This window comes from Procambarus clarkii, chromosome 76 (assembly GCF_040958095.1).
Source record: "Procambarus clarkii isolate CNS0578487 chromosome 76, FALCON_Pclarkii_2.0, whole genome shotgun sequence".
NCBI classification, from domain to species: Eukaryota; Metazoa; Arthropoda; class Malacostraca; order Decapoda; family Cambaridae; genus Procambarus; species Procambarus clarkii.
In genome coordinates, this window is record NC_091225.1 from 22,297,129 (window position 1) to 22,348,678 (window position 51,550).

A 51,550-nucleotide genomic window follows, 5' to 3' on the forward strand; every position below is an offset into this window, starting at 1 on the left:
TTAATGTCTCCCCATAGCATTCATTGATGACGCTACCTCTATCGCGAGGTAAACGTTTTGATTCTAAAGCTCTATTCGGCCTTTAGTTAGAGAACAATTCGTCTGCAATCAGTTGTCATACAGAATGCTTTAATTATGGAGAATCGTATTTAATTCTCATACAAATTGTATATAATGTGTTTTACTGTAAAGAAATCTGACGCAATACTGGCGTCAGATGACGTGAGAATTCTAGCCTAATGCACAGATGAATTATTAGTACAGGAGAATTCTACGAGTTGTTAATTTTACTTACTACAATATTAATATGGTTAGTAATAAGTAGTGAGAATACAACAATGCTGTATTCGATGTTGGAAATATCCAACAAGGGGTTACTCTCGCTTTTTTTTAGAATATCTTGAAAAAGTTTTGGAGTTCAAGTGACTTGTTGAAGAGCAATGCAATAGCAGAGGCTAAAGATCTGGAGGCTTTTTTGTAAATTAAAGTTGGTATCTCCTCAAGGGCACTAGATTTGGTTTTAAGGGAAAGGATTATCTCATTAACGTCAGTGGAATTAGTAGGCTTTAGGTACAGAGACTGTGGATAGTTACCTGTAAGATAGTCCTTAACATCAGTACTGTTTGATGGAATATCATTTGCAAGGGATGACCCAATGGAAGAGAAGAACCTATTGAACTCAATAGCAGAATCAGAGGCTGAAAGCTGACCATCGTTATTGGACAGGAGTGTTGGTTTGTTATTTAGAATCTTCTTAGATCCCAATATTTGTGAAATTGTGCTCCAAGTTTTTTTAATGTTGCTCTTTATTTGGGTAAATTTATCCTCGTAGTATTTAGTTTTGGCTCGTCTAATTATTTTAGATAGCAATAACGAGTAATTCTTTGAGAATTCTTTGGAGACGGTTCCTAACCTATACTTCTTCTCAAGGTCATGTTTTTTATTAATGGATTTAAGTATTCCCTTTATAAGCCAAGGATTGTTAAGCCTTTTGGTTGTGACTTGTTTCGTAAGCATAGGACAGTGGGTGTTATAAAGGCTGAGTGTTTTTTGAAGAAAAGATTGCACTGCTAGGTTGATGTCCCCTATGTTACTTAACTCGGACTCCCAGTTGACATTATCAGCAGCAGTTATAAAATTGTCTATAGCAGTTTCATTGTGCAGCCTAAAGCTTAACTCCCTTGTCTCTAGAGGTGGTTTGCTAATGTTAGTTAAGAGAAATGTGGGGGTAATGGTCTGTAGTGCTATCGGTGATTATACCTGAAGTAAGCGGAGAGGTTATGTTGGTCCAGATGTGATCTAGAGTCGTGGCAGTACTATCAGTGATTCTAGTAGGTCTAGTGATTAAAGGTATGAGGAAGCAGGAATTCATACAGTTAAGGAAGCTAACAGCAGCAGGGTGTTCAGGCTCGCAGAGGTCAATATTAAAGTCCCCTGCGATAATTAGATGGTTTTTGTTCAGTCTGTTATCTAGTATTAGATTTCTAAGGATTGAGTTGAATTCGGATACATCAGTGTTAGGAATTCTATAGACTGCTACCCACAGACAGGACAGACTCAGCACCCTTGACTCTGAAGCTGGCGAAGATATACTCCCCATAGCAGTCTCTAGTTCTAATTACTTTTAAGCATGTTAGTTCTTGGTGGTAGTAAAGAGCAGTACCACCACCTCTCTGAAATTGACGACAGTTGTGAATTACCGAGTAGTTAGGCATGTTAAAGAGTTGAGTAGTATCCTCTTTCAACCATGTTTCAGTAAGTATAATAAAAGAGAATTTGTTGTCAATAGTTTCAATCAAGGCACTAACATCATCGAAGTGTTTACCTAGGGATCTAACGTTCAAGTTGATCACAGAGATATTGTGATTATGTGTTAATACATTGTTTACATCATGTGCTGTAAAATATCTTCAATTGTGATCATTAAAGTGATGATTGTCATAGATAGTGGATAAGAGATAAGTTCCAGCTCATGCGCTATGGAAAAAATAAAAATATAAAAACGGAAACCACGTACAAAACTCAGGCAAATCATAACATAGAACGAAAAGGCAATGTAAAGGGATCTGGGTGTACTCATGTCGGAAGACCTTACCTTTAAAGAACACAATTAAGTAGCCGTCACAACTGCAAGAAAAATGACAGGTTGGATAACAAGAACTTTTCACACTAGAGATGCTATACCGATGATGATACTTTTTAAAATGCTTGTGCTCTCTAGAATGGAGTACTGCTGCATAATGACAGCACCTGTCAAAGCTGGAGAAATTGCTGACCTGGAGAGCGTGCAGAGATCCTTTACTGCTAGAATCCACTCAGTAAAACATCTAAACTACTGGGACCGACTAAAGAGCCTAAATCCGGAAGCCCCGGAAGCACCTCAAGATAACCTCAAGGTAAGAGGTTTAGTTCTGGGTCTATACTTGTCTGCATAAAAATGCTGGTTGTAGGAAAACAAGGCAAGAATGGCAAGTACAAAATAGAATTTTGATATAAAAGGGGGACAAAATATATAAACAAGACTATACAATACAAACACAAATGAACAAAAAAAGAAAAATGAGGTAGATTGCTTACAAGTACTCTCAGGTACACTGTAAGTAATAATTTGCATTTTGAGACACAGGCAAAGCCAGGGGTACAATGGAGTAAGGTGTGAGAGTTTTGAGTTACTTGTGAGAAGTTTTGGAATAAATTGAAATTGGTATAAGGAATTTTAGCTCGGAAAATTTCTAAGAATTTTCATTATTCTTTAACCTTTATTCCTGTCGTGATATTCAACTAGGTCGCCTGAGGAAGGACTTGCTTAGCTAACACACCAGTGTAGTAAGCAGCTCATTCCTCACTTTGGGACCATGTATGAACAATTGACTAGGCGCGAGCAAACGCCGAGACCCCAATGAAAATTGAATTCCCCCCCCCCCCCCCCACTTAGGCCGCCGACCTTCGCCAATCGCCGAAGCGAATCTAACGAGTAGGTCACGGGCTCTCACAACAATAATTTATTGTTGTGTGGTGCCGTATATTTGATCCAAAGCTCAGAAAATTAGTCTCAATTTTATTAGTCGAGTGTGAAGAACATTTGCATAACAATAATAATGTGTGGGGGTGTAACGAAAAGACAGTGTTAACCATAACAACTTAGTTTATTCAATAAAGTACTAACTACTACAACAAAACAAAAAGAAATGTCAATGACGTTACTCGAAATCCTTCCTGTGACACTATCAATGACAGCTAGACACCAGCCCCTCGGACTGCATAATGAACTAACTCGAACATAAGCGTGACCACAGAGGAATCAACAAGCAAGCAAGAACTAACAGATCTATCATCACAATTACAACAAATGACACAGTAGGTTCTGAAACACGTCTCCAGTAACCTCCTAACTGTTCTACGCCTTAGTGCAGTCTACACCTGCAATGGCGGTTGCAATGCAATCAAATCAGTAGTCTTTCAATGACAACAATAACTAATGGGTTCACTGGCAACTCCAGCACCCTTCCTCAAATTAATCCTTACGTTAACACTCCGTCCCACGGACGATCAACAATCAATACCAATTGATTTACGTTAATAACACAATAACATTTACGTTAATAACAAGGTAACATTTACGCTAAATTAACAACTCTTACAACTGTCACTAGTAACGCGGAAATCAAACAACACTCTACCCGTCGAGCATTCAGTGAGAAAATCCCATTAATCCATGTACTACCAGACAGCTGATTAATCTCTTTACTAGTTACGTTAATTTACGTTAATCGGTTACTAATCACTCAGCGATGGTAAACTCTGATTTGCAATGTCCAAAGTGCTAAGAGAACGGTAATCACTCGTGATTACCTTTAGAGTAATTAATTACTATCCTCAAGATCAATAATTAAACAATTAAAATACGCAACCTTTCACACTGGCTCAGCAATTTACATTAAGGTATGAATTCCGTCTAAGCCTTCCATACTCAGACCAATTCAGGCGACTAATAACAGTAATTAGTCCCACGTTTACGTTATTCTAAAATGACGTTACTCCTCCCACGAGTCAATCAAGTGCCGGTACTTCCGGGCAGATAACGACGTTACATTAATGGAACAATGTAGCCTTCGTGTGAGTCGATCAAACAAGGATCGAGATTAATTACTTTGACTTCCTGAAACATGTCAATTACCCGGCCCACTGACCGTTAATTACGACAGACAATACTCTAATTCTTATCTGGCTGATGGCTAGGCTCCTTGAGACTACCGTAGCTGCTTGCAGGAATGTAAATTAACCCAAACGCATTGTATGTTACTCAAATTGTCAAAGAACAAATTCTCTTGAAGCAATGGGCGTTCCCTTGGTTACGTTATATTAATTGCCTCGCAATCACCTCACTGAATACTGGACTTCGATGTCCTACCAGATAACCAGGAGAATATATTGGTACCCAAGTACTCGTCTACAGCCGAGTTCCCCTACGACAATGACAAATCACACTAACAAATCACAGTGATTTACGTTACAATCCGGTTGCAATGACAATACTGCAGAACCTAGTAAAATAACATACAGGACATGAACCCTCTAGAACACTGCCCCACAATGACCTTACTGAACTGCAATCACATGCAGTGATGCTCAACACTAGCAACAATCACCATCAAATAACAACCCCTCTGCAATAACACACACGGCAAGTACTCTAATTTCCAAATATTAGGATACTGCACACACTTACTTACTTACTGCTGCAAATGACCCCAGTGCTCTCAATAACCCCTAGAACATAGGTCAATATATTTCAATCACCTCACAGTAAATAACTCAATAACACTTGGGCACCGTGACACTACGATTATATATATATATATATATATATATATATATATATATATATATATATATATATATATATATATAACTGAAAACTCACACCCCAGAAGTGACTCGAACCCATACTCCCAGGAGCAACGCAACTGGTATGTACAAGACGCCTTAATCCACTTGACCATCACGACCGGTCGTGATGGTCAAGTGGATTAAGGCGTCTTGTACATACCAGTTGCGTTGCTCCTGGGAGTATGGGTTCGAGTCACTTCTGGGGTGTGAGTTTTCAGTTGCATATTGTCCTGGGGACCATTCAGGCTTGTTTGCATATATATATATATATATATATATATATATATATATATATATATATATATATATATATATATATATATATATATATATATATATATATATATATATATGTCGTACCTAGTAGCCAGAACTCACTTTTTGGCCTACTATTCAAGGCCCGATTTGCCTAATAAGCCAAGTTTTCATGAATTAATTGTTTTTCGACTACCTAACCTACCTAACCTAACCTAACCTAACTTTTTCGGATATATATATATATATATATATATATATATATATATATATATATATATATATATATATATATATATAATTACTGCTGACACATGTAGCCTACAGCTATCAAACGTTATTGGGAGCACTAAGAAGAATCTCACACTCCTTAAATCACATGGGTGAGTGATTTATCGGTCACGCATGCCGATAAACACTCGAGAGTTACGTTACTCGACAGAGCGGGGGCGGTCTCTCTAGACGGCCTCGTCACTCACCAAAACTCACCAAAATTACGTTAATTAATACTGCAACCACAATATATATTTATATAAATCACACTTGTCACGGCCCTGGGAACAATACAAGAAATTAAATCCACACTGTGGTACACTCCACAATAATCATTGCCAGGAATCACTGGCGTTACACATACCTGAGCGCTCAGTGTTGGAATTCCACACCTGCAAGACCACACATGGAAATGATATCACTCCGTCCCACGGACGATCAAAAATGATTACCACAATGAAATAAAAGAATTATTACATGGACATCCTCTCCGTCCTTGGCTAATCTATGTATATTCTGTTCCCGTGTGTACACACACACACACACACACTGTACGTCTGTGTACACCAGACTTAAGTCCCTCTGGACTGACAAGATGACAACACAGGTGATTAATCTCCTTGCCCACAATTCACTCCACCTGAACAGGTGCTGCATGACAATGTGACGGAACACTTGACCTCGAATTCAAGCTTTAGAGACTACTAATCACCAGAAATACACACATAGGTACTTACTTATTCACACTGCCGGCTTTACACACCATTCCCATACATCAGGCACCCCGCTATAGGTGGCTGGCTTGTCCCAAGTGGCGTAAGAGGCAGTAGTTCCTTACGTGGTACTTATACGGAAAATTGGCGCACACTCGAACCCCTCCCACTCAACACGGCTGAGTTCGCACCCTCGACTCCCCGGTGAAGTGAAGCGTTCATACCCAGGTGACGCGCACAACGATAGCGTCTCACAAAAAAACATGGGAAATCTGCCTTAACACTGACACGAATTTCCCCGTTCCCATCGACTGCTACAGAGCACTAGCAAGTCTAATCAACACTGGTATGGGATCTACGAGTCTGTTGCTGCTCGTATGCACATTTCCCCCAATCCCAGATCACTGTACCTCTACCCCCTGAATAACAATGTCTTAAACCCCTCCAAGCGACGACTTCGGCCGGATTCTGTGACGACCGTTGTCGTAGGTGAAGCAGGAAGCATCAGCAGTTGAGTAGTCCAGCCACCACGACGCCCTATACTTCAATTTGGCCGAATTGAGTACAGAGAGCGTCTTGACAAGGTGGCGGCTGTGTTCAGAATGATGCTACACCGGCTACTTCCCGTGTCCTTCTCGAAATAACCAATGAGAGGAAGGCATACAGCGGCCTACCCCTCTCATCCAATCAGCGACGGTGTAGCATAGCCCCTAGGGCAGCTCCAAGATGGCCGACCAACATGGCGGCTCAAGATGTTTAACAAGATGGCGGCTGTCTCCATGACAACCACTCAAGTGGCCAGCCAGCGCGGGAGCCCACATGTCACCCACGCCTGGCGGCCTAGCTGTTTCCCGCGCAAAGCTGAGTCTGGCCTCAAAGCCATACAATGAGATGATGCTATCAGCTCTAGCACTGTCCACAGACATGCCACCCCGGCCAGGGTAACATTTATGGACTGCTGATGACTGGGGCTCTCACATGAGCCCAAACACTAGATGTTTCGGTTGCTGGTTACCAAACTTAAGTCCGCCCACTTAACAAGTGCACTTAACAAGTGTACTGGCTCCCACAGGCATAAGAGCACTATTGTAAGTGAGCTGGTGAACCATCTCCTCACATAAGGGAGTATGGCGAGGCTAGGCAACCTAGGTAATAATTGTAAATCAAAGAAAAAAGTTGAATAATAAACATAGGCAAATTTAAGCTAATGATTAATAACTATAAATAGTTCAGTTACTGACTGTATAATTAATAAGAACTAAAGAAATATTAATGCACTCAATTACTTAAGTCCAGTAAATGACTAGTAAAGAGTAAATTAAATATTAAATTAAAAAGTGAAACAAGGAGACTTAGGATACCTAACCCGCACTAGGTGACAAGGGGGTTAATTAAGTTGATTCATTGAGAGTGATAATAAGGTGAGACAAACCACATTGGGAGAGGAAAGTGTTGAGGTTCTCCTCATTAGCAATTGTAAACATTTTACCTCCTGAAGTTTTTCTCACTTTACTCAAACCATCTCTAACGAAGCACTGATGAATTGCATCTGGGTTTTGATGACGGATTTGCCGCAGGCGGTAGAGGAATTGTTCTGAGGGCATCATTTTGAGACACTTCCAGTTTCTCCCATTGGTTATCGCTGAGGGATGTAAGAGCAGGAGCAGCATAGTCAATGAGTGACCTAACTGCTTGAACGTAGTACATTTTGAGTACTGGTAGAGATGCACCCTCTCTAAGACTTCTCAGGGAGCGCAAAGCTGAGTTTCTGACTTTACAACGTTGCCGAAGATATTAAATTTCTTGAGTTAATTTCAACTGGCTGTCTATTATGACTCCTAGGTATTGAAAAGAGGTAACCCACTCAATTTCATGTCCTTGTATTGTGAGTCTGATGTCTTGAGTTCTCATTTTAACAGCCACTGCCTTGGTTTTATTGCTGTTTATTTTCACTGCTATGCGTTCCGCTTCCCTGCTAATAATATCTATGTACTTTTGTGCATGGTTCCTGGCGCCTTTGCCATTGATGATGACCACAAAGTCGTGTGCTTAGTTAAGCAGTTTGGCTTTTGGTAACTTAAGCTTCATGAATTGTTCCATAAGACAGTTGAAGAGGATGGGGCTTAGTATTCCTCCCTGCGGAGTTCCATTTTCCAGCCTCTTTGAGGACGATGTTTTTCCTTGGAATTTGACTGTAGCTTCTCAGTTAAGCAGGCTTCCTTTGGCAAAGGCCAGAGCGTGTCCTTTGATTTCCTTATCCACAAGGCAGCACAGTGTAGCTGGAGCACTTAGCTAACTCGAAGGCTTTTTCTATGTCTAGAAAAATAAGGATTCCAGTTTTGTCATTGATGTGATCCAGAAGGGAGGAATGTCTTCCACATTCTGTGGAAGACATTCTGTACGACATTCTGACATTCTGTACGATATTGCCATTCTGTTATGTCTAAGAGATTGGCAATGATGGCACACCGGATCCCGAAATGCAACTCTCTCGTGCCACATGACATGCGCGAGTTTGACCGGCCGTCCTCACTCAAAGTTACGTATGTCTAACAAATACGGCAAGATCGGTCGATCACGCACCGGATCGATCGCTCACACACAATTAAGATAACCTCGGCCTGTCCTCTTCTCTCCCCTCCCTCACCTCTTCTCTCCCCCTCCCTCACCTCTTCTCTCCCCTCCCTCACCTCACCTCACCTCTTCCCTGCTGTCGCTGGTCTGGCTGCCGGCCGGCTGAGAACACATCCCACTATGGCCACCTGTGAGGCCCTCACACCCGAGGGAGCAGCACTGTTACGCCCTAACCTTCCTATCACTTAGTAAGCATGATGATCACCTACACACTACACTACACTCAAAACACACACTCACACTCAAAACAAGTCGATTAAGTTGAATATGTAAATATGTATTTCTTCTTTAAAACGGCATACACATTTTTACGTTTTATATAACTGCCTTATATTTTTGGCTTGCGAAACTGTATTTTATGTATCAGATTTGCAGTGTAGATAATCGCCATAAAGTATATGTTGAAATTAGATAAAGAGAAAATAAAGGGTCATGTTAGTGATATTATTTTAAATATAATAAAAATTATTATTAATATACTTGAATTATTTATTTATTTATATACAAGAAGGTACATTGGGGGTTAAGAAAGAACATAGAAATGAAGTTGATTTTACATTCTTGTAAAGCCACTAGCACGCATAGCGTTATGGGTAAGTCCTTAAACTAACATAATTTTAAGTAGATAATTTACAGTAAAATTGACAAAAAAAATTTACAGGTACTTTACAGCTTTACTTTACTGGTACAGATAATTTTAAGTAGATAAATTACAGTAAAATTGACAACAAAATTTGTTACAAGAACATTGTAAGAAATTTTGACACGAAAACAAAGATTAGAATAATACACAATAATAACAATGCACAATAATGAACAAGGATTACTATGTACATTAGGATAGCATTTCAGGGTTATACATTAGTTCCCTGAAGCACAATTTGAGGATCATTTCAAGGAATAATGCAGTAGAATATGCACTCAATATAACAACCATATCAGATGATATCAAAGATTACAGTGGTAAAGTAATATGGCTTAGGTACAAATATTGAGGGATTGGGTAGCACTAGATACAGTGCGAGCACTGTATCACTGATACAGCACTAGGTAGGATACTATGAAGATGAAATTAGATACTTTTTTGTTTTATTTTTGAATAAGGAAAAATTTACAGCTTTTCAATTCATTAGGGAGTGAGTTCCATAGACTAGGTCCCTTTATTTTCATAGAGTGTTTACACAGATTAAGTTTGACTCTGGGGATATCAAAGATATATTTATGTCTGGTGTGGTAAGTACGTGTTCTATTACATCTGTTCAGGAAGAGTTTCAGAACAGGGTTTTCACTTAAGAAAAAAGTTTTTAAATGTAATTGACACAAGAGTGGAGTGAGTTTAGCATGTTTAGGGATTTAAACAGGGGAGCTGTGTGTTGTCTAAAAGCAGAGTTTGTTATTGTCCTGATAGCAGATTTGTGCTGGATGATGATGGGCTTGAGGTAGTTTGCAGAGGTTGAACCCCAAGCACAGATACCATAAGTAAGATAGGGATAGATAAGTGCATAATAGAGTGAGAGGAGAGCAGAGTAAGATACATAATATCTGATCTTAGAGAGAATACCAACTGTTTTAGGAACCTTTTTAGTTATGTGTTGTATATGGGTGCTGAAGTTGAGTCTCTTGTCTTAGTACAGGCCAAGGAACTGTCCATCATTTTGATTGCTAATGTTAACATTGTCTATCTGAAGCTGAATTGCATTCGTTGATTTGCTTCCAAATAAGATGTAGTAGGTCTTTTTTGTGTTTAGTGTGAAGTTTGTTGGTTGACATCCACAAGTGGACTTTTTTCATTCATTGTTTACAACATTATTTAATATGAGTGGGTTGGGTCAGAGTAAATTAGGGTATTATCATCAGCAAATAATATAGGTTTAAACGTGTTAGAGACATTAGGCAGATCATTGATGTATATATGAAACAGGAGAGGTCCTAGGATGCTGCCATGTGGCACTACTACGGTTAGTGGTAGAGTGGGAGAGGTTATATCATTGATTGCTAAATATTGGTGTCTGTCACTAAGATAGGACCAGATATAGTTCAGGGCAAGGCCTTGGATTCCATAATGGTGGAGTTTAAGTAAGAGATAGTTATGGTTAACAGTATCGGAAAGCCTTTCTCAGGTCAATGAAGAGTCCAATCGGAAACTTACTTTTGTCAAGGGCTGAGTAGAATTGTTCTTAAAAATTCTTAAATTGAATTGTTCAATGAATTGTTGAATGAAATTAATTGTTCTTAAAATTCCAACAACCATTACCTTACAGAGTACAAGCAGCAACAACAGTAGAATCAGCAGCAGTAGCAGCCGCAGTAGCAGCAGGAGTAGCAACAACCGTAGCAGTAGCAGCAAGAGCAGCAACAGCAGAAGTAGCAGCAGCAACAGCAGAAGTAACAGCAGCAGTAGCAGCCGCAGTAGCAGCAACAACAGTAGCAGCAGCAGTAGCAGCAAGAGCAATAACAGCAGAAGTAGCAGCAGTAACAGCAGCAACAACAGTAGCAGCAAGAGTAGCAGAAGTAGCAGCAGCAGCAGTAGCAACAAAAGTATCAGCAACAATAGAAGCCGCAACAGTAGCAGCAGGAGTAGTAGCAGCCGCAGTAGCAGAAGTAGCAGCAGTAGCAACAATAGAAGCCGCAACAGTAGCAGCAGCAGTAGTAGCAGCCGCAGTAGCAGAAGTAGCAGCAGTAGCAACAATAGAAGTCGCAACAGTAGCAGCAGCAGTAGTAGCAGCCGCAGTAGCAGAAGTAGCAGCAGCAGCAGTAGCAACAAAAGTAGCAGCAACAATAGAAGCCGCAACAGTAGCAGCAGGAGTAGTAGCAGCCGCAGTAGCAGCCGCAGTAGCAGCAGCACCAGTCCTTGGTCCTTGCGCGAGTCATGTTTTGTCTTAATTTAACCACACTGTAAACTCCAGCCTGATTTCTACTCACCCTCAGGAATTCATTTAGAATCAACTTTTTAATATTCAAAATGTTTAAAATCTTTTACGGATACTATAACATACACAGCCATAGCATGTTATGAGTAGGGAACCTTTATGGTATTTGAATACCATGAAGGTTTCCCCCCACTGAATACCGAATACCATAAAGGTTCCCCCCACTGAATACCGAATACCATAAAGGTTCCCCTCACTGAATACCGAATACCATGAAGGTTTCCCCCCACTGAATACCGAATACCATAAAGGTTCCCCCCACTGAATACCGAATACCATAAAGGTTTCCCCCCACTGAATACCGAATACCATAAAGGTTTCCCCCCACTGAATACCGAATACCATAAAGGTTTCCCCCCACTGAATACCGAATACCATAAAGGTTTCCCCCCACTGAATACCGAATACCATGAAGGTTTTCCCCCACTGAATACCGAATACCATAAAGGTTCCCCCCACTGAATACCGAATACCATAAAGGTTCCCCCCACTGAATACCGAATACCATAAAGGTTCCCCCCACTGAATACCGAATACCATAAAGGTTCCCCCCACTGAATACCGAATACCATAAAGGTTCCCCCCACTGAATACCGAATACCATAAAGGTTCCCCCCACTGAATCAAAACCAATTTAAATGAATGAGATGATCTGTTTGTGACATTTGGATGTATACAGTACATAATACAACGGTTATGTACTGAATATATGTATTATATACTGCCTTATGAAATCTTCAATAAGTAAAATATAGTTTTATATGATCAAACGTTCCCCACGCCTGGCATATGTAATAAAATGCCAAAAAAAACAGGATTTAAAATTCAAATTTTTATTCAGGTAAAAATACATACATAGATAATGAGTTATCTTTTATAAAAAAATCTTTTTAACAGTGTTCCAAAGAAATTAATAACTAATTATCAAAATATGTACAACAATTCCTTCCTTATTTCATTTAAAAATCTAAGAAATTAGTAGTCAGACAAAATAAGAATGACAAGGACTGTGTTTGGTGGGAATGGAAATGTTAGATGAGTGGGGATGTTGGGTGAGTGAGGATGTTGGGTGAATGGGTATGTTGGGTGAATGAGGAAGTTGGGTGAATGGGTATGTTGGGTGAGTGGGGATGTTGGGTGAGTGGGGATGTTGGGTGAGTGAGGATGTTGGGTGAATGGGGATGTTGGGTGAATGGGGATGTTGAGTGAGTGGGGATGTTGGGTGAGTGGGGATGTTGGGTGAGTGGGGATGTTGGGTGAGTGGGGATGTTGGGTGAGTGGGGATGTTGGGTGAGTGGGGATGTTGAGTGAGTGGGGATGTTGGGTGAATGGGGATGTTGAGTGAGTGGGGATGTTGGGTGAGTGGGGATGTTGGGTGAGTGGGGATGTTGGGTGAGTGAGTATGTTGGGTGAATGGGGATGTTGGGTGAGTGAGGATGTTGGGTGAATGGGGATGTTGGGTGAATGGGGATGTTGAGTGAGTGGGGATGTTGGGTGAGTGGGGATGTTGGGTGAGTGGGGATGTTGGGTGAGTGGGGATGTTGGGTGAGTGGGGATGTTGGGTGAGTGGGGATGTTGGGTGAGTGGGGATGTTGAGTGAGTGGGGATGTTGGGTGAATGGGGATGTTGAGTGAGTGGGGATGTTGGGTGAGTGGGGATGTTGGGTGAGTGGGGATGTTGGGTGAGTGAGGATGTTGGGTGAATGGGGATGTTGGGTGAGTGAGGATGTTGGGTGAATGGGGATGTTGAGTGAGTGGGGATGTTGGGTGAGTGGGGATGTTGGGTGAGTGGGGATGTTGGGTGAATGGGGATGTTGGGTGAGTGTGGATGTTGGGTGAGTGGGGATGTTGGGTGAGTGGGTATGTTGACTGAGTGGGGACGTTGGGCGAATGGGTATGTTGAGTGAGTGGGGATGTTGGGTGAGTGGGGATGTTGGGTGAGTGAGGATGTTGGGTGAATGGGGATGTTGGGTGAGTGGGGATGTTGGGTGAATGGGGATGTTGGGTGAATGGGGATGTTGGGTGAGTGGGGATGTTGGGTGAGTGGGGATGTTGGGTGAGTGGGGATGTTGGGTGAATGGGGATGTTGAGTGAGAGGGGATGTTGGGTGAGTGGGGATGTTGGGTGAGTGGGGATGTTGGGTGAGTGAGGATGTTGGGTGAGTGGGGATGTTGGGTGAATGGGGATGTTGGGTGAGTGAGGATGTTGGGTGAGTGAGGATGTTGGGTGAGTGGGGATGTTGGGTGAGTGGGGATGTTGAGTGAGTGGGGATGTTGGGTGAGTGGGGATGTTGGGTGGGTGGGGATGTTGGGTGAGTGGGTATGTTGAGTGAGTGGGGATGTTGGGTGAGTGTGGATGTTGGGTGAGTGGGGGTTGGGTGAGTGGGGATGTTGGGTGAATGGGGATGTTGAGTGAGTGGGGATGTTGGGTGAGTGTGGATGTTGGGTGAGTGGGGATGTTGGGTGAGTGGGGATGTTGGGTGAATGGGTATGTTGGGTGAGTGGGGATGTTGGGTGAGTGGGGATGTTGGGTGAGTGGGGATGTTGGGTGAATGGGTATGTTGGGTGAGTGGGGATGTTGGGTGAGTGGGGATGTTGGGTGAGTGGGGATGTTGGGTGAGTGGGGATGTTGGGTGAGTGGGGATGTTGGGTGAATGGGTATGTTGGGTGAGTGGGGATGTTGGGTGAGTGGGGATGTTGGGTGAGTGGGGATGTTGGGTGAGTGGGGATGTTGGGTGAATGGGTATGTTGAGTGAGTGGGGATGTTGGGAGAGTGTGGATGTTGGGTGAGTGTGGATGTTGGGTGAGTGGGGGTTGGGTGAGTGTGGATGTTGGGTGAGTGTGGATGTTGGGTGAGTGGGGGTTGGGTGAGTGTGGATGTTGGGTGAGTGTGGATGTTGGGTGAGTGGGGATGTTGGGTGAGTGGGGATGTTGGGTGAGTGGGTATGTTGGGTGAGTGGGGATGTTGGGTGAGTGGGGATGTTGGGTGAGTGAGGATGTTGGGTGAGTGGGGATGTTGGGTGAGTGGGGATGTTGGGTGAATGGGTATGTTGAGTGAGTGGGGATGTTGGGTGAGTGTGGATGTTGGGTGAGTGTGGATGTTGGGTGAGTGGGGGTTGGGTGAGTGTGGATGTTGGGTGAGTGTGGATGTTGGGTGAGTGGGGGTTGGGTGAGTGGGAGTTGGGTGAGTGGGGATGTTGGGTGAGTAGGGGATGTTGAGTGAGTGGGGATGTTGAGTGAGTGGGTATGTTGGGTGAGTGAGGATGAATTTTTCCAGCAAGTATATTACTGTGCAGTGCTGTTAAATTATATATTTACTTTAATACACAGTATTATCATCAACAAAGGGTGGACTGTATTTTGCAGGTTTACCCTGCTGGGTGTTATATTTTATCCTTCCACAAGTCTCGGGGAGAGTGGTCGTACGTTCGTAGTTTATGCCGTCAATGGTGGATAATAATAAACTACTAAAGTTATGTTAATTATACTACTAAATGGGTTAGTAAATACGGTTAATTCTTATCTCCAGAGTCAGTATGGCCTGATAAGAAGCCCTGGGTGTCATCCAATCGTGTACAGGGAACCTTGTTGCTTAGCTATAATGGGGACTAAAGAAACCACATAGTACTACAGGGCGAGTACTGAGTCGGTAGCTGAGCGGACAGAACACTGGACGCGTGATCCTGTGGTTCCGGGTTCGATCCCGGGCGCCGGGGAGAAACAATGGGCAGAGTTTCTTTCACCCTGATGATCCTGTTACCTAGCAGTAAATAGGTACCTGGGAGTTAGTCAGCTGTCACGGGCTGCGTCCTGGGGGTGGAGGTCTGTTCAAGGACCAGGGGACACTAAGCCCCGAAATTATCTCAAGATAACCTCAAGAAGACTCTGTGTCCTCTCCTCTTCTCTTGAAGTACACCTGCCGAATAATTTTTCAGTAGTAAATTGTTACCACAAAACACAACATATATATTCAAGGGAGGTTAGATTATAATAGGAACAAGGGCTTACCTGTTCCGGGTGGGGTGCAGGTATTATAACCTGACTATAATATTCAATACTACTGGCTAATACATTGAAATATCTTACTAGTAGACCGGGTACTTCCCAAGATAGCGATATCGTGAATTGAGCGGACTTCTGTAGTTCCTGTGTCACAAATTTGGATGAAGTATCTGATGCAGGAACGTGGTAAATTTTGATGAGAGCTGGTCCATGTGAGCGTCTCAACTGCCACGCTTACAATGGCGTCATCTCCCTCCCTCCCGGGAGAGACTCCACTCCCTCACCGATTCTTAATTTGTCATAATCAATCTTGGGGGTAAGCTTCACAATTGTGGAACACTTAATTAAGTTCAACTCTAAAGAGTGCTTTTTTATTAAATTTAATCCTTGAAATGAAGTATCACAAGAGCAATGTTATGTATAAATGGCATTTCTGCGAACATGGCAATATCTCAGTTTCTATGGGAAGCCTCAAATCCATTCTCTTTGATAGTATATTAGTAAAGTTAGTACATTTCTGACAACCGTTTTTACTGGGTATGCCAGATGTTGGTAAATTAAGTGTCAGAAATTTCCTACAGGGCAAGTGGTGACGTTAGGTGTGCGGGGATGTTGTGCGAGTGGTGACATTGGGCGAGTGGTGACGTTGGACGAGTGGTGACGTTGGACGAGTGGTGACGTTGGACGAGTTATGATGTTGAGTGAGTGGTAACGTTGGGCGAGTGGTGACATTGGGCGAGTGGTGACATTGGGCGAGTGGTGACATTGGGCGAGTGGTGACATTGGGCGAGTGGGGATGTTGGATAAGTGGGGATGCTGGGTGAGTGATGTTGGGTGAATTGGAATGCTATGTTGGTCCTAAATAATTGTTTTATATATATATATATATATATATATATATATATATATATATATATATATATATATATATATATATATATATATATATATATATATATATAAATATATATATATATATATATATATATATATATATATAAATATATATATATATATATATATATATATATATATATATATATATATATATATATATATATATATATATATATATATGACTGAAAACTCACACCCCAGAAGTGACTCGAACCCATACTCCCAGGAGCAACGCAACTGGTAACTACAGGATGCCTTAATCCACTTGACCATCACGACCAGACATAAGGAAGTGATAGCCGAAGCTAAGGGGTATTGGTTGTTTCGCCTTTGGTTCAGTCTGCGCCCCCTTGTCCTTCCCCTGTTGAGGTTCGTTTTGGTTCTTCTTCCTCCCCTCCCCCTACCCCTGCTTCCAGCTCCGAAGCGTCTGAGGGTTTCGGAGTTGGGGCAGGGTTTAGTTGGGTTGGAGACTCGGGCAGTCTCGGGGGATACCCCCTCTGGGGCGACGACGGGGGCATTCGAGCCTGTTCCTCCTGCTGAAGGGTATGGGTCTGACCAGTGGGCCCCCTTCCTTCCTGCTTTTACATCTGCTCAAGCTTTTTCTTGTGAGGCCGGGGCTTTGTGGGACGGCTCGGCCCCGTGTCCTCATGGGGAAGTTCCCGGGGCTGGAGTGGGGTTGTCTTGGGGACCTTGGGCCCTGTTGTACCCCGCTTGGGTTTTTGTACTCTCTGAGTGGGGCTTGTTGTTACAAGGGAGTGAAGTTTTCATTTCCCCCCTCCGCATACGAGTTGGATTTGGTGTCAGCCAAACCCACACATTTGGTGGGTTTCCCATCTGTTTCCAGTCCCATAACGGGACTGTGCGGACCTGCAGTTCGTTCTGGACTTGTCCCGTCTGAACCCCTGGGGCCTATTGCCCCTCCTGTCAGACGACTACTCTGTCCCAGGTCCGGTTACTTTTGGCGCCAGGTGTTTGGATGGTGTCCCTAGACCTCTGGGATGCTTATTGGCACGTCCCGATTCCTCCGGGGTTCGGGGACTGGCTCGGGTTTGTTGTGGGGCGTCGGGGTTGTTGCTTTCATTGCCTTCCTTTCGGCTTGAATCCGGCACCTTGCACTTTTACGCGCCTTACTCGGGTCGTAGTGGCCCATCTGCGTCTCTTGGGGGTTTGGGTTCTGGCCTATCTCGATGACTGGCTGGTGTGGGCTCCCAGCCAGTCCATGTGTCTGCTCGTCAGGGATTTGTTTCTTTCCCAGCGCGCTGGGTTTGGGTTCCTGGTGAACTGGAGGAAGTCCCTTCTGGTTCCTAAGGTTCGGTCATGGCTGGATCTTGTGTAGGACTCTCAGACCGCTTCCTTGTCTCTCCCTCCGGAGTCTCTGCTTCGGCTGCGGTCCCGCCTTCGCCTGTTTCTTGGGGGGGGGGGGGGCCCTGGGTCACCCGGCCAGTCTTCCGTCGGGCACACAAAACGGTGTGAGAGTTTGCGAATGGTGTGGATGTCGCTTAGGAGGATTCAGATCGCTCGCAGAGCAATGATCCTGCTCCATTCGAACTGCTCCCTGGTGTCACTGCCTGAACAAAGGGGGGTTCAGTACGGTCCAAAGCCAAGGACTTTGGTGCAGTCCTTGGCTGTTTGGGGCTGGTCGCTTTTTTTTTTTTTTTTTTTTTTTTTTTTTTTAGATATATACAAGAGTTGTTACATTCTTGTACAGCCACTAGTACGCGTAGCGTTTCGGGCAAGTCCTTAATCCTATGGTCCCTGGAATACGATCCCCTGCCGCGAAGAATCGTTTTTTCATCCAAGTACACATTTTAATGTTGCGTTAAACAGAGGCTACAGTTAAGGAATTGCGCCCAGTAAATCCTCCCCGGCCAGGATACGAACCCATGACATAGCGCTCGCGGAACGCCAGGCGAGTGTCTTACCACTACACCACGGAGACTGCTTCGGGTGAATCATTTGCTGAGCTCTCGGGGTTTGGCTCTCCTGGCCGTTCACGTTCAGGAGATGTCCAACATCCTGGCGGACGGCTTGTCACGGTTCATTCCCCTGTCCACGGAATGAACGGTTGACGCCAACTCGTTCAAGTGGCTCTGCCGGATGTATGGGCTCCCGGAGGTGAACCTCTTCACATCGGCATGATTGTGTCATCTCCGGTTGTACGTGGCACCCTTTCCCAACTGCAAGGCCGCTGGGGTCGATGCCCTGCAGCTGGACTGGTCGTGGTGGGGGTTACTTGTACTTCTTCCCTCTTTGGGGTTGGTCGCTTTGGGTAACTCGTCAGCTGAGCTCTCGGGATTTGGATCTCCTGGCCGTTCACATTCAGGGAGTGTCCATCATCCTGGCGGATGGCCTGTCACGGTTCATTCCCTTATCCACGGAATGGACGGTCGACGCCGACTTGTTCAGGTGGCTCTGCCAGACGTACGGGCTCCTGGAGTTGAACCTCTTACCTGGTTACCTGGTTGATGGGGTTCTGGGAGTTCTTCTACTTCCCAAGCCCGGCCCGAGGCCAGGCTTGACTTGTGAGAGTTTGGTCCACCAGGCTGTTGCTTGGAGCGGCCCGCAGGCCCACATACCCACCACAGCCCGGTTGGTCCGGCACTCCTTGGAGGAATAAATCTAGTTTCCTCTTGAAGATGTCCACGGTTGTTCCGGCAATATTTCTTATGCTTGCTGGGAGGACGTTGAACAACCGTGGACCTCTGATGTTTATACAGTGTTCTCTGATTGTGCCTATGGCACCTCTGCTCTTCACTGGTTCTATTCTGCATTTTCTTCCATATCGTTCACTCCAGTACGTTGTTATTTTACTGTGTAGATTTGGTACTTGGCCCTCCAGTATCTTCCAGGTGTATATCATTTGATATCTCTCTCGTCTTCTTTCTAGTGAGTACATTTGGAGGGCTTTGAGACGATCCCAATAATTTAGGTGCTTTATTGCGTCTATGCGTGCCGTATATGTTCTCTGTATTCCCTCTATTTCAGCAATCTCTCCTGCTTTGAAGGGGAAAGTGAGTACTGAGCAGTACTCAAGATGGGACAACACAAGTGACTTGAAGAGTACACCCATTGTCTTGGGATCCCTAGATTTAAAAGTTCTCGTAATCCATCCTATCATTTTTCTGGCTGTCGCAATATTTGCTTGGTTATGCTCCTTAAACGTTAGGTCATCAGACATTATTATTCCCAAATCCTTTACATGCTGTTTTCCTACTATGGGTACATTTGATTGTGTTTTGTACTCTGTATTATGTTTAAGGTCCTCATTTTTACCGTACCTGAGTACCTGGAATTTATCACTGTTAAACATCTTCATGTCGGCATGAATGTGGTGTCTCCGGTTGTACGTGGCGCCCTTTCTCGACTGCGAGGCTGATGGCTTGCGGCTGAACTGGTCGTGGTGGGGGTTACCTATACTACTCCCCCCCCTCCCCAGGTTCAGCTGTTGCTCCAGGTCCTAGCTCGCCTGGAGACTTACCAGGGGAGGGTAGCCCTCTTAGCTCCTTGGCATCCTGGGTTGGTGGCCGGCCCAACCTTGATTTCAGGTGCTGCTTGCGTGGTGAGCGAACCCAGGAGTCTTCCCGCGGCTGCGCCTCTTTCGGCAGCTCGGACTGGTCTGTTACATGACTGGTTTGATCTTCTCCTTGAGTCTTCGCGCCTGGTTTTTCTGACTCAAATCTATCACCACTTGTATGGTGTGCAGGTGGCTTCATTGATGGTGTCACACTTGCGTTCTTCGTCTCAGCAGTAGTATGAAGTTTCCTGGCAGTCCTTCCATTTCTTCTTGTCTCTTTGTAGGTTGACTTTGGTTTCTGTTAAGGTTGTCTTGTCCTTTCTCTCTTGGTTGTTCAGGACCATCATCTAATGCCGAATATGGTCACCTCGTATCGTGCGGTGCTGCTGCAGTTTGCGTTTGGCATTGATGTTACTTCCGTGCCATTCCGCAAGCTGTCTCGTGTGTGGGTTTCACCTCCAGCCTGCTCTTGCACCGCCTGAGCTGTCCTGGTCGTTGGACTGGGTGCTCTCCTTCCTCTCTTCTCCTTGGTTTGTGGTGGCCCCTTCGATTAAGGTTTGTTTTGGGAGGGCTCTTGTCTTGTTGGCATTGGCCTTGCGAGGTTGGGTCGGGGAGCATCATGCTCTCCTCCAGTGCAGGGGTTTCTGCTTTTTTGGTCCAGATACAGTGACACCTCGGCTTACGAATGCACCTATTTACGAAATTTTCGGGTTACGAGCATAATTTCCTCGGAACATTCGAATCGGGTTACGAACTTTGCCTCAGGAAACGAGTTTGTTGATACGTGTATGGCCGACCTAGCACGTGGTGGCACGGCGATCGCGCCTCAGTTTACCAGTGCCTCCCGCCTAGTGACAATCGTGCTTGAATTCTTTGTAAAGAATTACAGTTTTTCTGGATTTTTGGCAATTTGAACATAATTTTTTTTATTATATATCTCGCCATGGGTCCCAAGATAGTCAGTGGTAAGGTTCAAGCCAAGAAAACACATGTGAGAATGACCATAGAGGAAAACAAGAGATCATTGGTGGAGGAACACAGCAAAGAACTGACCAGCGAAGAACTCTTAGCCCTTCAAAAAGAGCGGCAACAAGAGGAAGCTGAGGAAATGTCTTCAGGGAAGGAAGGCAGTAGAGAATGTCCCTTCCCAACCCGTTCTCGCAAATTTAATAAGTCAATATTGACTTATTAGTTGCGTGCATAGGTGACATACTAAACATAATAGTTTCCCTTGAAAAGCTTCATAGAAAACACCGACCTTACCTAACCTACTTAGTATGTTAAAATAAGCATCTTATAGCTTCGTAATTACAATTGTTACTTAACCTATTATAGGTATAGGTTAGGTAATAATTGTAATTACGAAGCAATAAGATGCTTATCTTAACATACTAAGTAGATTAGGTAAGGTTCGTGTTTTCTATGAAGCTTTTCAAGGGAAACTATTATGTTAAGTATGTCACCTATGCACATATTTAATAAGTCAATATTGACTTATTAAATTTGCGAGAACGTGTTGCCCTTCCTCAATAATTAGGAAGTGGTGTAGGCTGTGGGAAGAAATGAAACGTTTGTTGAAATGACTCACCCAGAGCAAGCTGTAGTAGGACGTTGCGTTAACCTTTTTAATGACAATGTGGTGCCTCACTACAGACAAGTGTTACAACGAAGGGAAAAAACAATCCTCTATGGATCGTTTTATAGTGTGAAAATCAAGCAGAGAGCTACAAACAGGTCCTTGTGGTATGCCTGCAAGACGTAGGAGAGAGTACCCCAGAAAAGTTATCACTGCCTGATGTTATAATGGAAGGGGACTCCCCTTCCAAACACACACTTCTCCTCCTCCTCCCCCCCCCCCCCTCCTCACCGTCTTCCATACGCCAACAAGAGTCATTAGTAAAGGTAAGTAATAACTTGTACATACTTTAGTACTGAAGATTTGGGTGAATTAGGAATAAAATTTACTTTGAAGTTAATTTTTTGGGAGTCTGGAACGGATTAATTCAATTTCCATTATGTCTCATGGGGGAAATTCGCTTCAGTTTACGAATTTTTGGCTTACGAACCGTCTCTGGGAACGGATTAAATTCGTAATCTGAGGTACCACTGTAGTTGTTTTGTTCGTTTGCAGCTGTCTTCTTTTCTGGCAAAGGATGAGACAGCTGCTTTCCGGAAAGGTCCTTGGGTTGTTGATGCTTGGTTGGTCTGGCAAGGGGGTGCATCATGTGTTGGGTCCGGTTGCGGCTTTCCACCATTTCCTGCGCACCATGGCTTTGGTGGTCAGGGACGTGCTTGGGGCTGACGGTTTCCCTTCTTCCCTGTTCAAGGGTTCGAGTCTCCCAGGTCGTCCGATGGCTGTTTGCTTGATACCTGCTTGATGGGGTTCTGAGAGTTCTTCTACTCCCCAAGCCCGGCGCGAGGCCAGGCTTGACTTGTGAGAGTTTGGTCCTCCAGGCTGTTGCTTGGAGAGGACCGCAGGCCCACATACCCACCACAGCCCGGCTGATCCGGAACTTCTCTTAGAAAACATCCCAATTTTCTCTTGAAGATGTCCACGGTTGTTCCTGCAATATTTCTTATAGTTGGCTCCTTCGGTCCGGCCCAACTGCGGTCTATCCTTGTGCCCGTGTCTTTGGTGTGTTTGCTGTGTTGGCGATCGCCTCCCAGGTTTGTCCCCCTTATGTTATCATTGGGTATGTAGCAGTTGTGTCCAACAGTCTGGCTGACTAGACCACCAACAGCTAGACCGTTGTAGCCTTGAGCTGACCGTTGGTGGTGCACACATCCTGGGGCTGGCTGTTGGTGGTGCACACATCCTGGGGCTGGCCGTTGGTGGTACACACATCCTGGGGCTGGCTGTTGGTGGTGCACACATCCTGGGGCTGGCCGTTGGTGGTGCACACATCCTGGGGCTGGCTGTTGGTGGTGCACACATCCTGGGGCTGGGTGTTGGTGGTGCACACATCCTGGGGCTGGCCGTTGGTGGTACACACATCCTGGGGCTGGCTGTTGGTGGTGCACACATCCTGGGGCTGGCCGTTGGTGGTACACACATCCTGGGGCTGGCTGTTGGTGGTGCACACATCCTGGGGCTGGCCGTTGGTGGTGCACACATCCTGGGGCTGGCTGTTGGTGGTGCACACATCCTGGGGCTGGCCGTTGGTGGTGCACACATCCTGGGGCTGGCCGTTGGTGGTGCACACAATACAAAATTAAAAAATGGCATTAACCTTAGATAATTTAAGATTGACTGCAGACTTTATATATATTATATGTCATGAAATAGCTTTGTATTTTAACTGCATTTTGGTGCCTCTGGGTTTTTGAGACCAGCTCTGCTACATAAAGGTAAGTTAACAAATTAATATTTTGTATATTTTTGGTGAATTGTTTATATCAATACAAATTCATTCATATATTGTATGTCTGAATATGCTGAAACATTTATTGTTCCATTTGATATAAGAAAACACTAGAATATTTGGTTACAAAAATTGGGTCCGAAACAATATGATACAGACTTGGGAGTCAAAATGTTCACTGGCCACGAGGTGAGGCCGAATGTTTTCTAGTGAAGTTCTGGGCACACAAGAGTATTTGGTGTTGGTTGTCTCTCTTTTTATAAGGCCAATATCAATGGAAGTCTAAAATGTCTTGCTGTTTCCTAATTGGCTTCCTGTGGCCCCACTTCTCTTTCTTGCAGAATGGATATAGTGTCTAAGAGTTAACACTACAGCAATCCCCCCTTCCTCAGCAGAGGGAGGCATCTGGTCAAAAAACATGTAGTTTGAAAAAAGGATGTGGTTGTCACTCCCTGGATTCCTGATTGAGCATTAATGTTCAGGGTCAGAAGCAGTCAGCTTGTGTGAGGCTTGTGCAGCCCAGCCACGGGAAAAATGAGAGAAAGAGAAAACTAAGTTGTCGCCAATTCTCAGGTTAATGGTGGTGTTGGTGGTTCTGGTGCCAAAGGCAAGCTAGCATGCAGAATGCACTCAAGTACCAGTACCTAGTAGGCTATACATTAAACAGAGATCCTACAATGTAGACACATTTGGAGCATGTAGATGGCTAGTGGAGGGTAGGGATGAAATGATGTGGACATGGGGAGGGGGGAAGAGGGGGAACCAAGAGGAACACTCTCGGCAAAAAACTGTGGAGTAGCAGCAGAATGCCTCACCTCAGACTCAGTCATTATTGGTGAATACATTGAAACAATTATTTTGGAATGAGCTTGAATGAATAGTGGGTTGAAGACTCCAGACGAGATCTGCAAGTATATGTGATATCTGTGAAGAGCCCCAGTCACTGTAATTGGTACCTTATCTCAGAAAAGAGGATGTTGTGTTCAAGGTGCAAGGTGGCGGCCAGCACAATTAATCACCAAATTTCCAACATGCATTTTAATGGTATGGGGAGGGGGAGACAATCCTAGACTAAATATTAGACACCCTCCCAGACAACTGAGTTTGGAAGTATTATACTGTCAAAAGAAATTTTAGTAATATAGAGGAGTGTGCACTTACCATGACAGGGGGTTGGGGCATATGAGCATGTCCACCCACCATGTATCCCAGGCAGGGTGAGACACATGGTCACGTCTCCTTACACCCATTACCTCTGTTCATCTAGTAGTGATTAGGAACCTCGGTGTAAGTCGACTGTTGTAGGGTGGCATCCTGGAAAATGTTCAAATGCTGCATGTATCCCAGGTACACTCAAATTTCCCACAAATGCCGCAAGGTACAGCACTCGAAAAATAACCGGAAGGCTACACATGAAACATGCCACAAGGCAAAGAAACTAGCACTGCAAGGCCACTGCAACGAATGGGCCGGAAGGCCCCAGTCCAAAAAAGGGTTCACTTCCGAAGTCAAACTGAGTGGGTTCACGCCCAAACAAAGTAACTACTACCTGGATAATGAAGCATCCCTGGCAGTCTAATATCACAATGGTGGTCTTCAAGATCCTTGCCTATAACGAAACTATAGAGTGGAATAATAATCATACCTGACATTAGCATTCAGCCAGACATTTGTGGAGACTGTTATTGGAACTTCACCAACACGAAGCATGAATGTAAGGTAGTCAGTCTGGTCCCAAGACTGGAATTCTACAATGTGCTTGCGAGACTGAGGCAGAAGGTAAGAGTCATGCCAACTGACTGGCACAGGGGAATGAAGAGCTAGAAATTTTTAGTACAGTAAATGCATGCTCAACCATATAAGATCAAAATATTTGGTCCATGTAGGTGGGCCTAACATTATTGGATGTGGTAGCATGCAAGGTGGTAGTGTGCAAGATATACTCAAGTGGAGCCAAGGGAAAGTATGATGCCATGGCCCCTTTGAGTATTGCTGTTGTTACAATTATTTAAGAATTTGTCAGGAATAAGGAGCTGGCGAGGTAGCAGTAGACACTGAAACAATGATTTAGAAAATGAGAGGCCAGCACAGTAGCAGCTGTGGGACCAGCAAAAAGACTTCCTCCTGGTTAAGATAGGAAAGCATATCTTCCAGTAGTAGTCCCAACTAGTGGGCCAGATTGCCTACTACACAATTTGTAATGGGATGCTAACTGAGCTCTGCCTCTTGCATTACAGAGGCTTTGCCATATTAAGGTTTTAAAACCTTGCTGCCTCACATTAACAGTCTAACATTGACATTGACCTCACATTAATAATGAATGAAAAAAATCTCACAGGCCACACTTAACTCCCCTCCAATTTTTCTCAGAGGCCCTAAAGCCACTCTACTGCAATGGGGAAACACACCATGCAAAGGCCTCCCATCCACAAGAAAGCGGTCCCCTAGGGGTAAGAAATATCCCAAAGGAAATCCAGAGTTTTCTCAGAGCCTGTTTCCAGACAAATTAATTTTGTTGTATTTCATGTTTAGAATCATGTAGCAAATTCAATGGAATATAAATGAGACCTAATGAAGCTTATATTGGCATTAGGCTGCAAGAAAATTTTGAAATTCATTTGGAATGCTTTACATTTCCTCACTTTTTATTTTTTTACTTAGGGTTGCGATCTATGGACTATGAATAACAATTAGATTCTTCACACATCCACAGCACCAATAGTTTAATGTTAAAAATCATTAATTTGAACAATTATATGCAGCAACAGAACTGTGTACTATGTTAGACTGTGCCCACAGCTCTTGCTAGCTATAATATGACATCCACTGACTTTACAGATTAACACAAATATTTGTCTTGAATATTGTACATATGAAACATGAGTTACACACAGCCATAGATATGTTGCACTCAGATGAGATATTTTTCACTTGAAAAGCACAAAAACACACATTTGCAATTATAAGTGAAATTAGGAGATTCCAATCAAAATTGTTGCCAAGAATTTTTTATTATTATTATTTACCATATGGCATTATAAAGGATCATCAGAAAAATGAAACAACCCTGTTTTAGTCCATGGATTTATATTTTTATAATTTTATAAAAACAGCAAGTTAGCAATGTAAAACAAACTCTTATTTCAGCTTAGAAGAAAAGTTGACAAAATACCAAAGACAAAAGGTCATGTTTCTTGAGCAAATATTATTTACTAGACAAACATAAGTCACACTGAAGGAAAGAAACTCAAGTTAAAACAAAATATCATGCCTGGACTAGCAAAAGTAATGGTTTACCGTTACATACATTTGCAGTTCTGGAGATAATGGCAGAACAATCCTTCTCAAATGAATATATCAGACTGTCGTTTGATAGCTTCACTGCATTTAAAACTCTATTAGTAAAGAAAATGCAACAAAATATTTTTAACTTTTTCAGTTTATATGGACATAAGATGAACTCTGTGAAAGTCCTCAGATTTTTGTAGAATAAAAATATTATATAAAGACATAGGTAGGACAATTCACCTTGCATGCACCTTTCATAAATGTATTAATATTGTACACTTAACAGATGACTAACAAGCCTAGCCTAGTTAAAAACCAAGACTTTATACAAACATTTAGACATGGGTGCACAATTGCATAATAATAATGTAAATGTATGCACATATGTGTACATGAAGATGTTTTCTATGTTGAAATGCATGCATATATGTGTATGTACTTACATGTTTGTGTCTGCAGGGAGATCAGGTGTTACTATTATAGTACTTCCAACCTTCAGTTCTTTGGTCATATTTGCTCCTGTACCATAATTAAGGATAGAGATGGCTTCTACCGCTTCCTTCTCCTCCTCCAATTTATTTTGAGTTACTCAACACTACTTATGATAAAAGAACTACTGTACTTGGTAATATTCCTCATTTGTGTTTGCAAATTTAATTTCTGCCCTCTGTTCTAAGATAGTGAATAATTACATTATCAAGAAAAAGTATATTTGTATGTGCAACACAATATTCAAATATTGTTCCAGTTAACCATACGAGAGCAGGTTATCTTTCATAGAAAGAAGTTCAATTCGCCGAGTAGAGTAGCTAGTTACAACTATTATACAGGAAAGGTTGGATGGTAGTTTTCCATCATCCTGAAAAATCAGAGCATTCAACTAAAAGACCACACACATTAAGTGACCGAGAGTCACACTAGTATGAAAAACTCGCAAGCAGATAAAGGAAGTTCCCATTATTCTTTGTTCTAATGGCATCATGAATACACTTCATTAAAAAACACTATTTTTCATTTGAAATAAGCTATCTCTGTTTGCATCCTTTATTCCCTTCTGATCTTGAACACTGTGGCCCATGTTTCCTGTGTATGCATGAGCATGTACACACATGTATGTGCACATACATATGTATGCATGTGTGTGTGTGTGTGCGCGCGCACACACGTGCATATGTACCCATGATTATGTGTGCATGCACATGTTAATGAGGATGCATATGCATGTGCTTGTGCATGTGTATGTGTGCACACATGCATGCACACTTACATAAGCATGCATGTATGTGTGTACTCACACATTGTTTATGTATATCCATATATAAATCCACTTACACTGACTGTATGTGTATATTTACGCAAGTTACATACAGAAGGTCTTTTCTCCCTCAAGCATTATTCTTTTACAGGATCACTGAATAACTGTTCTTTTTCTAGCCATATAGACTTGGCCAGAATTATCATAATTTTGTCCTCGCCTTATCCATAAACTTAATACCATAACTTCATTGGATAAGGATACATCATTTCACTTTTGCCATATATTTTTACTTTATCAGAAATGTGCAACCACCAACTGATTGCTGTTCTTGCATGTACCAGCAGTTGTCAGGTCCCAAATTTGTTTATATTTAACTAGTGCTCAGGATCTGACAAGGGTTTTCTGGAGGACGTGAGCATCAGCAGGTTCAATTCTCTTGTAGTAATGTTGCTTTGTTTCTACCACTTCGAAACCGAACTTCTTGTAGAAATCTAATGCACCGTCATTGTTAACTTGAACATGTCTGAAGAACAAAGAATAATAGTGAACACACATCATCTCTCTAAATCAAAATTGAGAAAAACTTAACAGAAATGTTCTAAATATTTGTTCAACAATACCTATTTTGTATTTACCTTCATATGCAAATGGGGTAAGTCAAGCTCACATTCCTCTCATTCTCTCAAACTATACTTTTCACAATACGGTACTAAAATGCCTTTGAAATACAATGAACCTGACAAATAAAGTGTTCATTTTAATAAATTTTCAAGTCTAGTTTAAAATGCATCTACTTAAGCTATTCATCTATAACACCAAAAACTATTAACTGGTTCATAACTGCATCTTCATCTCTGAAATAGCAATACTGTACACAATTTAACCGTTTACTACTCTTATTATTTATTTACGATGACCATGGCGCACATAATATCATTTCCAAATACTGCACATAAATTAATTCACACTTCCATACTTACCTACACCAATGTTTATACACATAAAATAATGATAAAATCGATAGGGAAGATTTCCTGAGACCTGGAACTTCAAGAACAAGAGGTCATAGATTTAAACTAGCTAAACAAAGATGTCGAAGAAATATAAGAAAATCCACTTTCGCAAACAGAGTGGTAGACAGTTGAAACAAGTTAGGTGAGAAGGTGGTGGAGGCCAAGACCGTCAGTAGTTTCAAAGCATTATATGACAAAGAGTGCTGGGAAGATGGGACACCACGAGCGTAGCTCATCCTGTAACTACACTTGGGTAATTACAGGTTTCTAGACAGATGAGGATAACGTCTTATAAGGTCACAACACAAAATAGCCCAGGCCTGTCATGCAATGGGCAAGATCATTTTCTGAGCTATGCCACCCTTCTAAAGACAAGAACCTTCTGGCCTTGTCAATTTGCATTGTTGACTTTTCTAGCCAAGTTCAGCTTCTAGTAAGAGACCTGCAGTACCAGTTGCAGCTTTGGTAATGTTTGGCCTGCTTAGGTCCTGTCTGGGGTACCAGAGCAGCTGCCCTTTTATCATGCGAGACCTACATTACTGCAGGCTGCTTCCCATCTTTATATTCTCCTGTGGAAATACTTCCACACTTGGCAGATGCTCAGGCCTCCTTGACCTCGAATTTCCTCTGCCCCCAAATGTCTTTATGTTACAAAATCTGATTTGGCTGTTTCCTTTTGACTTTGGGGATTTGGGACCATGGAAGCTGCTAGATCTGTCTCTTGAGCTGTTTATCAAAAAGTTTGGCATAGGCCGAGACTTTGTCACCAGACTTTACCAATGTGCTCTGGCATTACTGTGCACTCGTGTGTTTGGGAAATGGTAGCAGTTTGGATTGCACTCCAGCATATCCTTGTCTTGAAAGGCTCAGTGTATAATTACCTAAGTAATTACTTAACTGTGGTTACAGGATAAGATCTATTCTTGTGGTGTCCTGTCTTCCCAGTACTCTTTGTCGTATAACGCTTTGAAACTACTGACAGTTTTGACCACCACTTTCTCACTTAACTTCTTCCAATCTTCTACCACTCTGTTTACAAAAGAAAACTTTCTAATATTTTTGTGGCATCTTTGTTTCTTTAGCTTGAATCAATGACCTCTTGTTCTTGAAGTTGCTGGTTTCAGGAATTCCTCTGTCAATCTGATCGATTCCTGTTATTATCATGTAAGTGGTGATCATATCACCTCTTTTTCCTTCTGTCTTCTGGTGTTGCTGAACACCTCTAGCCTTTCTTCATAACTCTTGTTTTTTCAGTTCCGGAAGCCATTTTGTAGCAAGCCTTTGCACCTTTCCCAGTTAACTGATGTGCTTCTTGAGATATGGGCACCATACAACTGCTGCATATTCCAAATTTGGTCTAAAAAATCATGAACACTTTCAGTATTTCACCATCCATATAACTAAAAGCAAGTCTGAAATTGGAAAGCGACACATACGCTCCTCTGACAGTGTCCTTTGTGTGTTTCTCTGGTGACAGTTTACTATCCAAAACCTCCCCTAGATCTCGTTCTTTAATGTCTTTCCACATAATTTGTGGAAATAGACAACACTCAAATATGCAGCAGTTGTATGGTACCCATATCTTAGGAAGCACGTCAACAAACTGGAAAAGGTGCAAAGACATGCCACTAAGTGCCTCCCAGAACTGAAGAGTATTGATCTATTTTGAGTGTTTCCACGTTCGATTCCACGTTCCATAACATGGCATTTATTCGCATTGGATTTCATTTGTCACATGTTGCCTCAAGAACGTTTTTTTACCTAAATCAATTAGGAAGAGGAAGAAAGAAAAAGAGAAAGAAAAAGAGAAAGAAAGAAAGAGAAAGAAAGATAAAGAAAAAGAAAGACAAGTGATGGTGATAACTAGACTGCACATGGAAAATCGGACTGGCTTGCAAATGGGTTGCAAGACCCTAGATTTCACAGATGAAACTGACATCTTGGGAATGAAGTTTGACTCTTCAATGACAAGAAAGGCCATGTGCTTAACCTAGCTCAAAAGGCAGGCAGTTAACTTACAGCCCTGTGGCACATCTCACACCTTCTTGACAGCAAAGACTGTAAAACCTTATATGGAGCACAAGTTTACTCTAATCTACAGTATACACTCCTTTCCTCAATCGCCTCCCCCCCCTCCCCCCATAATTCCTCAGACTGTTGGACAAAGTGGAGAGATGGGCAAGAAGGCTCATCTCTAGTCTTGACCAAGTCTGGTGGGAACGGTCTGAACATCAGAACTTGCAACACTGACGTGACGTTGGTGGTCTTACTGTTATGTACAAGGCCAGCATCCTCAAAGTTCCACACCTGGCCCAACTCCGTGGAGTAATTGCCACCTGTAGCACTAGGCTTCTACCTTCAACAGTGTCATGCTAGAAGTGCCTTTCTTAAGAACATCACTCCATCAGTGACCATTCACTCTGAGACTGACTCGCATCTGGAATTTCTTCGCTCAACAGGGTGATACACGAGATATTAGGTCAACTTATCACATGAAGGCTCTGGCACACAGTTGGCTACGGGCTCATATAATTCCTCATATAATTGTTACCTAATGCTGTTAAGAAAAGTGGGAAGTGTGAGATTGAAAAAAAATATCAAAATTCAAAATGTTGAATAGACATTTTGTAAATTAAATTGTTATACAAGAATCAAAAACAGTAACTTACAAGAAAATGGAGTTGAAGTTTCCTTCTCTCTCTACAAAGTTAAGAACATGTTCAAGCATCTTTGTACCAATGCCCAAACGTCGGTATGGAGCAAGGCAGCCTAAGGTCATGATGTAGAGTCGGCGCTGCCCATCCAGAACATCCACACGACAGCACACACCGCCCACCACCATGTCATTATAGTATGCTGAAGGATAAACATAGTAATCTTAACAAATGTAAACATCTGTTGTAAAATAAAAATGATAGTTTATGCAATTAATGAGTTTGTTTAAAATATGCATTTTAAATACACAAGATACAATATACATGAAAAACATTCGCAGCCAAAATTTTGTCTTTGCAATGAATTCTATAATCTTTGTTCACTCTTTTCAGAATACAATAATTTTAGCACTTTTCAGATTTTTCACAAACACAGACTCTTGAGCATGGTATTGAATTAATTCTGCAATTGCATGTATTCACCTAGTTGTGCTTGCAGGGGGTTGAGCTCTGCTCTTTCGACCTGCCTCTCAACTGTCAATCAATCAACTGTTACTATTTTTTTTTCACAAACACACACACAGGAAGCAGCCCATAACAGCTGTCTAACTCCCAGGTACCTATTTACTGCTGGGTAACAGGGGCATCAGGGTGAAAGAAATTATGCCCATTTTGTTTCTGTGTGTATGTGTATTATCTATGCTCGATAATCCTAATTACATAATTACAGTGTATGGGACCCACCTACATTTGAGTTAGCCGGACACTCGAATTTAGCCAAAATTTTACCTGGAAAGTCCAAAAATTATAGCATTTGAATTTATTAAAGTCTTAGTTCAGAAAAAATCTGTTTGATTCCATGTCAGGTTAGCTTTGACTTTTTAGTTGTGATACAAGGTCCCCAAATCTTCCTGGTTTGTGGACACCCAGTTTGTCTTGCAGCTTGGCATGGTTATACCTTTCCTGTTCCTTCTTTCAGACATTTCTGGATGGTGCACCTTTTGTGCCGTTAGAAGACTGCTTGTTTACTCTGGTTCAGCCCAGGGACATGTGCCAGCTTCACATGTAACTGCCTTTGCTTTCAGGAACCCAGGCCACAGAGAATCACAGGTCCCATGCTCACATGGCAGCCATTGTGTGCATCTGGACACAGATGCACACAATGACATTGTGTTCAGCTGTGCTACTGCCAGCTCTAGGGTGGCCTGGATGTTTTGGCTTCAGTGCCAGGTGCTCCTGCCTTGTTACCTGTGGTTTCATCTTCAGTAGCTTTACCCAAATTGTATGCTTCCCTCCTTCAGATGGTGGTGGTGGGCTTTTTCATGGCTCATCTCACATGTTGGCATGATGGACTTAACAGGGAGGAAAGGGTGCAGGCGCCCAAGTCGAAGAAGAGACGCCAGGCCAGGTGATGTAGCCCAAAGCCATACACAATTGACTGGGCCCAGGAACATTATCCAAATAGTGTACCAGGCTGCCAGCACCCTTGTTAGAACACAAACCCACGAGCCTGAATATCAGCCTACAACATGTTGGAGATAACAGTGACCAAAGCTGCGTACTTATGAACAACAAGGATGGCTGACCCAGGAAGCAGGCCTTACTGGAGGCTGACCGCAAGCTGAAGCCAGAGAGGGACAAATCAAGAGAAAGTCTGCCAACAAGCAGAAGGGGAAGAAGAACCTGCAGAAAGGAGTCAACCAAGAGGTCGGAGAGCAACAGATGCCGCTGAAAGAATCGAAGAAACAGCCTCTACAGAAAAAAAGGAGGTAGAAAGACAGGAAGGAAAGAACCAGGCCAAATCAAAATCAGGGCTATCACTGCCCGCTGACATGCAAGATGGGCCAGAAAAATGCCACCATCACAACCTGAAGAAAGTGAGCTACCAGGGCAGGGCTGCCAAAGCTGAACCATAGGCAACAAGGCTGCTACTTCAGATGGCTGATGCCAGAACAACACGTCCACCAGAGTTGAACAGAAAACAGCTAAGCAACTACCCAGATGTGCAAACAACTGCCAAGCAAGCATGATTCCTGCAACCCCTGCAGTGAAGGCTCCAGAAAGCAAAGCATCAGAACATTAAGCTACCACCTACCCCCAACCCTAGGGAAGAACCAGAACAAACAAGCAGCTCCCAAGCAGTGTAAAGCAAGCACCATTTAAGAACACCTAGAAAGAACCCACTGTCTGCCAACCAAGCATCTCAACATGGCAAAAGAAGCTCTGCCATGCCTCCAAAGAAAACAGAAGGCTGCCAGCAAGCCAAGGTGGAATAAGAACCCTCAACTAGCCAGAAACTAGGTCCATGTCCCACAGCAGGAACTGATTTATGCCTGCTTATTTTTTAGATGGTCTCCTTCATGAGGCAAATGCAGTGTTTGCAGCCCTAACGGAAACTCACACAAAGGACTACAATGATGGTGAAATATGGATCTCAGAGTACAATCTTTTCAGATGTGACAGGAAACACCGGCTAAAGGGTGGGGTCAGCCTGAACATCAAGGACACACTCATCTGTACTGAGCTACTAAACACCTCAAATGATATGGTAAAAGTGCTGATAATCAAAATAGAGATGATAAAATGTAGTTATTGTCCTTGTATATAAGTCACTGGAGGCAAACTCTCAGCAGTTTAAAGACCAATTAATGAAAATAGAACACTGCTTGGAAAACCTCACAAATCCAGCCCCGAACATCATCCTGCTTGGGGACTTCAACCTACTGCACCTGAAACGGAAGCACCTCGCTAATACAGTAATATCAGAAAGAATACCAGGAAGTAGCCTAAATGAACAGGCACACGCAAATGACCTGCTATGGATGTACGACAGGTTTGCCTTAAACCAGCAAATAGTAGAACCAACTAGGAAGGAGAATACACTGGACCTCATTTTCACAAATAATGATGAATTGATCAGGAACATAATGATTACAAATACCTGTTACTCAAATCACAACTTGATTTAAGTTCTGACTAGCATGGGGAATAGACCGTCAAAACCAGTCCCGATTCCCGGTGGAGGAGATTTCAGCAAATTCAACTTCAATAATAAACAGATAAACTGGGAGCAAATAAACCAGGACTTCACAGAAATAAACTGGGAAGAACTGCTAGAAAATGCAAACCTGAACCAGTGTCTGGAAAAAATAAGCTCAGTAGCACTAGAAATATGTTCAAATCACATACCCCTAAGGAAAAAGAGGAAGATATGCAGATTGGAATGGGAACATCGTTCCCTCTATAGGTGAAAAAAAATTGTGGAACAACTCGAGAGTCACACCCTATCTCAAGAACAGCGAAGAAGGTTAGGTAGAGAAATAGAAACAATCGAATTCAAGCTACAAGAATCATACAAAATCCAGGAGAGGCAGACAGCAAAAGGCCATCAGTGAAATAGAGAGAAATCCAAAATATTTTTTCTCTTATGCAAATTCAAGATAAAAAACCACATCTAGTATCGGGCCCCTGCGAAAGGGAGATGGAACTTTCACCGATGACAACAAAGAAATGAGCGAGTTACTGAGGAACCAGTACGACTGTTTTCAGCGAGCCACTAAACACACTAAAGATTGATAACCCAAATGAATTTTTCATGGATATGATACCAACATCAAATCATATATCAGACATCACCATATCCCCACTGGATTTTGAAGAAGCCATAAACAGTATGCCTATGCACCAGTCCCAAATTCTTGGAACTCCATATTCATCAAGAACTGTAAAAAACCACTATTGCAGGCCCTTCACATTCTTTGGAGACAAAGCCTAGATACTGGCATTATCCCTGACATACTAAAAACAGCAGAGATAGCACCACTCCATAAAGGAGGAAATAAGGCAGAGACAAAAAATTACAGACCAATTGCACTAACATCGCACATCATAAAAACCTTTGAGAGTGTGCCAAGAAGTAAGATCACAAAATACATGGAATCACAGCATCTCCATAACCCCAGACAACATGGTTTCAGAACAGGGCGCTCTTGCCTGTCGCAGTTGCTGGACCACTATGACATGGCATTAGATGCCATGGAAGACAAGCAAAATGCTGATGTAATTTACACAGATTTTGCAAAAGCCTTTGACAAATGTGACCATGGTGTTATTGCACATAAAATGCATTCAAAAGAAATTACCGGAAAAATAGGCAGATGGATCTACAATTTCCTGACCAACAGAACCCAATGTGTAATAGTCAACAAAATAAAATCCAGCCCTTCAACCGTGAAGATCTCAGTTCCCCAGGGTACTGTGCTTGCTCCAGTACTTTTTCTCATTCTCATATTGGACATAGACAAGGACACAATCTATAGCACTGTATCATCCTTTGCAGATGACACAAGGGAGTAGGCAACATTGAGGACATGGCAAACCTCCAATCAGATGTAGATCAGGTCTTTCTATGGGCTACAGAAAATAATATGGTGTTTAATGAAGATAAGTTCCAGCTCCTGCGTTACGGAAAAAATGAAAATATAAAAACTGAATCCACGTACAAAACTCGGGCAAATCATAACATAGAACGAAAAGGCAGTGTAAAGGGTCTGGGTGTATTCATGTCGGAAGACCTTACCTTTAAAGAACACAATAAAGTAGCCGTCACAACTGCAAGAATAATGACAGGTTGGATAACAAGAACTTTTCACACTAGAGATGCTGTACCGATGATGATACTTTTCAAAACGCTAGTGCTCTCTCGAGTGGAGTACTGCTGCACAATGACAGCCCCTTTCAAAACTGGAGAAATTGCTGACCTGGAGAGAGTGCAGAGATCATTTACTTCTAGAATCCACTCAGTAAAACATCTAAACTACTGGGACCGACTAAAGAGCCTAAACCTGTATTCCCTTGAGTGCAGGCGGGAGAGATACATAATAATTTACATATGGAAAATAATTGAGGGGCTGGTCCCAAACCTTCACACAGAAGTAACATCACACGAGACCAGAAGGCATGGCAGGATGTGCAGAATACCCCCATTGAAGAGCAGAGGTGCAACAGGTACTCAGAGAGAGAACTCTATCGACATCAGAGGCCCGAGACTGTTCAACACGCTTCCACTACACATAAGGGGCATAACTGGCCGACCCCTCACTGTGGTCAAGAGAGAACGGGATAAGCGCCTCCAAAGGATACCTTATCAACCAGGCTGTGATTCGTACATCAGGCTGCAAGCAACCTCGTCCAACAGCCTGGTTGATCAGTCCAGCAACCAGGAGGCCTGGTCGACGACCGGGCCGCGGGGACACTAAGCCCCGGAAGCACCTCAAGGCAAGGTAACCATGGGTCCCCACAGAGTCAGACTCGTGCACTAAACAGTACGAGGCTATCTATACAGCAGCCTGGCCTTTCATGGGTGAACTTCCAAATACACCAGAAAAGGCACTCATAATGCAAGAGCAACACTAAATGCACACTTAGGGGAAAATATGCATTAAACACATGAAGCTCGTAGCATACATGAAACCAAGTCCATGCTACTAGCGAGCCCAAAGCTAATTCATGGTAATAGAATGTAAGAGGAAAGAAAATTCAAGAAAGGGATTGCTGACAAATGACAATCCATTCTATAAATTTATTAAGATGTGAATTCTTAAATACATTAATAACTGCATGTGAAGGACAAATTCATAAAGTTTGAGTGGACAACTAATCCATGATGATAGGGGAGGAAATGTGCAATGCACTGAACTGTTTCAAATTATGTACTGTATGTTTGCACAAGGCAAGCAGTTCACAGAGCCTTGACACCACAGATTTTGGAGTGTAACAGAGTACTGTACATAGGTACCTGGAGCATACCTGGAGAGGGTTTTGGGAGTTCTACTCCCCAAGCCAAGACTGGGACCAGTTGCATCTAGATATGACATAAAAAATGGCTCAGGAATTTGAGAAGAAACAAGGTGGTAGGGCTAGTTGGAGCGTCACCTTCAATTTCAGGTGTGCTCGTAAACTAGGTTATACTTTGAGGATATTTTTCAGACATCATTGATAATAGGAAAACTAGCACACACACTTTAAAAATTACATTTATCACTAATTTTAAAAGAAAATAACAGCACCTGTGACCAGTGTAGTAGCCAAATTACTAGAAAAGGCAATTAAAATTAAATTGTAGACTATCTAAGAGAATGATATACTGTATAGTAATAACAAACAGGCAGTTTGGTTTTAGGAATGGAAAATCACACGTATCGAATTTACTTTGTTTTTATGACAGACTCACCGAGTTTTTGCAAGTGAGAGATGGTTGGGATGACTGCATCTATCTGGACCTAAGAAAAGCATTCGATAAGGTCCCACATAAGATATTATTCTGGACGCTAGAGCATATTGGAGAAGTAATGGGAAGGCTACTAGTATGGTTTAACAGGTTTCTTACAAGAAGAAAGACGAGACATAATCAGAAAACGAACCACACTGGGGATACAAGAATGTCACTATCGAGGTCATACTGGGAGGAAAAAAACACACACACACACCTACTAAATATTACCTGGCTCTAAAAACTGAATGTTAAGTGTAACAAGAATCCCCCCTTTTTGAGAGGTACATTACCTTGGTAGCTCTCCTTCGTCCTGGCATTGACACCACAAGGACACTGAATATGCCAGAGTTCTCTATGATGCTTTCTGACTACAAAGATAAGCACCCTTGCTAATTTTGTTGTCCCCTGATAAATGGTTATGGAGCATAAAAAGGAGAATACCTCAAATTACTACACAGAAAAATCACCTGCTATAACACTCAAATATAAAAAAAAAAAATCCGAGTGATTCTTGGCAACACCAGATTGTCAAGAAAGATTCTTAATTGCTGAAGCATCCACTAACTAACAAGGCTGCCACTATGTGAAAGCCATTCTGGCAAGAGGGTCAGATGAGGTAGATGCCCCACTTTCAGCCAAGCCCACCTTTGTAAACTTGGCTAAGAAAAGAAAAGGGAGCTGCCAAGAAGCTGCTCAGAAAGGGCTATAAATTACAATCAATGCTCTATTTCTGAGTTAAGCCCCCATGGTAGCTCCAGTTTGCCTTCTCCCCACAGTTCCCTATGAAAGTAGAGAAAATATTGGCCAACTTGTCCGAGGAAGCAGCAGTCCAGAAAGATGGACCCAGATAAAAAAGACAGAAGATTTCATGCTAAAGTAAGTCGTCCAAGGGTCTAACAATTGCAACAAGGATGAGGATGGTCTGCAGGTTATCTGGTGGCGAGTATGATTATGTGATTACACCTCCAAAAACCTTGAGTCTTTTATTGAGTGGCTGCATCCAAAAAGAAAATGGATATGGAAACCCATCCATCTGATAAAATAGTACTTTATATAACTATGTGGATGATCATACAAATATCGATGTGAAGTTCAAATGTAAAGTAGAATTTGGTACTATTCATTTTAATATCCAGAAAAAAACAGCATTGAATGTAATGAAACACCATTTTCTGGGCGAGTCCCGGAGGCTCCCCGGAGCTTACCAGGCTGATGTGTATGTATTAGACCGAGGCATTAGTCAATTTGAGTTTCTGCATACTGGGGACCACGAGGCAGAACCTGGCCCCCCGAGATAGGCACGAGGAGCAATGGCCTATGGAAACCCCCATGTGTTTGGAAACATTCTATGCCTGCCATTGACCGGGATGTGGCACCCACAAAGGTTTCCTCGAGGTGTTTTCGGAGCTTAACGACCCCGCAGCTCAGTCGTCGACCAGGCCTCCTAGTTGCTGGACTGGTCAACCAGGCTGGTGGACGCAGCTGCTCGCAGCCTGACGTATGAGTCACAGCCTAGGTGATCAGGTATTCTTTGGAGGTGTTTATCAAGTTCTCTCTTGAACACTGTCAGGGGTCGGCCAGATATGCCCCTTATATGAGTTTGCCTTGACCCATGAAAAAACTAGCATTGAATGTAATGAAACACTAATTTCTGGGTGATTTCCGGTGGCTCCCTGAAGCTACAGTGCTAAACTACTAGGTGCCATCAGTTGCGTAGTTCTTTTAGTCCTAATGGGGACCATGAGCCAGAACCTGGTCCCTCTCTAATGAGGCACAAAACAACTATTGTAAAATTGTCAGTGATATTTTAATTGGCACAAAACAACTATTGTAAAATTGTCAGTGATATTTTAATTATGTCCACCACCACCCAGGAAGTACCCACAAGTCTGCAAAGCAAAATGGATCACTGTTGGTTATAAAAATATTAAGACCTCAAGATCACCAAAAGGACTTACCCAAAAATGTAAACTATAAAAAATTTATAAAACTAGCGCCAGCTCATTCACCCCTCCTCCCCACCCTTGTTTGGGGGATGGGGGGGGGGGGATGGAGGGAGGCAGACCGGGTCAGCTGGTTGCTCCAACCTCAGTTCTATAATGAAGGATGATGGTAAAAGTCATCCCCTTCTTCCTGGGAGAGGGAGGAAGCCAGGGAACCACCGGGGCTCACCCAGAAATTGGCTTTTCATTGCAGTCTATGCTAATTTTCTGGGAGTAGCCCCTCGTAGCTTCCTGAAGCTACCTATCTATAGAAAAAATTAACAGAAATAACCAGGGAGGAGAGAGCACCCCAGGTATCACAATAAAAAAGAAAACAAAAGCTGTGACACATGACCTAAGGCCACACACGGCCAAGGAACATTGACCAAATAACTGGCTGCCAGGACTCCTATTCACCCACCCCAAATATCAGCTCAAGACACATTGGCAAATACAGCTGAGTGACAAGTTTCTGAATGTAATGGGTATGAGGGGTTGACTACAGGCTAGCTAGACTTAATAACACTGCAGATATCTGAAAAACATGAGCCCGGGAAGAGGGGATCAGGTAAACTGGAGCAATCCACAATGAGTCATCCAAAGCAGAACCAGATGCAGAAAGGTAGTGGAGCTGAGCCGCCACCACCGGACACAGCACATGATGCACCCCTAGTTGAACCATCCAAGCATCCACCAAAGGACCCCCCTGTGAAAGCCAACCGACTCATTCCTTGCAAAAAAAAAAAAAAAAAAAAAAAAGAGCCAACTTGTGACAAACAAAATAACCTTCAGGGCAGGACCAAAAAACCCTGGCACTGAAAGAGCATGAAGCTCACCCCACCCAACATCCAAAGGTGAAAGAGCAAAAACAGAGCCTTATAAAAGCAATCACGGACCGAAAAGGACACTAAAATGAGCAGAAGAAAGAATGCAGTCCAAAGACCAAGCAGACTTGGGCAACACATGAGCAGGCCCACATGTGAAACAATGCACCAAAGAAAGCTCACATTAAGAGGCCAAGGAAGTATCAACCCCAAACACAAACTGGAGTGGCTCCGACAGGAATGCACGATATGAAGTGACAGTATCTAGTATAAGAAGCCAATCCAGAAAAACTAGAAAGAAAAGATGGGACAACCGAAATAAACACCGAAGATGAATGACAAGAGGAGAGGATATGGCGAAAAGCATGCCAGGACACTTCATACTGTCACTGAGAGGAAGACTGCAGGTGGAACACTAACAAAACTGCTACCTGACCACCATAGATATGGCAATAAACACACATCAAAAACTCCAGACGCAAAGATTGGAGAAGCTGGAATCGGCAAGGTACGACAGCAGACCAATATGTCAAAAGCTCACATTGTCGACGGTCCACTTCACAGAGATGGGATGGAACCGAGAAAGATTGTCAGCCAGGATGCTGATACCCCCTGGAAGTGAACAGGAATGGAGAGCCAAACCCCATGAAACCAGAAGATGAACTTCATGTAGAGTCCAGCTCCAAAGAGACAGAGACTGAAGAGAACCTCCCCTTGGGTGAGACAGTGAACCACGAGGAGACAATCTGAATGGAGCCAGACTATGGAGCCAGGAAGGATCTGAACCCTCTGCAGCTCATGCCACACGACTACAATCCCCCGCGTAGTACTGTGAGCCCGGCGAAGGCGAGGGGACCAGGGCCCTGACCAGCCTGATGAATGTTGGCCAGAGAGCCCCAATTGAAAACGGAGATAACCAAGAGCTTCTGGAGGCCGGCAAAGAGCTTCTGGAGGCCGCACCCAGTGATTGTGGCAGTGGTGGAAGAGCCGGCTCAGGAATAACCAAAACAGCCTCTGAAGTCAAATCCCATCCAAGGGAGCACTAGGAAGGCAAAGTTGAGGCTTCTGCACAGCTGCTCGAGCAATCGCTGACACACTCAGCACCCACTCATCACCAACAGAAGTGAACCTGGCCTTCCCTGGCTGCAGCCAGGGAAGGCCAGCAAAGCTGACTGAGAGTCCTAAACAAGGTTCAGCTAAGTCCAAACCTGAGCTGAAACCAATGGGACTTCTACCAGTCCATCAAGAACCCAAGAAGAGTGCGGTGGAACAGTCCCTCTCCACCCTTTTAGGGAGGGGATTAGGGAGTCACTGGGGGTTCACCCAGAAATTGGCATTTCATTACCTTCAATGCTGGTTTTCTGGGAAGAGCCCCTTGAGAGGTTATCTTGAGATGATTTCGGGGCTTAGCGTCTCAGTGGCCCGGTCCTCGACCAGGCCCCCTTTTCGTTACACTCTCCGAGAAGCAAGAGGCATGATCTTCCCACTCTAGATCCATGTTGATCTTGGTTGTGAAGGTCATTGCTCTCTATGTAACTGGAGAGCAATGATCCGATTCCTGATTCCTCTTTCAAAAACTTTTATTGTATGTGATATTAGTGCAACTGTCTGTAGGTTTTAGCCAGTGTTTTGCTGGCTACAAACTTGTGTAGGGGGAGCTATATCTGCCGATTTAAGTGCTGCTGGTATCTCCCTTGTATTCAAGCTTTTTCTCCACACTACACTGAGGACTCACGCTTTACATTTATTTATAAATATGTCACACCATTCCCCCTCACACCAATCATGCCCCCCACCATTATACACCCCCCAACCACTAACACACCCCTACAAACTTGCCTGAAGTTATCTTGAAGTGGGACTGCAGATTGATGACCCAAGCCCCCTGATTGGCTACTTGGCCAATCAGGCAGTTTCATGACATTGCACATAGTCTGATGTGCAAGTCACAGCTTAGGTGATTAGGTACCCGTTGGAAGTGTGTATTAAGTTCCCCTTTCATTACTGAATTAAAATTAATGCAGTGAATCATCACTGCATTAGATGCAGTGATGATTCATTGATCTTTTCAATTTCTTTCAAAATCTAATGCAAAACATCCTATGGCATAATTTGTAACCAAGACTGCTGGGATGCTGGGAGTCACAGCCTGATCAACCAGGCTGTGACTTGTACGTCAGGCTGCGAGCAGCCGCGTCCAACAGCCTGGTTGATCAGTGTGGCAACCAGGAGGCCTGGTCGACGACCGGGCCGCGGGGACGCTAAGCCCCGGAAGCACCTCAAGGTAACCTCAAGGTAAGGTAGTTGGTTACATGGGCCAATAACAAAGGATATCATCCTTGCACCACCATACATAAAATCATGCAAGTCTCTAGGTAAGCAAAAGCAATTTAAAATTATTACATGGACAATGCAAATATTATGGGGGAAAATTAGTCCAAAATAAAAGGCATCCAAATGGGAGGTACTGCATCAAACAACATGTACCACTCACCTAATTTAGCTAATTCTCCGGCTTCTAGTACATCCTTGTAAAATTTGTCATTATAACTCACTGGAAAAACCACCTGATTTAGTAGCTTCAGCTGTTTGATATTATGGGGTGTCACATCCCCTAACTCGATTCGACCTCTGTAAAGAAAGAGTGTACAGGGTTATAACAAATTTGCGATATGTTTTTATCGCATTTGAATAAAGGGAGGTTCTATGCCCAGTGCCTATAGTAGGAATATTTTGATAGGAAAAAATATTTTGAATTTCCTTAAAAAAAAAAAAAAAAAAAAAAAGCTTCTCTCTGTACATAGCCTTTAGCATGATTCCCAACCATTGTGCCAAACATCTGCAAAAAGATGTTACAAAAGCACACACAATTAAATAGCAGCATTAGAAAAAATTGTAGGAAACCAATGAGGAAAATAATACTGTATTTGTTATGACAAGGAGCTACACTAAGTAGTTTATCATGTTACATTTATTCACAATTAAGTTTAAAAATACTACTTCTGTTCAGCCAACATTGCTAGTTATAAAATAAATACAGTACAGTGGTACCTCCACTTATGAATTTAATCAGTTCCCAGAGACGGGTCATAACTCAAAAATTCGTAACTCGAAACATATTGTCCAATACGAAATAATGTAAATTGAATTAATCCGTTCCACACACCCCAAAAATATTAGCTTAAAAATACATTTTATGCCAAATACCACTCTCTCTGTACTAGCTACAATACAGTTTGTATATCTTACTTTCATTGAGGACTCTTGTTGACATATGGAAGATGATGAGGAGGGAAAGGGGAGGAGGAGAGGTGTTACTATTTGTAAGGGGAATTCCCTTCCATTATAACATTGGGCAGTGGTGACTTCTCTGGGGTACTCTCTCTTACATTTTACGGGCATACCACTAGAACCTGATTGTGGGTCACTGCTTGCTTATTTTACTAAGAATCTGTCTAAAGACACTTTGTTTTTCCCTACATTTTAACACTTGTCTGGAGTGAGACATTACATTGTCATTTAGAAGGTCAATACAACAGCCGGGGGCAAAATATAAATTTAAATTTAAAATGCAACGGCCTGCTACAGCTTTATCTGGGCGATTTTTGTCAACAAAACTTTGCAATTCTTCCCATACTTCACACAATTTCCTAATGAGGAAGGGTCATTCTCTACTACCTCTACTCAACTATTTTCTTAGGTTGAACCTTACCATTGACTTTCTTGGGACCCCCATGGTGAGATATATAATAATTACTTTTATGTTCAAAAAATAAAAAAAAGCACAAAAACAATAAAATTCTTTACTAGCGTGATCATCTACTAAGTGGGCGCTCAGTCGACCCATACGTGTATCAACAAAGTTGCTAGTCGAGTTACATTTTGTGACGAAATTGGGGTCATAACTCTAAAAATTCGTAAGTAGGGGCAGTCGTAAGTTGAGGTGACACTATATGGTAGTGTGCAGAGCTTTAATCAAGCACTTGGAAGGGATCGGGATAAGGATTTGGGATGGGACGGGACAGGGTGAAGAAATGGTGCCCAATCACTTTGACGGTCGGGGATTGAACGCCGACTTGCATGAAGCGAGACCGTTACTCAACCTTCTATCCCAAGTGGTTGGACACATCCTGGATGCGACAAAAATAGTTAGGCATGTTTTTTCACCTAATTCTACTGTTCACCTGAAATTAGTCAACTGCTTGGGGCGGAGGGTCAATAGTTCAACTCTGAGGCGACCTCAATATAAACCTAACATACATAGGCTGACTGTACCCAACAAAAATTAAATCAGTACCCATAATGGATACCAATTACCATACAAAGGCATTTTGGAGAAAAAAAAATAATTTTATAATTGATAAACTGTACAGTACAGTACTGTATATAGGTTAGGATGGATAAAGTAGGAAAAAATATGCAACATTGAATTCAAGACGGTTCACCAACATATTTTAAAACCTATCTAACCTAAGCCAACCGAAGCTCAGCTAACAGCCTAAATTATAGTGTCAAGGTTTTACAAATAGAAAAGAAGCTTTATTGAAATGCCTGAGCAAGGTTTTTACCCGAGTTTACCTGTCTTATGGTAAAATTAAAGGTCTGACCACACCCCAGACAAGGTCAAGTTTTAATTTGTTGGCAAACCATCTTAAGTATATTACTATATTAATATTTGCTATATTTACACTTGGGTACAAAGTGACATGTATACCCACACTGCACCTTTCTAAGGTCCTACCTGTGTCCTTATCTAGTATACAGGCCACACAGCCAATTGCAAACAAAATTGACCAAATTAAATTTAATTTAACCTTTAAATCAAGAGATAAATAAGTTTACATTTTTCTTAAGCATGCACAGGGATGTTGAGGTTATCTCGAGATGATTTCAGGGCTTAGCGTCCCCGCAGCCCGGTCCTCGACCAGGCCTCCTGTTTGTTACACACCCCCAGGAAGCAGCCCATAGCAGCTGTCTAACTCCCAGGTATCTATTTACTGCTAGGTGAACAGGAGCATCAGGGGTGACAAACTCTGATCATTTGTTTCTGCTTCCGCTTTGGATCAAACCCGGAACCATAGGACTACGAATCCCAAGCGCTGTCCACTCAGCCGTCAGGCCCCCTTACCTCTTGGGATTACCAGGGATTACAGAAAACTGAATGTTCTACTATTTATTCTAACATTTGCCTATTGTAAACATTTCATGCTTCAATACACTAATTGCCTATGTTTGAAGGGTTCCTAGAATTTGCGTTTTTTGTATTCGCTACTAAACACATTTTTTTTTCAGCTCTGGGAGCCGGACACTAGTAACTTTCTGGAGACTGCGTTGCTTTAGGTTAGACCAGGTTATGTTCGTTCCAATGAATGCAACATCAGGTTAGGTCAAATTAGAAAATACTAATAATTCAACTTAAATTCCATGTGTCGGGGGACAGGCAGCCAGGGAGTGTTTATTCACATTTGTCTCATATCGAGGATCCCCCCTCGATATGGGGACAAGTGGGTCGTGCCTGACTTAGGCAGGGAGAGGCGTGGCTTAATATCACGCTGACAAGTGGGTCATGCCTGACCCAGGCAGGGAGAGGCGTGGCTTATCATCATACCGACAAGTGGGTCAGTATAGGTGGTCGTGTGTGGGAGGTAAAGGGTGGGACATTATCACTGTGGACACACCCACATGTCCTCAACCAAAATACCTCTGTACTCACCTAGTTGTGCTTGCGGGGGTTGAGCTTCGGCTCTTTGGTCCCGTCTCTCAACTGGTGTACAGGTTCCTGAGCCTACTGGACTCTAACTACACTTGAAACTGTGTATGGAGTCAGCCTCCACCACATCACTGCCTAATGCATTCCATTTAACTACTCTGACACTAAACGAAGTCTTTCTAATATCTCTATGGCTCATGTGGGCTTGCGTAGGCATGGGATCCCACAGTATGGGATACTATGGGCCCCATAGGCCTCTTTCCTAACAGAGAAGTGCCCGATACAGCACTGCTACAACCGACCGGTGAATATCAAAACACAGTATACCAAATACACTAGTTCAGTATACTACACAATACACAGTAAAGAACATAAATCACACAAGAGATGAACACTCGAGATAATTCCTAACATAAAAAATTGCACCGCCAAATTGTGTTACAAGATTAAAATCCACAAAAAGTTATATATTTTTAAAAATCGTTTCGGCCGTAGATGGGCAGAGATAACGTTAGATCTGAAGCAAGAACTACAGCCGCCATACATCCTGCCCTCCCTACACTACTACAGTGACCGTGCAGGTCATCTGAGGGCATCAACGTGAACAAGAAGGGCATTACTTCCTCATGGTGACGAGCGGCAGCGAGGGGATTCAAGGCAGAGGACACCAATTCAGAACATAACACAGGGCGCAGCCATGATGGAGAGACTGATTCCTGACGTCACTTCCCTTGACGACAACCAATCAGGAGACAGCACAATGGCGTCCTTAGCAACGCTTTGAAAATGAGAACTTTACCTGAATTTACCTGAGAGCCACTAACACTAGTGGCCTTAACGAGGACAGGAAGTCGGCGGCTTGTCGAAGGTCCCCCGTTTGCCTTGACGATCTTTTCCAGTTGTAATTTGAAAGTTAACAGGGTTTTGACATATACGGCTTCGACGGGTATGTAGTTCCATGGGTTTATAACCCTTTTTATTAGCAAAATTAGGTATATTTCATGCGGACACTATCTAAGCCTAAGACGCCACCTTCAAAAATCATAATTGCACTGAAAAAAAAGTTGAGCACAGCACGATACCAGAAAGGACTGATGGCCTCAGAATTAATAAAGAACAAATTTCAAAATAAAGTTTAAAATCACCCGTGACTCCTCTTGTGCACTCTATGTAGTCATGTACTGGCGTAGTGCTCTCTCCTGGTGATAACCACACCTCTTCTGCACTGGTTCTCCAGCATGGTCCTCCTTAAGTTTTAGCATCATGCAGGTCGGCGTTCAATCCCCGACCGTCCAAGTAATTGGGCACCATTCCTTACCCCGTCCCATCCCAAATCATTATCCTGACCCCTTCCCAGTGCTATATAGTCATAATGGCTTTGCGCTTTCCCCTGATAATTCCCTAGCAATTTCGTGGGCTAGGTAGTTGAATTTAGTGTGGAGCTCCCGTAGAGTTTCAAGTTGTTTCGGTATGGACAGGATCTCATCATTGTTCCTATGAATTTTTCTGCAGCTGAATTTTAAACTGGAGGATTACTTTGGCATTTATGAGTTGGGCGGGTATGTGACTCCATGGGTTTATTACGCTATTGGTGAAAAGCATTTCCTGTTTTTACCCATGTCTAGTTAGTTTAGTTCATTTATTATGCACCCCATACCCATCTTGTGGGCGGTAGTGGAAAGGGTTACAGAGGCACATAATGGGCTCAGGGACTGAACCCCACAATTCATTTAGCTAAGCAAGTTACAATCTTGATGAGCTAGTTACAAAATTCAATATAAGTCGTCACATCAACAATGGGTTCGAGATCGACCTCAAGTACAGGTTCTAAATTAAGCAACTGACATATGTGGAGAGCTAGTGTCACAATGGATATGTTTGTCCTGCACACCGCCCCCCATCCAGTGGGCAGCGGTGGATAGGTTACAATCACTTAGTTACTACCTACAATTAGCAAACTGGGGATATTTGGCTAAAATTTCTGGTAACAGATCATTTTGAATGAAATATTTACACATCGCTGGAACATTGGTTATAGAATTGTCTCTAAATTCACGTATCTTTTCGCACTCCATCACATAGTGACGGAGGGTGTGCGAATAATTTTGTTGACACAGTTAACATTTGGTCAGGTCTACATCAGCAGATAATGAGAATTCCCAGAGATACTTGTAACCGAGTCTAAGCCGAGCAGTAGTAACATCTAGAAGTCTGCTGATTTTATTGGATGAACCATAGATGTGTGGCTCCTCTTGCATGATAGTATGATGATAGATGGAATTACTGGTATTCCATGTCTAGGCAAGTAAAGTCAACAACACAACTTTAATATTAACACCAACCCTCCTAGCCTATACTGACAAGTCCCAACTACACTATCATTATTAATTTTCACTACACGTCACCATATTTTTGCATAGAAATCCAGTACACCAAATCGGTTTAATAGTAGCTGACATTCCTCGGCTTAGAGTACATGTCATCTACTTATATTACTACTTATAGTACTCGGCTATAAGAATTTCTGAGAATTTTCACTATCAGGTGATGTAGACCTGACCAAATGTAAACTGTGTAAATTAAATTATTCGCACATCCTCCGTTACTATGTGATGGAGTGCGTAAAGTTACGTGAATTTAGAGACGACTCTATTACAAGTGTTCTAGAAATGTGTAAATATTTCGTTTAAAATGCCTTACTACCGGAAATGTTAACCGCAGTTTGCTAACTGTACGTAGTAAATGTGGGTGACTTTAACCTTCCCAACACTCCTCACAGGATGAGGAGGGGGAAGATGGGGAAGTTATCTTGAGATGATTTCGGGGCTTTAGTGTCCCCGCGGCCCGGTCCTCGACCAGGCCTCCACCCCCAGGAAGCAGCCCGTGACAGCTGACTAACACCCAGGTACCTATTTTACTGCTAGGTAACAGGGGCATAGGGTGAAAGAAACTCTGCCCATTGTTTCTCGCCGGCGCCTGGGATCGAACCCAGGACCACAGGATCACAAGTCCAGCGTGCTGTCCGCTCGGCCGACTGGCTCCCGGCCGCTCTGCCGACCGGGAGGGGGAGGATGGGGAGGGGGCGGTGTGCAGGATAAACATATCAATTATGACACTAACTCTTCACACATGTAAACTGCTTACCTTACACACTCTACTTGTGGTCCGTCTCGAACCCAGTAATTGTTGATACAATAAATATAAATGAAATAAATAATAAATGTTTATTCAGGTAAAGTACATACATACAAGGTAAGATACAAAGTTGATGGATTTATAGATAGAGCTAGTACATACAATGCCTAAAGCTACTATTACGCAAAGCATTTCGGGCAGGAAAAACATTAAAGACTAAAACTTAATACTAATTGAGTTTAAAGTATAAAATGCGTTGAGAACAAATAAAAATAAAAATAAGAAAGGGGGGGGACATGGCTGAAAAAGCAGCACAAATACAATTAGGTCGACAAACAGCGTTGTTTAAAAAAACAGACATTGGTTGACAATAGAAGGGGTAAGGTAGGTTACAGGGAATTTATTAGGTATAGCTTCGTTTTTATCTTAAACTGGTTGAGAGAGGTACAGTCTTTAACATGGTTGGGAAGGTCATTCCACAATCTGGGTCCCTTGATTTGTAGAGCATTTCTAGTTTGATTAAGTCGTACTCTAGGAATATCAAAACTGTGTTTGTTTCTGGTGTGGTGCTCATGGGTTCTGTTACAACCTTCAATGAAGCTTTTGAGGTCAGGATTGGCATTACAGTTCAGCGTTTTATATATGTATAATACACATGAGAAAATGTGCAGTGACTTAATATCTAAGCATATTCAGAGATTTGAGTAGGGGTACCGAGTGATGTCTGGGTCCAGAGTTGGATATTGTCCTAATAGCAGCTTTGTGTTGAGTAATTAGAGGACTAAATGATTTTGGGTAGTAGAACCCCAAGCACAAATACCATAGTTGAGATATGGATAGATGAGGGAGTAATAGAGAGTCACCAGGGCAGGGCAGTGGTACATAATATCTGATCTTAGAAAGAATGCCAACAGTTTTTGAAAGTTTTTTTGATATATTTAGAATGTGTCCCTGGAAATTCAGCTTGTGGTCAATGAGAACGCCAAGGAATTTGCCATCTAATTTGTTACAAATTTGGGTATTGTTTATTCTGAGATTTATTGGATTAGAGGATTTATTGCCAAACAGAATATAGAAAGTTTTGTCAATGATAAGGGTGAGTTTGTTGGCAGTTAGCCAAAGATGGACTTTATTTAGCTCAGTATTTACTGTGGCATTTATAGCCAATACTCTACAATATAGTTTGCAACTTGCTTATCAAGACAAACTTGCTTAGGTAAATGAATTTTGGGGTTCAGTCTCTGAGCCCATTATTGCCTTTGTAACCTTTTCAACTACCGCCAACAGGATGGGTATGGGGTGCCTAATATATGACCAAAAGTAACTAAATAAAGATATGAAGAACTTCTTCAAAAGGTCAGGCGTAACGCAAACAAGGAGCAACTGTTTCAACCTCAATAAGCAACAATGTAGGACTGAGAACAAGAGATGCTTTTTCACCCACAGGGTTATAACCGCATGGAACCGCCTACCCGCCGAAGCCGTAAGTGACAAAAACTCTGTTGATTTTTAAAATCCATCTGGAAAAAATCACCAGGGCAAATAGGGAGGGACCTCTGATAAGCCGCCGGCCTCCTATTTTCGACGAGGCCACTAGAGTGTAAGTGGCCCTCAGGTAAATTCAGATAAATTAAAGTTGTAAAAGTACTACAGATGTTGATGATTTAATGGTATACATTCTTGCAAACCCACCAGCACGCATAGGGTTTCAGGCAGGTCTTTAAGCTAACAAATAAATACAGTGTTAAATACATTGTTTCAAAATTTGAATTCACATAATTACTACCTGAGCATAAAGTGATAAAATTATACTGATGGAGCTGCTTTTCTAGATTGTATATATACAGTGCTGTGTTAGTCAGTAGCACAAGGTGGGATACTATGAAGATCAAATTTGGTACTTCATTGTTCTGCGTTTGAATAAAGTATAGATTGGACAATTTT

The 51,550-nt window shown here is 42.7% G+C and overlaps 2 protein-coding genes across 2 annotated transcripts; one reads left to right on the forward strand and one right to left on the reverse strand.

Annotated features, from left to right (window-relative positions):
* Nucleotides 1–5,687: 5,687 nt before the first annotated feature.
* LOC138357114 (uncharacterized) lies at nt 5,688–12,143 on the forward strand. The gene is made up of 2 exons (XM_069313740.1): nt 5,688–11,849; nt 11,882–12,143. The coding sequence occupies exon 1, from the start codon at nt 10,982–10,984 to the stop codon at nt 11,651–11,653; it is 672 nt and encodes a 223-aa protein (XP_069169841.1). The 5' UTR covers nt 5,688–10,981; the 3' UTR covers nt 11,654–11,849; nt 11,882–12,143.
* Nucleotides 12,144–26,538: 14,395 nt separating this feature from the next.
* san (Probable N-acetyltransferase san) lies at nt 26,539–47,228 on the reverse strand. The gene is made up of 4 exons (XM_045763959.2): nt 47,092–47,228; nt 43,256–43,392; nt 31,697–31,883; nt 26,539–28,537 (listed from the first exon to the last, which is right to left on the reverse strand). The coding sequence occupies exons 1-4, from the start codon at nt 47,097–47,099 to the stop codon at nt 28,396–28,398; spliced, it is 474 nt and encodes a 157-aa protein (XP_045619915.1). The 5' UTR covers nt 47,100–47,228; the 3' UTR covers nt 26,539–28,395.
* Between the last annotated feature and the right edge of the window lie 4,322 nt (nt 47,229–51,550).

Excerpts from the sequence above, each read along its gene's own strand:
- LOC138357114 (XM_069313740.1), top strand. The coding sequence starts at position 10,982 with ATGAAATTAATTGTTCTTAAAATTCCAACAACCATTACCTTACAGAGT.
- san (XM_045763959.2), bottom strand. Across the intron at positions 31,884-43,255 it reads CGGAGAATTAGCTAAATTAG|CATACTATAATGACATGGTG; the intron begins GTGAGTGGTACA and ends TTTATCCTTCAG. Across the intron at positions 28,538-31,696 it reads AACTTCAACTCCATTTTCTT|ACATGTTCAAGTTAACAATG; the intron begins GTAAGTTACTGT and ends TTTGTTCTTCAG.